The sequence below is a fragment of the Hevea brasiliensis genome, chromosome 17, assembly GCF_030052815.1.
Source record: "Hevea brasiliensis isolate MT/VB/25A 57/8 chromosome 17, ASM3005281v1, whole genome shotgun sequence".
Lineage (NCBI taxonomy): Eukaryota > Viridiplantae > Streptophyta > Magnoliopsida > Malpighiales > Euphorbiaceae > Hevea > Hevea brasiliensis.
Window position 1 is genome coordinate 19,166,426 of NC_079509.1, and position 72,089 is coordinate 19,238,514.

At 36.4% G+C, this 72,089-nt stretch overlaps 1 protein-coding gene, 1 non-coding gene and 1 pseudogene across 11 annotated transcripts; all 3 read right to left on the reverse strand.

Annotated features, from left to right (window-relative positions):
• Window positions 1-21,676: 21,676 nt before the first annotated feature.
• TRNAH-GUG (transfer RNA histidin (anticodon GUG)) lies at window positions 21,677-21,748 on the reverse strand. The gene has a single exon. It is a non-coding gene; the product is annotated as a tRNA-His (tRNA).
• Window positions 21,749-22,348: 600 nt separating this feature from the next.
• On the reverse strand, window positions 22,349-34,253 carry LOC110642972 (pentatricopeptide repeat-containing protein At1g11710, mitochondrial). 10 transcript variants are annotated; one of them, XM_058140115.1, is made up of 10 exons: window positions 33,959-34,253; window positions 33,556-33,792; window positions 30,887-32,957; window positions 29,162-29,409; window positions 28,435-28,558; window positions 27,765-27,936; window positions 25,294-25,378; window positions 25,003-25,102; window positions 23,181-23,805; window positions 22,349-22,866 (listed from the first exon to the last, which is right to left on the reverse strand). In XM_058140115.1, the coding sequence occupies exons 2-3, from the start codon at window positions 33,647-33,649 to the stop codon at window positions 30,970-30,972; spliced, it is 2,082 nt and encodes a 693-aa protein (XP_057996098.1). In that variant the 5' UTR covers window positions 33,650-33,792; window positions 33,959-34,253; the 3' UTR covers window positions 22,349-22,866; window positions 23,181-23,805; window positions 25,003-25,102; window positions 25,294-25,378; window positions 27,765-27,936; window positions 28,435-28,558; window positions 29,162-29,409; window positions 30,887-30,969. The 10 variants fall into 10 exon arrangements, with proteins under 10 accessions (XP_057996098.1, XP_057996097.1, XP_057996096.1 ...); XM_058140114.1 differs by having other exon boundaries at window positions 28,435-28,751; XM_058140113.1 differs by having other exon boundaries at window positions 27,765-28,558.
• Window positions 34,254-35,635: 1,382 nt separating this feature from the next.
• LOC110642963 (equilibrative nucleotide transporter 8-like) lies at window positions 35,636-38,598 on the reverse strand (annotated as a pseudogene).
• Window positions 38,599-72,089: the final 33,491 nt, after the last annotated feature.

Consider the following 72,089-nt stretch of genomic DNA (forward strand, 5'->3'; position numbering starts at 1 on the left):
AATTTTAATCGAAAATTTCGCGTTAGAAGCCTCACCAAAGCTGTAGTCTCAGGCTGCTGTGGGCATAATGAGAATTTAATGAGATGAAATAGATTAAGGATTTCTCTTCTTGGAATTATATGTACATACTGGCTTTTTTCCACCAAAATTTCTGCACTTACTAAAATGATTTTGTATTTGAATTCTGCCGGAGTTTCTTGAAGCTCACCTTTTAAAGATTTATATTGACAAATTGTTGTTGCTTGAGAGAAAAAGTTTCATTGCCTGCATGCTCAAGTGGACTCCAGTTTCTCTCCTAATCTGGAGGAAAAGCAAAGAAACCAAGAAAAAATTGAGTAAATACTGGGTATCATTTGTGATTTTTGTTATGCAGAACAGCCAGAACCAACATCACTAAAAAAATCACAGTTAATATAATGAGTTTTAATTCACTGATCTTGAACCAAAATAAGAAAAAGCATATATTATGACTCAAGAGAGTTCACAATAAATAACTAAAGAGTAAACATTTATTTGCATTTTGGAGAGAGGAAACAAGCCAGGACAATATATAGCTGTTTCTTTTTCTGTAATTTCAGCCTTCTTTGGCTTTTTTGGGAGATTTTAGATTGTCATTTAGCTCTGTTGGACTACTAACCCTACTAATCTATTAATCACTAATGAAAAATAAAAGTAAGTAAATAATAAATAAATGAAAGCCAAGTGAAGACAACACTACAGTACTCCAATAATTTGAAAAAGAAGTTAAGTCATGAGCTAACAACAGATGAAAAATATTTTATCTAAGAGTTATTCACACTGAAAAAAACCTGAACACATTGTGACTATTGCTTGAAAAGAGACTTCAAGAAAAGGGTATTCTTCTTGGGACCACTCCCCAATACTCAAACTGAGATGCATTGTACATTTTTGAACAAAACAGAACTGCAATCATATGTGAACATTGTAATGTAATAAGCCAAGATATAATACCTATCTTTCAACTGGAACCATCACTAGTTCTGCTACAATAGCTCTTCGCAATTTTCTTCAGTTCCCTTACTAATTAACCCTTCATTCTATTCCTTCCATTTACTCATTTGACAAGACCTATGGCTTCATTAGCTTGCTGCCCAAATGGGTTAGGGTGAGGAATAGCAGTCACTGTAATGCTTATCTTTTCCCTCACATTCTTTCCTTCCACTTCAGGTAAAAGAATAAATTGAAGCAAACCCATGAAACTCATCAAGATAAGAAATCCACAAATATTAAGTGGCTGAAAAATCATGCTTTTGCTTTGTTTAATGACTAATTTGTTACTATACTGGTTCATTTTTGGCAGTTGGATCACCATTTTTCAGAGGAGATGAAGATGTGAAGCAAAGGAAAATGGTGTTGGGTTCAAGGCCTCCTCGGTGTATCAATAAATGCTTGAGTTGTAGACCTTGCATGGCAGCTCTAGTTACCTCTCCCCACCACAAAACAGCATCGGCTAAAGGAGATGAGAGTTTTTATCTGCTCTTTTGGAAGTGCAAATGTGGAGATAAGTACTTCCAACCTTGATGTATATATACATATATCATCTTCCTCTATCTCTCACTCACTCTCTCTATGAACTAATTATGGTTTTAATTTTGGATCTTATTTCACTGCCTGTCGTTCACATCACATCTCCATGTTTACGACTATCTTATGAAGAAATTGTAAATTCTTTAAGCAGCAGTGAAATCGAAATCTAGAGCTGTCCTCATATCGCTAAAGTCCTTGTCTAAGTACATCTAAATAGCCATTACTTCAATTTTGCTAACAATAATCTATTTCAACTCCACTTGTGTGTGTGTAGCCTAATTGGGTTCTCCAAACACGATGGAACTCTCACTCTCTTTTGACACCCCTTTCAGGAGACTCAGCCTTCAAATACTAAGAGAACCCAAATATTATCAAGCCAAACTCTTCCGAATTTGCTCGTTGTTATTAGAGAAATTCTAGTAAGTTTCTTTTGCTCTGCTTATCGACATGCTTAAGATCTCGAAGGGAGTGTTCCCTTCAAATGTACTGGGGTCTCAAGATTTCAACAGCAGATGGTTACAACAACATTGCACAATCACTTTTGGACCACCGAATGTCTTTACCATTATTAAAAGGACTCAAATTTAGAGTCACCAGAAGGACTAATTATTAGATACACTAGAAGTATTAAAAAATAATACTTTATTTCACAAAAAAAATAAGTCCTCCTTCCTTATAATAGGGAGAGCAGGTCTCATATGATTGTGAGAAATTGTGCATGTATACTAGATGCACCAAATATTTTCTCCAATAGAACTAGAGAGTGCATGAGAGGCCTACCTTAACCTGACAATTAGATAGAGAGAGGCTAAAACCTTTCAAATATTTTTTATATGCTAGATATGTGTCACACAAATTTAGGAAAAGACATAAATTTTTAATAAAATAATAATAATTTTATCAAGATTTACCTATGTTAGATTCTTAACATTTGCTTTATAACACGTCTCAATCCGTAAAAATTAATGCCACTGCCATGGTTGGTGCAATGACCTAAAGTTGGTTTTAAACTCCTAAATTGGTGCATTTCTTGATCCAATTAACAAGAATACTTGGCTTTTATTAAGTTGATTAATTTGTGCATTCATCGACCGAATCAATTTAATATAAAAAATTTGAGTTATTTTTTTTTTATTTTAAAAAATTTAATTTACTCCATTTATTTTAAAACTTAATAATAATTAATTTAATTAAACAAATCACCATTTAAAATGAGAAAGGACATGTAGAACAGAAGAAATTTCTTGATAGACCAACCAATAGGAAAACAATTTTGAAAGGTTAGAAACTTGAAAGTTGAATTGTTGATAATTGAAATGAAGAAGGCAAAAGCTTCTAGCAATCTAGCTTTGACAAAGATGGATCCATACTTTCTCAGTTTCTCTATCAATCTTTAGATGGGATGAGATGGAAAGCAGAGAAAGAGGAAAAAGCAGAGAGAGGAAAATAAGGCGTGATTTTGAGGAAGATAAAGATGAATAGGAGACTTGTGAATGATATGTGGAAACAACACGTAAATGTTTAGAAGCTTTTAGTAATTGTTTAAAAAAAGACATTTTAGTCAGTCAGGTATTGAAATATTATTCACATCATAATTTTTTTTTTTTTAAATAACAAACGACGTATTAGATTGTGATTCCCATTTTTAAGATAATTAATAAATTCATACAATAAATTATTATTATTATTTTAAAAAAATATTATAAAAATAAAGTATTAATTAATTTATTTAAAAGAAAACAAATTATTATATCTATAATTTATTAATAACATATATAAAGTATAAATAAATTGGTAAATCAGTGAATTGATTAACATATCCTTAATTTTTTATAATATTTATATTAAATTTTAATATCACTTAAATTTTAATGATTTATAAAAGATCATCATTTTATATTCAACAAACCCAAAATACTATCCAATCGTATAACGTCCTGAAAGAGCGGACCGGCTAAGCCTACCCCTAAAGCACTCAAAAAATAACTAAGTGAGGTTTCACGTTCCCATTCTCGTACCATGAACCACTGCATACCGCATTTCAGGTAAGTATGGTTTTAACTTTCTTTGTGCTGGATTGATTTGGTCTATTTTAGTATTGAAGGTATCTAGATTCACTGATGCATGATGTGAGGTGAACTGTGATGTTGGACCGCGGGGTGCAGACTAGGAGGCTGATCCAAAAGGTGCGAGTGTGATGTTAAAGAATACCATTACTGTTTTGTCCTCTGCGCTTATGGGTTTTATTGCATCCATCAAAGGATCTGATGGCTCGACTTCAAGTTGGTCTACATGGAGGCTCTTGGGGCACATCTAGGATGAAAAGATCCTCCGAGTATGGTCAGATGTTATTACCGTGCATGGTTTCTGTTTTGCTTCGATGAGGTTTCTTCAGAGTTTCTCTGAGTATTGAGTTTTGTTTCAAGAGCTGAAAGGTTGGCTTGAAGATAGTGTGGCATTGTGGGTTTCTAGACAATAATGTGCTGGGTCATGGTTAACCAGGTCGAATAACCCAATATTGTGGTGATTTTTTTTTTTTTTTTGGACTTTGACCTTCTTATGAATTTTGGGTAATTGGGTTAGCAGATGTTGAGCTTATTTGTGATTGGCCCAAAGGCCTTGTACTCGGTATTTTAAATCAATGGAATTTGCATCTACATATTCAGATAAAAAAAAATAGCCCTTTAGGGCCTAAACTTGAGCAGTCCAATTTTATTCCTAGCTTGGTTTTGAACAGGCTCATCGTAGGATCTTTACTTATTTATATAATTTTTTTTCTCAAGAAACACTGAAGCAACTTTTCTTACTAAAAACTGATGATTGATTCCCATCAAATCAATATACTTTCCCTATTTTGGCCTTGTTGTCTGTATTGCCATTAAATGAGCAACATTTACCTCAACAAATTCAAAAGCTATCTAGCAATGCAATGCTGCTTCTACTCTTATCCAACAAGGATCCAACTTGCAATCTCTTTAGTGCATGTGAATTCCCCTTATATATTTGTTTCTAATTTAGCTGAGGATAACACAGTTCTGGAACTTCAAGTATTACAAAGTGGTAAAATTTTACTTATTTGGTTGGCATGTATTCTTTATTTTTTGGGAAGTTGAAGGCTTTCACTTCCTTGACTGTAAGAGAAGTAGCCCTAATCCAGTTAATTTATTTTATAGGAAGCCATTTGAACCAAGCAAACCCTAAATACCGGTAACAGGTCTCTGAGGAAAGGAGGATGTGGAGTGCTGGGTTAGCCTCATGCTTTGCAATTTTACAACATTATAGTTTCACACCTTACAAGGAGATCATCATGTATAAATGGCATAACAGATGAAATAGCCACAATAAGTTCCTGTCAATTCCTGTTTGCCCAAGTTATTTCCTTGGAAGGAATATCTATCCTTTTATTCCTTTTCTCACTGATTATCTTCACACCCACAACTAAGCAGGCTGGGTTTCGCACCTTCTGTTGGTTTCTAGATGAAACTTTATAGTTTAGCACAGAAGTTCTCGTAGAACTGAAATGAGAACTTTGTAAGATAGAAGTCACTGGTAATAACATTTGTATGGAAATAATCACATTGAATAATTCTACAAACCAAAGAAAAATGATCATGAACACGAATGCAAATTATATCAGATGCTAGTTCTTCTAATCAATAAATTAACAAACTCCAACTTATACCTATGATTGCAAACAAACAAATCAATACAAAGAGTGTGTTTGGATGGAAAGAGGGAATATTTTATGAAGTAAGATAAAGTAATGGAAGGTAAAGTGTAACACCCCTATGTTTATTAGTTCCATACATTCCACTTTTTCCGGTGACCAGTGTCTGCCCGGATAGTTGGAATGTGTAAAATCATATTTAAGTCACCTAAAAAAGCCATGAATGAAAATTAACAATAATTACATGAAGGTAAAATAGAAATCAAGAAAATAAGGCATAATTGGTTAAATGAGCAGAGGCCACAGCTATGGGTGACCGAACCGGGAAGTGACTATGAGTTCAGTCGCTGCCTTATTTTCGAGTGGGACCTTATGGCACTCCAGGCCTAAGGATTATTGCGAAGCTAAGGGTAATGTGGAAATCATTGAAAAGAATAAAGAACTAGTTCAAATAATTGAATCAGGGTTCAAGAAGCAATTCAGTACTATTACAAAAACGGATTAGACTATTAAGGGGCAAAATGGTCAATTCACCCCTTAAAGGTGACTTTCAACCTAAATGTCCATTAAAATATAGGAAATTAAAATTATGAAAAATATATTAGAAATGAAGAGGTGTGGAGAAAGAAAATTAAAAAAAATAGAGAAATTCAAAAAAAAATTACTTTAATGACATCATCATTATGCAAGCATGATCTAATATAAATTATAAAGTTTAATTATTGAAAATATGGGATAATGGTTACATAAAGGGACCAATTAGAAATTAAAAAGGAAAAGAAAAGAAAAAATATATAAAGTAATTATGATATCATTGATGACACAATAAAGATTTATAATTTAATTTAATTTAACTATTTTGGGATAATTACCAATTAAAAAGAGACAAAAATTAAAAAAAAAAGGGTCTTCTTCTCTACCCATTGTCATCCACTCTCTCTCATCCTTCTCTCATTTCTCTCACACTTCCACCATCAAAGCTCACCTCAAGCTCTTATAAACCCTAATTTTAGCCATAAATTTCCTAACTCCCTTAAGTAAACCTTGCTTTTGGACCTTGGTAAAGTGATTGGCAACAAAAAGAAGAAGAAAGAAAGGAGGTTTGAAAACTTAGAAAATTCACAAATTAAGGTATGTATGAATTAGTTTAACTGCTTGAAAGATTACTTGAAATTTAGTTTAGATACATGGAAATTGTGAAGAAAATGAAGAAAATTTAATGGGAATGAAGGACTAGGGAATTCGGCCAACATGAGGGTATTAGGGCTTAGTGCTTGAAGCTACTTGGAGTGAGCTGCTTGTGTCACGACCCAACTTATGGGCCAGATTGGCACTAGGACGTGGGCCAGCCTAAAGCCCCCGAGGCCCGTAGTAAGCCTAACTATTCCTCAACCCAACGCTAAGGCCCATTTGGGCCTAATTTCAAGAATTCAACCGGACAGAGTCCGGCCATAAAATGGACCATTTAACGGAGAGTTTTTGACTCGCTCGACATGTAAACATAATATATAATAAATCGGGGAGCTCAGCTCACCCTTTTCATAATCAAATTATCATAATTCAAATGGGAGCTTAGCTCCCTCATCCAATCCCATCATGCATGCAAATAATAATTTTACAGGTTTAACATAACTTTTATAATACAGGTCTAAAATAAAATAAGTGCTTTTAACACATGCGGAGTCTAAAATTTAACTCAATTGTACAAAATACATTAAATACTATTAATGGACTTATAAAGAAGAAGAGCATGTTAGCCACAACAAATAATCCTCCTGTAATATGAAAAAATAGATGAACAGGAGTGAGCGTTTGACTCAGAGAGTAAAATATTAATTTTAACCATAATCTCGATAGTTATCTAAAGCTAATGCACTCTATGAAGTGAAATGCAACATCGTCAGAATTTTCATATCATAATAGCAAAAAGGTAATTTGGAGCACTCACACACCCGATAATGTCAAACAATACATATATGGGAGCTGATCCCTTATACAGCCCTCTTAATCCAACCTCTGCCAGCGAAGATCTCAAGCCGAACTTTCGCTTAATAAACCAAATACGGGGTCCCAGTGAATCTCTCAAGCTGTGTCTACCTCGAAGGACCGGGTCCCAGCGAGCATCCCTTAAGCCGTGTCTACCCGTCCTGTCCATATCCAACACCATACCACACGTACGCCAACGCACGCACACTGCTCTAAATTACTACAACCAACACCCATGGCAATTCATTAATTAAGAATGCAATATAAAACTTGCCTAGTGTTTAACTACATGGATATATACATATAAGTGATGCATGGGCATGCTTGATGCTTGAACATATAATAATATCGAAATTACAATTAAAATTAATATTTTACTCACAAACTTGAACTGAGGTCACTACAGCGGCTGGGCGGAGGAGGAAGGCTGTCCTGGCTCATCTGACAATTTCATTGCAATTATTTAATATATTTGACTCAATACAAGTTTAAAAAAGACTAAAGACACCCTAAGTTGTGCTGAAAATTCGGCAGAGTCTCTCTATACCTATGACCTACCCAACCTATAAAATGGTTCAAATAACACTTCTAAACTCAACCCATATCTCATCATCATTATATGGCCCCTCCTGGGCCCTCCAAACCAAGAAATAATCACAATATGAAAAATTACAGTTTAGTCATTATAATTAACCCTTTTGCAAAAACTACCCAAATGAGCTCTAAAAATTCTAAAACTTTGCCCCGCGGTCTTTAGCATTATTACTAAGCTAATGCAAAAGGAATTATAATTTTCTAAGCTATCACGAATATTTTATGGATTTTCAATCCTATTTAAGCTCTAGATAATTAAGAAAAGTAAGGTTCGGGTTTACCTATGCCGATTCCGACCTAGGGAACGCGCTCGAGACATCTGACAATGGTGGGGTAGCCAAAATCTCAACCCAGTTCCAAGACTTTTTCGATAGCCTGTCTATCCGGAACAAAATTTATAGACCCGGCAACTGTTGAATTTCCGCGAATTGAAGATACCTACACGAAGCCCACAACACGGGGGTTAGTATATAATTTTTACGAAATTTTCTAAACTCAGTTAGTACTTGGAAAAACACTACGAAGTTTTATGAGACCCACCGAAAAACGGTATCGAAAAATTTTGAAATTTATATTGCCGCGAAGCTCTCAATGAGTGGAGCGCTCCGGTACTCTCAGTTTTCTCATGGGGTTCACGATTTGAGAGAAATCTAATGGACTAAAATTTTCTGGACAAAAATTGGGCAAACCGCTTGATGGATTTTAGTGTTCTTGGTGTCTATGGAAAGCTCTCGAGGTGTAGATGTGTTTTGGCACAAGACCCAACCCAAACGGTGGCCGGATAGGTCAGATTTTGTCTAGGAAGTCGAAATGACACGCTGTTCGCTGGGTGGTTTTCGCGGGCCTTTTCTGGCGTTTCAGGCAGGGGCCAGCGAGGGGGAGGAGCTGAGATGGTGCGTTTGCAAGGGGAGGAAGGCTGGGTGGCGGCTGGCCAGCGTGGGGAGGAGGGAGGAGAGAGAAAACGAGAGAGAGAGAAAGAGGGACGAGAACGCACAGGGAGAAAGGAAAAAGAAAAAGAAGGCCAGTCCGATTCGACCAGTCCGATCCGGTCCGGTTCGATTAGGCTAGTCCGATTCAAGATACAAAATTTTGAATTTTTACTCTGCCTTGGGACCGGAAATGAGGACAAAAAATTTCGAAAAAATTTTAGAAAACTCAAAAAAAATTTAGAAAACTCAAAAAAATTCGTAGAGTTCAAATATATTTTTAGTTTTGTCACGTGATCTTTAAATTAATTTTTAAAAATCATCAAAGTTTTATATTTTCAGAAAATATAACCCGATTTCTAAAATTCAAAAAATTTCAAATAATTTTCTAAAATTTAAATAAAATAAAATATTAATATTTACCCACAAAATAATAAATTTAAAAATTAGGGGTGTTACATTCTTCCCCCCTTATAGAAAATTCATCCTCAAATTTTTTACACAAGGCAGAATAAAGTACAGAATTATACATTGAATAGATAAGGGTATTTGCTACGCATGTCCCGCTCTGACTCCCAGGTGTACTCTTCCACTGACTGGCTCCTCCACAAAACCTTAACCATAGGGATTTGTTTTGATCTTAGCTGCCTCACTTGGTAGTCCACTATGGCTATAGGTTGCTCCTCAAACGTCAGGTCTTCTTTCAGCTCTACTAGATCTGGCTGTAGCATATGAGAAGGATCAGGTATGTATTTTCTAAGTATGGAGATGTGAAATACAGGATGAACATAAGAAAAATTGGGTGGTAACTCCAATCGGTAGGCAATTGCTCCAACTCTATCAGTGACCTCAACAGGTCCAATATATAGAGGTGCCAACTTGCGCTTCTTTCCAAATCATGACTCCCTTCATCGGAGAAACCTTCAGGAAAACATAATCGCCTACTGTAAACTCTACATCTCTCCGTCTGGGGTCTGCATAACTCTTCTGCCTACTGAAAGCTGTTTTCAATCGTTCCCTGATTAAAGAAACTATCTCTGAAGTGTACTGCACTAGGTCTATATCATGCACCTTTGTTTCTCCCATTCCCATCCAACATAGAGGAGACCTAAACTTTCTGCCATATAGTACCTCATAGTGTGCCATCCTTATGCTAGAATGATAACTATTATTGTAGGAAAACTCTACCAAGGGTAGCTGATCATCCCATTAACCTCCAAAATCCAAAACACACATGCGAAGCATGTTTTCCAGTGTTTGAATTGTCCTTTTGGACTGCCCGTCTATCTGAGGGTGGAAAGCGGTACTAAAGTTCAACTGTGTGCCAAGTGCCTCCTGCAACTTCCTCCAAAATCGAGAAGTGAACTGGGGCCCTCTGTCAGATATTATAGAAGTAGGAACTCCATGCAATCTGACTATTTCTCGAATATAGAGCCAGGCATACTGTGCAATAGAATATGTGGTCTTCACAGGTAAGAAATGAGATGATTTAGTTAGACGGTCTACAATTACCCATATCGAATCATATCCCTGCGTGGTATGAGACAACCCTATCACAAAATCCATAGTAATCATTTCCCACTTCCATTCTGGAATAGAGAGCTCTTACAGCTGCCCTGACGGCCTCTGGTATTCAAACTTCACCTTCGGACAAGTCAAGCACTTGGACACAAAGTCTACTATGTCTCTCTTCATGCCATTCCACCAATAGTTATCTTTCACATCACGGTACATCTTGGTGGAGCCTAGGTGGACATTGTACAGTGTATAGTGTGCCTCTCGCATGATTTCATTTCTGAGATTGTCCACATCGGGCACACATATCCTAGAACCTTACGTAAGGGCACCATCATTGGCAAATCCAAACTCACCACCTTCACCCTGCTATACTCTTTCTATGATCTTCATCAATTGCTGGTCCTTGTGTTGGGAAACTTTGACTCTATCTCACAGGTCTGGTCTTACCAAAAAATGGGCAACAATACCCCCTCATCTGAAAAATCTAAGATCAAACCTTAATCCATCAACTCATGTATTTCCTGAATCAACAGTCTCTTCTCTGCTGATATGTGCTCCAAGCTGCCAGAAGATTTTCTGCTTAAAGCATCTTCTACTACATTGGCCTTCCCAGGGTCATACTAGATGGTACAATCATAGTCCTTCGAAAGCTCCATCTACCTTCTCTGTCTCAAATTTAAATCCCTCTGTTGGAAGATGTATTTCAAACTCTTGTGGTCGATGTATATCTCGCAAACTTCACTATATAGGTAGTGTCTCCAGATCTTTAGTGCAAAGACTACAGCCGCCATTTTCAAATCATGGATGGGGTAGTTCTGCTCATGCCTCTTTAGCTGCCTTGAAGTATAAGCCACTACTTTTCTATTCTGCATCAAAACACACCCTAAGCCAACTCTGGGGGCATCACAGTACACGGTATATCCTTCACCACTCATCGGTAATGTCAACACATGAGTGGTGGTTAGACACTCCTTAAGCTTTTGGAAACTCTCCTCACAATCATCTGTCTAAATGAATGGAACATTCTTCCGAGTTAACTTAGTTAGGGGAGCTGCTATCCCGAAAAAATCCTACACAAAACGCCTATAGTAGCCAGCTAGGCCCAGAAAACTTCGCATCTCAGTGACTGTTGTAAGCCTAAGCCAATCAGTTACAGCCTCAATTATCTTGGGATCCACTTGAATGCCTTCATTAGAAATCACGTGTCCTAAGAATGAGATGCTTTCTAGCCAAAATTCACATTTTGAAAATTTGGCATATAGCTGGTGCTCCCTCAAAGTCTGCAACATCAACCTCAAATGCCACACGTGTTCTTTCTCAGTCCGAGAGTATACCAAAATGTCATCTATGAATACGATGACAAAACGGTCTAGGAATGGCCTGAACACCCCATTTATCAAGTCCATGAAGGCTGCTGGTGCATTAGTGAGTCCAAAAGACATCACCAAGAACTCATAATGACCATATCTTATCCTGAATGCTATTTTGGACACCTTCTCATTCCTGATTCTCAACTGATAGTAGCCTGATCGTAGGTCTATCTTGGAAAAGAATCTAGCCCCTGGAGCTGATCAAATAGATCATCGATCCGAGGAAGTGGATGCTTATTCTTCACAGTCACCTTGTTCAGTTATCTATAATCAATACATAACCTCAAGGACCCATCTTTCTTTCTCACAAATAGAATAGGAGCACCCCAGGGTAAAGTGCTCGAACTTATGAAACCTTTGTCCAAAAGCTCCTGTAGTTGCTCCTTTAGCTCTTTCAATTCTGTTGGTGTCATCCTGTATGGTGGCATTGATATGGAGTTTGTACCCGGTACAACATCAATGCAGAACTCTATTTCCCTTCCTGGTGGCAACTCTGGAAGCTCTTCAGGGAAGACATCCATGAATTCTCTGACAACAGGAACATTTTCCATGTTGACACCTTCTACAGATGTATCTCTCACCAATGCCAAATACCATTGACATCCACGCCTCAACATTTTTCAAGCACTAATTGCTAACACCAAATTATATGGAGCCACACTCCTATCACCATCAAAGCTAAACTCTTCCACACCAGGTATGTGGAAATACACCTTTTTATTCCTGCAGTCTAAAGTGGCATAATGAGTTGCCAACCAATCCATTCCCAAAATTACATCGAAATCCATTACTGGTAGGGGAACCAAGTCTGCTGGGAGGATTGTTCCATCCACTACTACTAGATTACTCATAAAAACCATATCTACATCTATGTTGTCACTAAGCGGGATAGCTATAGACAAAGGGCATTCCAAAGTTGTAGAGTTCCTACCCAATCTCATGGAAAACACTAGGGAGATAAATGAGTGAGTAGCACCCGGATCTATCAAAACACGAGCCTCATAGGAATAGACTAGAAGAATACCTGCCACAACTACATTGAAAGCCTGAGCATCCTGGTGGGTCAAGGTAAAAACCTGAGCTTGACCCCTGTCCTGTATTGCAGAACCCTGATATTGACTTCTACCTCCTGATCTGCCTCCAAATCCACGTACTCCTTGTCCTTGGCCTTGTTGGCCACTGAACTGACTACCTGCCATGCTGAAAGCACCAGGATACAACTGACGAGGAATATTTGTAATAGAACCTTGTGACCCCATCTGTGGCTTGCTGAACACTGGACATTCTCTAGCAAAGTGACCCTGCTGGCCACACCGGAAGCATACTCCTGAACCCATCATACAAGGTCCTGAATGTCCTCTTCCATACTGTGTCTAATGTGCAAAGGAGGATCCTAAACCAGACCCAAAACTACTATAACCCGAACTGTGACCACTGCTAGATCCATATCCTGGTCTGAATCCTCAAGATTTGTGTTTAAAACCACCCTTCTTGTTGCTTCTACCTCTTCCTCTGTAGTGACCTTGGCTGTCACTATCCGTGGTACCCGTGTAGGGAACACCTGAAGAACCTTCTGCTCTATTCTTCTTTGCTCTGCCACTGTCATCTCCTGTATAGCTAATCTCAATTTGTCGAGCTCGATCAACTACCATATCAAAAGACTAATCGAACATCATGGCCAGCTTTGCATACCTCCTGTCCAGCCCCTTTAGGAACCTTTTTACCTTCATACTTTCTATAGCCACTACTGTAATGGCATACCTGATCAATTCCAGAAATTTTATAGCATATTCATCTATAGATTTGCATTCTACCTTAAGGCCTTAAAGGCCCACTGTTTTTGATCTCTGAAACTTTCTAGCACAAACCTGTTGATAAACAGTTCCACAAACTGGGTCTAAGATAATCTCTCAATACGAGGTAGTACGTAGTCTGTCATCCACTGTCTTGGCACTGGCCCCAATACATACTGCACACACTCTATAAGCCTTCTATCAGTCAACTGCAACTTCGTCCCTGCCTGTCTGTAGGAATCCAAAAATCGATAAGCATCATCTGACACATCATAAGTACCAGGCACCAACTTCTTGAAATTAATTATTTGTTTGTAAGGTTCCCCTCTTGGTGCGGTGGACTGCTGCTGTTGGGGAGGGTGGACTATATACTGTGCCATCATATTGATGGTTCTCTGTAATCCAGCTAAGGTAGCTATCATTGGGTCCATGGGACCCTGAGCCATAAAAGACTGATCCTGAACTGGTGGCAGCTGCTCTTCTACTTAAGCAGCTCTAGGCCTCCTACCTTGCCTCCTCGGGGCAGGGTCTCATCCTGTGCCAACACCTCGTCAAGCACATTTGGTTCTGGTACAGTGGCAGCTCTTCTGCTTCTACGCATTTTCCTGAAATTCAGCAGCATTAGCCCACAAAATTTCAAAACAGCATATTACACAGCTCTATAGACTCATATTTACACACAATTATATAAAGCAGAAAATTTAAGCAAAGATGACAATGCAAGATGAATGTGGACCCTATTCTCCGCATGTGACTCCTATTAGACTCTTCTCAACACTTTAGACAATTTTTCCCTATGAATCCGGAGCCTAAGCTCTGATACCATAATTGTCACGACCCAACCTATGAGCCGGATCGGCACTAGGACCTGGGCCAGCCTAAAGCCCCCGAGGCCCATAGTAAGCCTAACTATTCCTCAACCCAACTCTAAGGCCCATTTGGGCCTAATTTTAAGAATTCAATCGGACAGATTCCGGCCATAAAATGGACTATTTAACGGGGAGTTTTTGACTCGCCCGACCTGTAAACACAATATATAATAAATCGAGGAGCTTAGCTCACCCTCCTCATAATCAAATTATCATAATTTAAATGGGAGCTCAACTCCCTCATCCAATCCCATCATGCAAGCAAATAATAATTTTACAGGTCTAACATAACTTTTATAATACAGGCCCAAAATAAAATAAGTGCTTCTAACACATGTGGAGTCTAAAATTTAACTCAATTGTACAAAATACATTAAATACTATTAATGGACCTGCGAAGAAGAGGAGCAAGTTATTCACAATAAATAATTCTCCTGTAGCCTGAAAAAATAGATGAACAGGAGTGAGCGTTCGACTCAGAGAATAAAATATCAATTTTAGCCATAATATCTATAGCTATCTAAAGCTAATGCACCTTATGAAGTGAAATGCAACATCGTCATAATTTTCATATCATAACAGCAAAAAGGTAATTTGGAGCACTCACACACCCGATAATGTCAAATAATACATATATGGGAGCTAATCCCCTATACAGCCCTCTTAATCCAACCTCTATCGGCAAAGATCTCAAGTTGGACTTTCGCTTAATAAACCAAATATGGGGTCCTAACGAATCTCTCAAGTCGTGTCTACCCCGAAGGATCGGGTCCCAGCGAGCATCCCTCAAGCCGTGTCTACTCATCCTGTCCATATCCAACACCATACCACATGCACGCCAACGCACGCACACTGTTCCAAATTACCACAACCAACACCCATGGCAATTCATCAATTAAGAATGCAATATAAAAAATGCCTAGTGTTTAACTACATGGATATATACATATAAGTGATGCATGGGCATGCTTGAACGTACAATAATATCGAAATTACAATTAAAATTAATATTTTACTCACAAACTTGAACCGAGGTCACTGCGGCGGCTGGGCGGAGAAGGAAGGTTGTCCCGGTTCACCTGACAATTTCATTACAATTATTTAATATATTTGACTCAATACAAGTTTAGAAAAGACCAAAAACACCCTAAGTTGTGCTGAAAATCTAGCAGAGTCTTCCCTATACCTATGACCTACTCAACCTGCAAAATAATTCAAATAACACTTCTAAACTCAACCCATATCTCATCATCATTATATTGCCTCTCCTGGGGCCTCGAAACCAAGCAATAATCACAATATGAAAAATTACAATTTAATCCTTATAATTAATTCTTTTGCACAAACTATCCAAATGAGCTCCAAAAATTCTAAAACTTTGCCCCGCGGTCCTTAGCATTATTACTAAGCTAATGCAAAAGGAATTATAATTTTCTAAGCTACTACGAATATTTTATAGATTTTCAATGCCATTCAAGCACTAGATAATTAAGAAAAGTAAGGTTCGGGTTTATCTATGCCTATTCTTACCTCGGGAACGCGCTCGGGACATTTGACAATGGTGGGGTAGCCAAAATCTTAACCCAGTTCTAAGACTTTTTCGGTAGCCTGTCTGTCCGGCTCGAAATTTACAGACCCACAAATAGTTGAATTTCCGCAAATTGAAGGTACCTACACGAAGCCCATAATACGGGGGTTAGTATATAATTTTTACAGAATTTTCTAAACTTATTTAGTGCTCGAAAAAATACTATAAAATTTCATAGGACCCACCAAAAAATAGTGTCGAAAAATTTTGAAATTTATATTATCGCGAAGCTCTCGACGAGTGGAGCGCTCCAGTACTCTCGGTTTTCTCGTGGGGTTCACGGTTTGCGAGAAATTTAGCCCAAAAATCGAAAATGGGCTAAAACTTCTCAGATAAAAATTGGGTAAACCGCTCAATGGATTTTGGTATTCTTGGTGTCTATGGAAAGCTCTCGAGGTGTAGATGTGTTTTGGCACAAGACCCGGCCCAAACGGTGGCCGGATCGGCCACATTTTGGCCGGGAAGCCGAAACGGTGCTCTGCGCGCTGGGTGGTTTTCGCGCGCCTTTTCTGGCATTTCAGGCGGCGGCCGGCGATGGGGAAGAGCTGACGTGGTGTGCCGGCGAGGGGAGGACGGCTGGGTGGCGGCTGGCCGGCGTGGGGAGGAGGGAGGAGAGAGAAAACGGGAGAGAGAGAAAAAAGGACGAGAACGTGTGGGGAGAAAGGAAAAAGAAGAAGAAGGCAGGTCCAATCCGGTCCGGTTCGAATCTATCAGTCCGATTTAAGATACAAAATTTTGAATTTTTACTCTGCCTTGGGACCGAAAACGAGGCCCAAAAATTTCGAAAAAATTCGAGAAAACTTAGAAAAATTCGTAGAGTCCAAATGTATTTTTAATTTTACCACATGGTCTTTAAATTAATTTTTAAAAATCATCAAAATTTTATATTTTCAAAAAATCGAACTCGATTTCTAAAATTCAGAAAATTTCAGATAATTTCTTAAAATTTAAATAAAATAAAATATTAATATTTATCCACAAAATAATAAATTTAAAAATTAGGGGTGTTACAGCTTGGAGCTGATATTAGAGTTTATTTTGGACTTATTCCAGGTATATCAGTTACAACCCTTTGTAAATTTTCTTTTGATGTAAATTAAATTGTATGTATCCATATGTGAACGTTGAGCACTTGTATAAAAGATATACTATCATTTTGGTTAATGTAAATTTTTATAATATAAACTTATTTATTTTTTTATAAATGCAGTAGTTAAACTTCTTTGAGAATTCTATAAATTGCGGTTTTGCTTGAAATTGTGTTGAATTGAGAATGGGTGGTGACGAGTATAAATGGAGTTGTGGGAATTATAAATATTGGGAGTGTTTTTAATAGGTTTTGAAGAACTGTTTTCTCCATTTTTAGCCGGCATTCTGCCGAAATTTTTGTAAAATTTTCGGAAATCCTAATTTAATCAAAAATATAATTTATGACCTAAACTTCAATTAATGGTTTGAATAATTATTCAATATTACCCACCATTTTAAAAATGAATGAAAATAATTTTAAAATCCCTTGTAGTATATTTAATGGGTTATCGGTAGGCAAAGTTTGGTAATTCATTAGATATATTACGGGATCATGTTATGCCTTACGGAAGGGTAAGGTGTGACATAAAGTAACAAAACTATCACGACCCGATCCTACGGGCCAAACCGGCACTAGAACCTGGGCCGGCATAAAACCCTCGAGAGCCGTAGTACACCTTACTGTTCTCAAAACTGAGGCCCAACATGTAAATAAAATAAAAATAAAATATTTCATTTTAATTCAGGTCAACCCAACCCGATAATTATTAGCTATTAAAGCGAGGAGAGCCCAGCTCAATCCTATTACCACCATTTACAAATTATTTATATATCACAAAAAATTTCATTCAGTAAAAATCAATAACTCAATTTAACATTGTTTCTAACAAGATCCATAATACTGCTAACACATGCAGAGTTATAGATTACAAATTTAGAAAATAATATTACAAATAAATAACTGTTAATAAACCTGCTAGGAAAAGAGCAAGTTACTTTAAAAAAGAACTTCTCCTGTCCTAGAAAAATATAATAAATAGGAGTGAGCATTTGACTCATAGAGTAAGATATTGATTTTACTTATAATTTCTATAACTATCTATGTCTAGTGCATCCTAAGAGTGAAATGCATCATCTTCACATATTTCAAACAAAGCAAGTCATAATCACATCAAAGACAATCTAGAGCACTCACACCCCCGTGTGTCACATCCATACTTACACATATATATATGGGAGCTGATCCCCTATACAACTCTCTTAATTCTAACCTCTGCCAGTGAGATCAACTCAAAACTGAACTTTCTCTTAATATCCAAATACAGGGGCCAGCGAGATTAACTCAAAGTCGTGTCTACCTCGACTTATTCATAACAAGGATTGGGTTCCAGCGAGTCTAGCTCCAGCCGCATCTATCCATCCTACATGTATCCATATACACACCACATACACGCCCACTCACACACACAACTCAAAATAGCCATAAGACAATAATCACAGTAATATCATCAAGAACAAATGTAATATAAAGCGTGCTTAATAGTTACTACATACAAATATGTATAAGTAATACATGAACATACTTTGAATATAATAATATTGAAATTATAAATAAAATCAATATCTACTCACAAATTGACCAGAAACTACTGCGGTGGTTGAGGGGAGAAGGATGAATGACTCTGATCATCTAGATAATTATGTTATAAATTTATTAGTGCTAACCCAAATCAAGAATTATAAAAAAATAAGGACACCCTAATTTATGCTGAAAATTTGACAAAATTTTTCCTGTACCTAGAACCTACCCAACCTATAAAATAATTTAAATAACACTTCTAAACTCAACTCATATCTCATCAACATCATATGGCCCCTTCTGAGCCCTCCAAACCAGACAATAATCATAACATCAGACAATTTAATTATAAGATTAAAAACTAATATTTTTCAAAAACTATCTAAACTAACTTTAAAAATTATATAAACTTGCATTGCTGTCCTTAACAATATTATAAGGCTATTGCAAAAAGAATTATAATTTTCTAATCACCCACGAATATTTTATGAGTTTTTATTCTAAACCGGTATTAGGCGAAAATGAGCAACTTGGAGTTCAGGTTTACCTATACCGAATCTGACACTTGGAATGTATCCAAAACATTTGAAATGCTAGGATTAACTATAATATGAACCATGTTCCGAGACGAGTCGTTAGGCAGTCGAATCTGGCTGAAAATGCGATCCAAGCGCCGATGAGCTATCCATGAATTCGATTGCACCTAAATTAAGTCCAAAATTTATTAATAATTATTATAAAATTATTTTTAATTTTTGGGAGTGAAAAAAGTTCGAAAATCTCACAAAGCGATCTGGATCGTCTGATGATCGCCTTTTTCAAACGGTGTTCGATTGGAGCGAGGCCAGTTCTATCTCGAAGATTTCATTACCCTTAGTCCATCGGTGGTCTCGGATTTCCGATCCAATGGTCGGATCGCCGAAAAAATAGCCAGAAAGTGGTGAAACCCATTTGATTTTTCCCCAAATTTCCCTCGCCGGATTTTCTCTCTCCGGCCACTATCGGAGGCGAGGCTGGTCGAAAATGCAAGCTAGCTGTGTGAGGAAGCCATAGCCACCCATGGCCGGTAGTATGGTCACCGAAAATGGCTGCCAAAGTGAGCACGCCACGTGGCCCCCCCTCTCTCTCTCTCTCTCTCTCTCTCTCTCTCTCTCGCCACCGTTCTTTGCTGGCGATTGCAGAGGTCATTTGCAGTGGGGAGGCTCACCAAGACCTCGCAATCGATACTAGCCGACCGGACAGAGACATGATGAGAGGGAGAAAGTGAGGGAGAGGGTAGAGTTGGGGAGAGAGAGACCGGGGGGGTGGTTTCTGGGGTTTTTTTTTTATATTATATAATAATATAAACTTAAAATATCTAACCTATTTTTTTAACATCAAAATAAAATAATAGAAAATTAACTCAAATAACTAATAATAAAATACAATTAAAATTTTCATTTAATATGTTTAATTTAATGAAATAATTTAACTAAATTTAATTTAATATAATAATAAATAAAGCATTTAAATTTAATCTTGATAATAATAATAATAATAATAATAATAATAATAATAATAATAATAATAATAATCAAGTTAGTAACAATTTAATCAAACCCAAAAGATCAAGATTAAAAATAATGAAAAAATATGCTTTGATAATTGATTTATCGTAAATTTATAAAATCAACTATTTCAATTAAAAATTCAACTATTAAATAATTTATTAAATATATTTAAAAGTAATATTAAAACATATAAATGGAAGTTTTACAATGATAATAATAAAAATAATTATAAATAAGGTAGATAATATTAAAAATGATATTAAAATATTATATATAAAAATATAAAATTTATATTTTAAAATAAGTATTATTACAAAAACCTTCCCAATATACTAATTTGATGGGTTGAAAAAGTGAGGGTTTTATAAGTTTTGAAATATCTGAAAACTTTATTTTTTTTTAATTTTCCTTCTAAATAAGTATGGTATTTTAAAAATTCATCTCTTACCTTTAAAAACTTCATCCCAAATAAACTGTAACAATGAAGTGAGGCAAAGAATGTTGTCTACAGTACCAATAAGGTAGCACATATTTTGAAAAAGTGTGTTTAAATAAAGAGATGAAATATTTTATAAGGTAAAATAAAGTATCGAAAAGTAAGGTGTCAAAACCTTTTCAATTTATCAATTTGATGAATTGAAAAAGTAAAAATTTTAGAAATTTTAAATCCTCATAAAACTTTACCTCTTTTAAAAACTCTTCCTCCTAAACTCTTCCTCTCTTATCTTCAAAAACTTCCTTCAAAAGAAGTTATAACGGTGAAGGGCGACAAAGAATGTTGTCTGCAGTACGAATAAGGTAGCACAGATTTTGAGGGCATTAAATAGACAATGAGCAAAATAATGTGCAAGGCAACGGATAAATATATTCACTTATTAACACAATTTATCTATAAATATATTTCAATAATTTTAATAAATATAAAAATATTTTGAAAACGTTAACAAAAGCCATATTTAATTTTAATATATTTAAATAAATAAATAATTTATTGTTAATTTATATGAGTTTTGTTATTTATTTTACATAGAGAATATCATTTAAAAGAGATTTTGATATTAAAGTTTGGCGTTTGGAAAATCTATATTCTTTTTGGTGTTTGGTTGAAATAAAGAAAATTTTATATTTTTGTAATAAATTAAAATTGTTTAATAATATTTTATTTATTTTATAGATTTTATAAAATTATTTTATTTATTAACAATATAAATTAACACAATTTATTTATAAACTTAATTATTAAAGTTTATAATTTTTCAAGGGCATAAATAACCATCTTTATTTAATTCAAAAACAAGGACTTAATGTTGTTAATTTTTGAACTTTATTATGCTATTTTAAAAATTTAAGGATTTAATTGGGTCAATTTGATTTAATTAAAGCTTAAATAAATTTTAACCTACTTCTCACGCCTAAAATATTAATAATTAATTAAAGAGTTTATTTTTTTAATTAAATAAATTATTAACCTTTTAGTTTCTACAGAACTTATTTCTTACACCTTTTAATGCCAAGATCACAAGCTTTGCAAGTAAAATCATATGCTTCTCTTCTTCTAAAAAAATATTATCATATGTTTTTCGAGAGGCGATTAATGAATTTTGATTGGTTCTTATTAATTAAATTTCAACCAAATTAGCTTCAAAAAGTTAAACAAAATGTGGCTGCTGGGATTCGAGCCCAGGTCTTTACGGCCACAACGTGAAATTCTAACCACTAAACTACAGCCACTGCTTATTTAAGGTAATCAATGCTCTAATTTATAGAACAAAACAAATCACTCTAATAGCCGCAGCAGCCACCAGCTTCTAAATTTTGTTAAGATAAGCACGCCTTAACGACTCCTTTTCATTTCCTGTTTTTTATTTGGATGATTAGTGGGGTCTTAAAAGTCAATCACCACCAATTTTGCATCTCAAAATCTTGTCCCCAGTCAAATCACCACGCCAGCGTTAGTGCCAAAAACTCTCTTTTGGACACAAAGTTTTGGCCGCCTCAATTGCCAGCCAGCAGGAGATGAAGCAAGCAACTTTGGTAGCTAGTAAGGCAAGATGTGGTTGCCAACTAGGGGCTTTTTGCAGTAGGAAGTCTAGCCCTGGAATGAAGCTGGTTCAGGCTTTGAATCAGATTGCGCTCGAATCAAATCTAGAATCGACCTTAGTCAACAGCTCATCGCCCAACTAAGTCTTGAACCTTATATAGGAGGATCAATTTCGATCCCCCTCATAATCTTGAATTAGAATCAGCGGTTCAGTCTAGAAGTTCAATCCGGTTTGAGTCGTATTTTTTTTCTTTTTTAAAAAAGGTAATATGGCAAATGCAACGAAACCATTTAAATCGAAATTAAAATCGGCATTGAAGCCACAAATTATAAGATTGCTAAATTCCTCCAACATTTACTACCAGTCCCTCATTTCGGCGTTGATAATGATTAAGGTGATACTTAATTACAACTGGACTGGTATGAAAATCGAATCAGCCTCGTACTGTAATGAATTTAAAATTTTCTGTAAATTACATTTTCTGCGCTAACACACAAAAATGGATTGAGCCATTTCAAGCTCTAAAACTTACATCATCTTGCATTATTTTGAGTGGGCAATTTACGTGCAAGTAATTAGCTATTGAACAAGAAAAGTTGAATTAGGTGCTAATCCTGTACAGATTATGGTGTGGAATTGAGCTTCATATCACTCTCTCTGGAACTTAATAAAATCTTGTCACTTGCTTGCAGCATGGTAAAGCTCCATGTAATCAAGAGCAGGCCTGTTCCAAGACCAGTCTTGCTCCATCACAGTTTTACATAACAAATTAATCCATTCCCGACCTCAAACCAGGCAGAAATTACGCTGAAAATTTCATTAGAGAATAGATATTACCCTATAAAATCCAATAAAACCATAAATATGCATGTTTTCTCCCTTGTGGGTGCATCAGAGAGAATAGTACGGACGGTGGAGGTGGTTCCAAGAATTGAACTTGTCAAAAAGAATAATAAATTGTTTTACCGGGTTGATTGTAAAGGCACTCTCTCAATATCTCATATTCAAACTCTAATTTAAGGGGAGCAGGGAACTAATATGAGGGGGAAATTGGAAACTGCCAATTGAGAAAGAAGAAAAACATTTATCCACAACAATAATTAAAGCCAGCCTCTGCTCACCTATTTAGAGCATAATCAATGCCAGCAGCATTGGCTCCATCAAATTTAAGTCAATTTGGTTCAAGACCTTGTGGTTGTCATCTCTCTTTATCATGGTCAACATCAAACACTGTATAATAAAGTCCTACAGAAGAAAACATCAAAATGAACAGTTAAAAACATTGTAACTGCTAGGCATTTACTACAGAAGGGCAAAGCAAAACACAATAAATTTTATTATCAAGCAAGTAGCAACTACAGAATTAATGTGATTGCATAAATGAGCACAGGGGAAAGCAGCACTATTTAAAAAAATAAAAGCATCTGATTTGGAATGAAGAAAAATTTATGGGATCTCACAAATATCTCAATTGATACAGGTAATATAGGGATATTATGCAAGTAAATGAATAACACATAATAAGATCTAGGAATGTGGGTTGGCTGAGTGAATGATATGATAATAGTTAGGACTACAGAAATGTAATGATCAATTCAATTGTCAAAATGCCTAAGCAGCTACGGATGAACACACATCCAGCCCTTCGAACAACAGTTATCGAACACTATCTCATAGCTGTAAGTTGGGTCACCCGCCAGGCTCAAAAATTGATGGGACAAGAATGAAATCAGCACCTGCATATGTCTAAACAAAGACAAACATGAGAGGGAGAGAAGAAAACAGTCAGGGAAAAATTGTAGATGTGAGATTGAGACATAAATGTCCTTCCACGCAAAGGTTGAATATTTAAATCTCAAAGAGAATATAAAAAGTGTGATGGTAGCTCATCATAAGTCAAACAAAGGGGAGCATAATCATTATGTGAAGAATGCAACCGGTTGGCCAAATTCACAAAATCATTTTGGATGTGAGCAGCCGGAGCTGAACCAAGCAATACAAATTGCCAACACAAATTCAATCAGGCACAAGAATACAAGAATGCTAACACGTTATTTGTTTCATTGTATGGATCCAATAAGGTCATGCAAATGATGGACTTTGTTGTTCTTACATGCACATTCAAATCATAGCCATCACAATATTATCTCTAATACATGTGCAGAAACAGTGACAAAAAAAAATTGCATAAGCTCGAGATCAAGGTACCACGCTGTTAGAAAGCAGAAATAGTGATTACTCAAGCAATGATAATGGCTAATAACCATTTAGGACCATGAACGAGTCCGCCTTTCCAAATAGGACATTGGCCTAATTCTAATATTCTGGGAAATTTGAATGGCTTTCCTTCATAACTTCTAGAGTGAAATATAATTTTAATTTAATGGTTTTCCCCTATATTTCATTTTGACTCTAAACCAACATTTTGGGAATATGTTATTTTCTTGATGCACTTTAATCCCTGAATGGAACAGCAATATCTGCTGCTAGCTTTTCATTCACATGATCTGTATGACACCCCTTACCCGTCTACAGTGTAACCGAGCAAGATATGTCACCCAGTGTGCCGGAGCACCAAATCATATTTTCATTACAATTTACCCTTTTTAATTAATCCGAATTTTTCACAAATTTTATAAAAAATCCAACAAAATATCAATTGTAAATTAGCAAAACAGTTCTTCTGAATCTGTTAAAAACACTTCCAATATAATCATAATATCAATCACAGTCAACCACCAACATCTTTTCAACAATTTCTCAATTAACTTCAATATCTCAAAATTCAATTCATTTCATTTCATAATCAATAAGAAATACTCAAATTTATTTTACTGAACATGTTTTATAAATAATTACATCAAAAACATAATTACATGAATTTAAAATATACATAACAAAAGTTTACAAATACAAAAGACCAAAAATAGTCTAATGTCCTACCAATGCACTGCAAATATGAAGTGACTTTAGACTCCGTGTGCAGATCTGAAAGCTCACCCAGTATGAGGTCTGCTGGACTCCCCAGCTATGTCTCCAGTACCTGCGTATGGCAAAAGCGATGCGCTAAGCAATTCTGCTTAGTGGTGACAATATAAAATAAAATAACTACAATAACATAAATATGCAGAATGTATGTTTACATTTTAGGTAGACTTAATTTCTGACATTTATTGCAGTATTATTCAATTAAAATTTTGTAAGATTCATTATCATTGCCCGAATAACCCTTACTAGTCGACTGGACTGGATAAACGGGTAAACTGGCACTGGATACTAAGTTCCTCGGACCATCACACCATCGGTCACATTGTGTCTCCTGGTGTGCAACAGAACAGTTAATAAGCTGTAATAATTATCAAGGATAAAACCCAAGTATAACATCTCAATCAACATAGTCAAAGGCTATTATGTCACAGAATGGCACGTGAGGCCATAAAACACAGAATGGCACGTGAGGCCATAAAACACAGAATGGCATGAATCCATATGCAGTACTGCTAACAGAACCCTATTGGCATGCCAACCTATCCAAACCAATCTTGCTAGGTGTACTAGGGCATGTTACACTCTTAAATTATACAATTCTTGAAATTCAAGTTTAGGTGTTACTATTCATTTCATTAGTCAACAAAAATGTTGACTTTTGCATGGATGATAGGTACATTGGTTATAATATTTCCAACATACCACATTTTGCTTTCTAAAATTGTTGATATTGGTTGCCAATATAATTTCCAAGTTTAATGTTAATTGTTCAAAATTTTCTGATTTCAAGCTTTGTGTTTACTATTCTATTAGTCATTTTTGCAGTGGGAATTTGGCAAAGTTGTCAACATGAAAGTTGTTACTTATTGTGTCTAGTTACATTTCTTTTTTTGAATCACTCCATTTGGAGTTTTGTAGCTCAAGTTATGGCCTAAATACCATGACTGGCCGGATTGCCAACTTCCCAGATTTTCTGGACTGACCAAATCTACAGTGTTTTGTGCAGTGACTGCAGGTCACCTTTTGAACATGTTAATGTCAAAATTTGGGTTAGGTTTTTTCATGAAAGTTGTAGATATATGTCTCAGCTATTTGCTGGTAAAATTTCAGATCAATTGGACCTTTCTACACTGAGTTATGACTAAATGAATAAACACTGTTCATTTGGTCATTTTGCCCAAGCAGAATGCAGGTCACTCGGATTAGGGCAATCTTTAGGTCAACTTGGTTTGGTTTTATGGGCATGATTTCTTCACCAAAGTTGTGCCATTATGTGTTTAGTTTCATGTCCAATTGGCCTTGCACTAATTGAACCTCTACAACTCCAGTTATTGCTGCCCAAACCTGCTGGACTCATACCAGTGCTGCAGGTCACCGAGGGCAGCTATACTAACTTCAATTCCCACTACACAAACCACTTCATTTCTGATTCAAACACAGCCAAATGGTCAATAATTGACCATTAGAACTCTCTTTCACCAAATACATGAACAAAGTCTCAATTTGGGTCCAAACCCTAGCTCCACCATTCTATATTGTTGCATTCACTTACACTTCTCCTTCCTAATCAACATATTAGTGTTAAGAGCAGCCACAATATCATTTTAACTCTAAGAAATCTTCAAATCCCTACCAAGTTCAAGGCTGCCGGAATTTTAAGCAAGACATACACATGATGTTTACTCAATTTTCTTGTAAATTTACATCAAATACCACTCCTTCAACATGAATTGAAAGATAAGAATCAAGTTTAGTCACTAACCTTTAATGGAGCTAATCTCCAACTTGTAAGAACTCTTCTTTAACACTTCATTTTGCTCCCAAAAGCTTCACTATGAGGAAAGAACAAGATTTGTGTTGACAACTTGGGGTTTAGTAGGTGAAAAATCAAGAAAATCAAGCTTTGTAAAGCTTGGCTATGGAGGAACAATGGGGGCGGCTTGCATGGGAGGAAGAAGGTTTATGATTATTCCAGATTTTTTACTTCTTTATCTGCCCCTTTTTTTGTATTATAATTGTATTTCTTTAATTTGATTGGACATAGATTTTAATGACCTCATGCTTACTTAAGAATTAGGTAATAAATCCAATTTATTTTTATTTTCTTTTCTTTCCTTACCTATTCATTTTTAAATAATTTTTCATCAATATTTATTCATATTTTATGTCATATAATTCACTTGCATAAATGGACAAGTTGGTCAAAAATCATCTCTAAAGACGAAATGACTAAAATACTGATGATTTAGTTTAACGAGTCAAAATTGTGTGTACCTATTGATTAAATTTTCCTAGTGTTTTCTTAGCATTCTATTATCATGGGAACCCCAATAATACTTTCCTGAGGTTCCAAAAATTATTTCATGAAGTTTTCCCCGGATATGGGGTTGCTAACGGCCTTCACCGTCAATTCCCTTTCGGGTTACTCATCCCTAGAGTTTTGGCTCGTTTAATCTTAGTGTATTTCATTCTTATAAATTTTCCTTGATTTTTATGAGCATTATTTAATTTCTTTATAACTCTCCACTTTAGTCTAATTATAATTTTAAACATTCTAACTGCCCGGACCGACATTGGTCACCGGAACAGTAGACTGTACGGATTAGCTAAAGTGAGGATATTACAATCCGAAGACATGGAAATTCAATCGATACTGTTCTACATGTTGACAAACCGCACACAACCAATAGAACCTGAAAGTAGAAGACAATGCTAACCTGTCGATTGAAATCTAAGGTTCGCCAAATTGCATGCATGATGAGATGGATTCCTTTCTAATGTGTTAGGCGAGTGATGATCCCTTCTAAGGGGATATAAGCTTTCTTTAAACCAAGCCTCTGCTGCAAAGCCTCCTTGGCTGCTCTCAACATTCTCAGATGTGTAGAGAACCTTTAATAATACATGTATTAGCACAATTGCATTGGCAATAATCAGAATCATAAAAGAAATATTCACTATAGCTAAATAAATAGTGAAAAAAAACTCGGTAAAAATTACATTTGGTTCCAATATGACATGTTCAAACTTGAAAAACAAAACTGAGCTAGGTGTAGAAATTTCACCCTAAATAGGGCAAAACTCTCACATATTTCATATGTGTTAAGCAACATCAAAAAGTCAGAACCAAAGACTCAGTCCCACTACTCAAATCCTCAACATAACAACGATTTTAAGCTCCCATTGCAATATTAATGAAGAAATCTACAACATGCATGATCGTACAGTTGACACCATTCTTCCATTTAGCTTTTTACTCACAATTTAAGCATTGCAAAAATTACAAATGCTAGTTCATGGAAACAGAACATGGAAGAGCTATAACTAAAGGCCTTTAGATTCAAGAACCACTTGTCAAAGAAATTCAAAAAAACATTGTCGTCCGCTAACAAGAATGAACTTATCGTTATAAGGATCCCATATATCTGGGAGAATTCCATTCAATATTCCATGGAACTTGTGGAGGAGCAACAGCTGGATTGCCAGTTACCTCCTTTGAATATGTGGGGGATATCTGCAGATACAACGACAAATAACTCAGATACTACAGCAGTATATGAATAAAACTGTCAAAATATCCTATAAATTGTGTGCCAGATTCCCTTTTGTTGCGACAGATGTCTAATCCTTTCTTTGAAGACATTAATACACCAGAAGATGGAAGTCTAATATGATTACAAATTTGGAGAGAAAAATGCTCCAATCCACTGAAACAAATGAGAAATGAATAAAAATAACCTTAGTCACTATTCTCATTCACTTGATAGCAAATTTAATGCTATTCTTAATAGCAGTTAATTTCATCCTCTCAAGATAATTGCTAGTGAAATGAGTAATGCAATTGAGGTATCTCAATAAAATGATTAAAAATATTATTTTGTTTCAATAGACATTGCAAACCAGAAAAAGAAAAGGGGAAAAAAAAGAATAATGAGTTCATACTTAAATCTAAACAAAAAAAATAATGGTAGATAGGATCAAGAGCAATTTGGTTACAGAGGAAAGCAAGTTGGAACTTGTTTGACTGATGATATCCCAGAAAAGTAAACTGTAAGAGAATGAATGAAGGCAATAGTCAAATTATGTAAACAAAACAATGAAAATTATAAGCACTCACAGTTGTAGACTTGTCAGCATATGCCATAGCTTTCCCAATGTTTCCTGCCCCCAAATTCAAGCTTGTGAAATGAAACGTGAAGTCAGAATATGCCATAGCCTTCCTAATGTTTCCTGCCCCAAATTCAAGCTTGTGAAACGTGAAGTCATGAAGACAACCTGAACTTTGCTAAGACCATAGTGCATATAATGGTCCTTGAACAACCATGCAACTTCAACTCTAGACCAATCACAACAATGGATAACAACCTGCCAAGTATAAAACACTTATTATCATAGACGTTTTAGAAAGGAATAACTGGACTAGAACTTTTTCTCATTGACAGAAATATAGAAACTTGTGGCTAAGGACGAGAGAGAGAGACAGAGAAGAGGCGGGACCGGGGGGGGTGTGGGGGGGGGGGTTGTGTGTGGGTGTGGGGTGTGGGGGGTGGGGAAGTGTAGTAGATTTAATACCAACAAAGCCAAACAGCAAGTTAGTTTTGACATTTGCACACAAAATAACTTTCTAACAGCAACATTTACATGTAATTGATCTTCTTGGACCCATCACCCTGGTTATATACATCAATATGAATCTAGTCATCTACCATATATTGGCATATGCATGCAGACAGTAATTTGTATACTGTGTCAACAAGCATGGGTAGACATAGCGTCCTTAATGCAACAACTATTTTAAAATAAACCCAGTCTCGAGATTGAGAAACTGAAGCAATAAAGTGTGAGCACCTTTCAGTTTGCACCAAAATTGCTAACTGACTGAATTCAGAAATTCAGTTCGGTTTAGTTGGTAATTTGATTCGGTTTTTGTGATTTTCAGTCTATTTGACATTTCGATCCAGTTCTGTTTTTAAATTAAAAAAGAGAAAACCTGAACTGAATTCATTAAACACTTTATTTTAAATTTTAGCTTTAGAGTTAAATAAGTTTTGTCAGACTGGTTACACCTCCCCTCACCCCCTTGTAGTTTGCCTCTGTCTGCTCTCCCTCTGGCATTCTTCTCTTTGCTTCTTCTTCTCTCTCTACGACTCTCTCCACTCTCCCTCACTTGTGACTTGCCCACCACCAAGGCCTCTCTCTCTCTCTCTCTCTCTCTCTCTCTCTCTCTTTCCCCAAGATGGTCAAACCCACCACCACAGCCACTTCCTCTCTCTTCCAAACCGTTAAATGCTACATGGTGTGCAACAGAGAGCTAAAACTTAAAAAGGGGGAAAAGGGAAGGGAACCTGTGTCAACAGGAAGAAGCAACTTGCAAATGCCTGAAACTGAAAACAGTAGATACAAATGCCATGACTCAAACATGTAGAGCCCATATGCATCAACAATTACGAGGAAATCAGATAATAACGGCTTAGGAATTTCATAACCCATAATTGAAATAAAAAACAGAGAGCTACTTACATTATCACACAACATGTTTTTGGTCAAATACAGGTTCCCACCTCATTCAACCTATTTTTTATGAAGTGAAGAATAATAACTAGAAAACCTGAAACCTAGTATGTCAACACCAGGGGGGAAAAAGGAGCTTATACGTTCTATGGAAAGGGCAAAAATAAAGGTACAATTGATTATTTCTTTGTAAGATTCAGCACAATCTGTTTTGATAATACTAGAATGTGCAACCGTGCAACCCAAGCTTCATCTGGAAACTAAGAATGCTAAGATCTAAATATTTAATCTAAGACTGCATGAACAGATCTTCCATTAGAAAACTTACAACAACTGATCATATAGACTTCACACTTCACAAGAGTCTCGTTTACACACCATCCACCTTTGAGGCACATTCTAAAAATGCTAAACTCAGGTCTCCACACCATCTTCTTGAAGAAGTGGACTCACTATGGCCTTGTACGTCTGTTTATCAGGCACTACTCCCTTGAGCACCATGTAATCATGCAATTCAATCACTTCTTCAGGGCTGCACTTCTTGCTGAAACTGCTAATAAGAGTTGTGTATGTTATGGAATCAGGAATCAAACCCCAAAGGACCATCATCTTCATTAGTTCCTGTGCTTGTTGAACACAACTAAGCTTGCACAAAAAGTTTATTAATGTGTTATAGGTGGCATGGCTTGCTGAAATTCCTGCATTTCTCATTTCTGAAGACAAAGCAAATGCCTCATCAATCTTCCCACTTTTGCAGTATCCATTAATCAAGGTATTATAAGTTATGACATCAAATAAATCCATCCTCTGCAATGTATCCTTCAGAAGTCCTGCAAGATCCAGTGATTCCTCCTTGCATAAACCATTTATAACAGAATTGTAGACTAACAAATTAGGTTTTTCCCCTGCCTTCATCATTTTCTCATAGACCTGGACTGCAGTTTCAATGCTGCCCTCCTTGCAATGCCAATCTATCAAAGTAGCATATGTAACAACATCAGGAACCAGGCCACGAACATACATACTGGCAAGAAGTTGTTTAGCTCCTGCTAAATTATTGCTTCTACACAAGTAATTAATAAGAATATTGTATGAAAATGAATCTCCAATGAGGTTCTTTTCAAGAAGCTTATCATGGAATTTAAATGCTTCGTTGACATAACCATTTCTGCAAAGACCCATTGTGAGAATAGAATATGTGAATTGATCAGGGCATATCCACTTATTAATCATGTCAGATAATAGCAAAGAGGATTCTTCTACATCTCCTTCCATGCAAAGCCACTGGATGAGTGAATTGTATATGATAGAGTTGGGTACCAATCCCTTTTTCACCATTTCATCACATAACCTAAATGCCTCCTCCAAAGTCCCCACTCGGGAATATCCATCTATTAAAGTTGCGTAGGTCCTCACATTAGACTCAGTATCATTCTCCATCATTTCATTTTTAACTTTTTCCGCCGTAGATGCTTTCCCAATTTTGCAAAATCCATTGATGAGACAATTATAAGTTACACAATCAGGCTTAACAGTTCCACCTGACATGACTTCCATCTTGCTAATGAGCTTCATGGCAAGATCCATGGCACCCATCTGGCAAGCACCATCTATGATCATGTTAAAAGTAACAACATTAGGCCAAATACCACGCTTCAAGCTTCGATAGAACATTGACATTGCTTCTAGTAGTTTAGATTCCTTACAAAGAGCATAAATGACCAAATTGAAAGTATATACATTTTCAACATATCCACAAGAAACCATTTCCTTGTACTCCTTCCAAAACCTACTAATCTCATTCAACTTCAAGAGATGACTCAAAAAGTTATTCCAAGCATGAATTGTCACCCAATAACCCTCCAATTGCAACTTCTTGATCACTTCATAAGCACTCTCAGTAGCCCCAATTTGAGTACATGCCCGAACCAAACAATCAAAAACAGCTGGACTTGAATCACACTTTCGATAAGTATTAACCAACGCATCTAAGACCTCCAAATGGGATCTCCCATTTACACTCATTAAGTTCCCCATAAGAGACAAGGCATCATCAAATCTCTTCAAGTTGACTAGCACATGAATAACAGTGCAACAAGACTCCACTGATTGCAAAATACTCTTTTTCTCTAGAACCCAATTATAAAATTCTAAAGCTAATAGTGGTGAGTTTTGAAACTGGCAAACTACACGACTCACCATCGAGGAAGTGAGACTGGGTGACATTAGCTCCAAGATATTCCATCTCTTGTGTTTGAGATTAACACAAATTGCTTTAAAAACAATATCCTCAGTATTACGGTGTGTGAAATGCAGACCAGCGTGAAAACCACGGTTTAAGACAGAAATTCTTTTGCATAACCAGAAGCTTATAAACATAGAACAGAATAAAGACCCAGTTCCTGTAAGTACAAAGAGTAAAAGAAAAAAAGGAGAATCCAAGTCAACATAGCATAAGAGGCACCAAAGGCAAAGCTATACATAAAAGATATTGAAACACATAGGCTCAAAAGCATAGAATTTTAAATTCATATAATGATATAGCAACAGTATTTGACAAGAGAAAATCCAAATATCATGGCCAAGGGACTTTTATTTAACTATTTATCTGTTTCCCTGCATGCTTATTAAAAGATGACCCTAGATAAACTGAAGCTTAACAAATAAACTGGGATTTTTACAAGAACACAAAAACTATAGTTGGTGTCAAGCAAAAACCCTGAAATATCGAACTTGAAGCAAAAAAGATGACTGAAATCTTAACTTTTTTTTCAAGCGAGGGACGCTACTGTGCTGCAGAGAAAACAAGTTCTCTGCTTTTCTTGAGAAGGCTAAATGATACCATATCAATAAAGGTTGCTTTTATAAAAAAAAAAAAAAATGGAATATGAATATAAGGCGTGTTAGCGCTTTAGTTTTCAATAAGGACATTTAGGCTTTTACTAAAGGGCTTTTTTTGCAGGTTTGGAACCCTATACAAAACGTTTAGGTGAGCCACACCTCCAGCATTTGCAGAGTTCTCTGCATGCATTTGTGGATTCGCTTCCGCCAACAAAAAGAATTGGAATAATTTCATATAGACGAACAGTCTCATTATACGACACCTTTTTCTCCGTTGACTCCGAGTGGCCCGAGAACAGGCTTTGAGAGGTAAAAGCTGTTAGCTGCTTATCCGTTGTTATCGGGCTTAACCCTGTTGATTAAGCGCTCTTGGAGGAAGGAACGGAACCATCTTGGCTATATCATTTCCCGCCCGAACCACCCATATGAGTGAACAGATAAAGAGAGTGAGTTGGCGTACCAAAAATGGAATGTAATTACTTTAAAAACCCTAAAAAATAGGAAAAGAAAAAGGAGAAAGGAAAGGAAAAAAATCAAACATTAACTTATCAACTTGACTTACTTCTTGCAATCTTCTCTCCTTTAGCGATCCATTACCTTCGGCAAAGGCATTATAGCGCTCAGGTCGCCTGGCCGTATAAGTGTAGCCCGAGAGGGCGGCTAGCACCTCAGAAGCCCTTTGTTACAAAATACTCTAGCTCCGCCCGGGCCAACCAGTAGTATCGGGTGGTGTAGTCGCCAATCTAGGGTTATGTTTGGTTGGAAAGGTTTAAAAACCTTTTCTTTGAGGTTTTTAAAATTCTCTACTTTCCAACCCTCCGCCCCATTGATGGATTAAAGGGAACCTGAAAAAAAAAAAATATATCTCCTTTTTCCCAAATAATAAAAACTTATGAGGATTTACTGCAAATTAAAAAAAAAAAAATCTTACTTTGCTTTGTGGTAAATCTTAATAATTTAAAAAATTAAATTTAAATTATTTTTTTTAAATTAAACAAAAAACTTCACTTTATAAAAGAGATATCAGATCATTAATATAGTAGCATGAAAAAGATATTTACTTTACAAGAGCATACAATTAACAGAATTAATCATTGCAATTTAAATTGTTTAACTGAATTTTGTTTGTTAATTAAAGCTTCTTCCTTTTATTTTTGGCATTGTCTCCCTTTATGGCTCACCGGACTACTGTTTATCAACAGAGATTACTTTTTAAGACTTGAGGGATATTTTCTAGCTGTTAACTGTTTTTTTTTTGAAGTTGTCCATAGCTTTATGTTAGAAGAGAATGAATCTGATTCATTCTTGCAGGCTGGGTGTTTTTTACTAGTAAATTGTTACTGTATTTTGAAACAGGTTCGTGCAGATTTTGTAAAGACTGACTGAAGATTACTGTGGGAGAGCAATCTTAATATCTTAGCAAACCCTAGTATTTGATATGGCAGATGAAAATAGTTTATCTATGTACGCTGATTTGATATGGCAAAGCCATAAGGATGCTTCACTTGCTGAGACCTATTTTGATGAAGCTGTTAAAACAGCCCCTGATGATCGGTGAGAACCGTTCTTGTTTGTGATGGTTTAGAAAAATTGCAGCCTAGCCTTCTATACAGATATTAATGCTAACATAATTTTAGTTTTTAACTATTGATGTCTAAACATGTGCACACAACTTGTAATTCCCTCAACGAACTTTCTTGAATTCCTGTCGTTATTGTTGTAGCTAATAGATATGTGGAATCCATAGATTAGTGTGATTCTTGTTTGGAAAAATGAATCCTGGTTCCTACTAATGATGAAACACTTTGTTTATGCGTCAGATTCAGTTAAACTTTCTAAAATGAGAAGAGGGTAAATATGCAGGATACCATGGATTTCTGCAAGAAAGGGAATTTGGTGCATAATTGTAGATTTTCCTGTAAATGATTTTAGAATTTCCATGCAGCCTAACAAGTCCCACTCACGGAGATAATTATATCCCTCTCTGGGATTATCATAATCTAATTCACAGGACCGTCACAAATTTGCAGGATGCAATTTGACAATGAGATGTTTGGTCTGCATGGATGTAACAATGTGAGACAGTTACTTGTTATCATGTAATTGTCAGGGGTTTTGAAGCATCATAGTTACTTCAACTTGAGGCTAAGCCTGTTAGATTTTTTTTTCGGTTGCTAATCCCTTATACTTCAGCTAGGAGTAGGCTTTAGCTAACACTGTTTTTAAGGATTTCCAGCTGTTTCAGATCAACAAGCCGTGTGACCCGAGAATTCAAAATGGCTCTTACAATCCAACACCAGCCAATGACTCAACCACCAATCAATCCAAGTCCTAGGAACACAACTAGCACAATTACAGATGACTCAGATTCTAAAACTGGAACGGAATTTGGAGCAAGGATCATGATGAGACAATTACTTGTAATCATGTAATTGTCAGGGGTTTTGAAACATCACAGTTGGTTCAACTCGAGGCTAAGCCTGTTAGATTTTTTTATCGGTTGTTAATCCCTTATACTTCAGCTAGGAGTAGGCTTTAGCTAACACTGTTTTTAAGGATTTCCAGCTGTTTCAGATCAACAGGCCGTGTGACCCGAGAATTCAAAGTGGCTCATACAATCCAACACCAGCCAATGACTCAACCACCAACCAATTCAAGTCCTAGGAACACAATTAGCACAATTGCAGATGACTCAGATTCTAAAACTGGAACGGACTTTGGAGCAAGGATCATGATGAAGCTTGTCAGATAGCCATTACTTGCTCCAAGCATAAAGGTCAGTACCACCACTAGGACTTCAGTTCTCAGCCATTTGGGTCCATTCATTCATGCTGCAAAGAGTAGATAAAACAAAGCCAAAGAATGCAAGCCCGTGTTGCCTTCTTGATGCTCTTCGCAATATATATTGCAGTTAAAGATTTACCCATGAAATCTGAAACATTGTACACTGTTATCAGCAGAACTGGATACCTATCCTGTAGCAACTTGGATGCAAGACTTTCAGCTAAGAATCCAGGGAAAATTAGAAGAGTCACAACATAAATTATGAGAATCCTAAAAACTGGCCACTGGATTTTTCTTGCAACAGCTCAAAATGTTGGCCTTGAAGTCACTGAATTATCATTTGACAGAAGCTTGAAATACTGTTCCATAACTGGTAAATTGTACAAGAAGTTGCAACAGAGAGTGCAGCACATCAGAGTAATTACGGTAACTATAAAATAGAAGTGGGCACTTGTTCGGAGACCTTGGGGGTTTGTGGGAGTGGTGCCTTTGTGGTTATCCTCAAGATGGAGACAAGAACACCTGTGGAAAGACAACAGATTTAGCCAGGGGAACCAAGGATGAGAATTTGCATAATCAGAACTTAAACCCGTGTGACAAAAACTGCTTATAATGGCTTCAGTTCCAAAACTATTTCTTCCAAGAATCCCTTATAATGGCTGTTAGTTTCAGTTCTAATGGATTCATTAACAACTAGTCTTTCCTTGGAAAAGGGGGAAACATGTGGTGGGAACATATCTTGTGAAAATATGCAACTGCAGGAAATGAATGCCATATTCTGATCCATATGGAAAAACAGTGAAGGTTAGCAACTATAACTTATAGTAGTACATCTATAAACTCTGGCTCTAAAAGGCAAAAACAGTCCCTTCAAGATGCATTCTTCCTAAAATTCTTTCTAACAGTAGAAAATTTTTACAAAAACCAAAACTAAATCAATGGTACCTTCATTTGCATCTTCACTAAGATAAAAATAAAATAAAATAAAATAAATGTTCTATTTCTCTGTTAAGATATTCTTATGCTTCCTCATTTATCATTGGACATGAAAAGAAAAGTTGGAATTAAAGTATAGTGTTATATAGTACCTGAAGAGGCAGTTCCAGCGAACGCTACACAACTTGCATGTACTTTATGGGAAGCTTTCCTGCTGATCCTATCAGACTTCGTCCCGTCAAACCATCAGCTAGACCACAAACCACCACCGATGCAACTGTCAGACCGTAGGCTCCCTTTGGTCTTCCGACCCAATCTGAGGAGAGAACAAACATGGAAAATTTCATTCTCAACCTGCAGCAAGTGAGCTTGTTGCCCCAACCATCTAGACTAATGACGAAAATTAACAACAATTGAAGAACTCATGTAAGCTACGGAAAATACCTTCTCAACGTGCTTGGTTGGGTAGAGATTTCCTAAGTAATCAACGGCTGTGATAAAAGAATTCCAGGCAAGCAAAAATGGATTACATAAGCAATCTTGTAGGAGTCTCTTGGCTTAGGTTGATCTCCAAGTCCTTTCTCACCTTCCATTTTTTCCATTGTTGCAGGTGCAGGCGTCTAATTTTTCCAACAGTCAGGTTTGGAGTTTAAGCTCATTATAAGCTGCAATCAAACTTTATATATGATATGTTCTGTTGCTTAGAAAAGGCATAATAAAGAAGCTAAAGTGATAGAGCAAGCTCCTACTAGCAGATAAGTCGAATAATTTGAAATATATGCTAGTTACCAGCAAACTGGCTAATTAAATTGGGCTAGTAGGTCAGTTGACAGCACTACTTGGTGTTCTTGGATTTGATTGATGGGTTGGTTATGGAATCAATGGAGCTAATGCATGTAGAAACTTTGTTCAGTGTGGGGACAACAATAGATGGGCTGTGTTAGAAGTACCTATTAGTATGCTCGAATGCAGCTTGCCTGGCACTGTCAAGTTTTAGCCCAGAATCTTATTTAGAACTATTACTAGCCAATAGCAAATTATAAGCGTGAGTATTAACAATAAGTCAGGTAACAGTTATTTTCCTGAGCTTCAAGATCCATTTCACAAGTTGCAAAAAATATGCATATCTGTAAGTCATGGAAGGAGGGAAAGAATCCAATAAGAAACTCAGCAATATTACTGACCACGACTTCAGTATTAAGACACGCAACCTGATGCCTCTTAATGTGAAAGTTAAAAAAGGAGAAGTAGAAAGAAAGAAAAAGATCCAAACACTCACAGCTGAGTCTTGATAATGCAAGATTTGATAGTTCTCAGAGAAGTATCTCTTAAGGGCCCCGGGCTTCACTGGAGCCAAACTGGTCCTGGGAATGGTGCTGCAGCCAAACTGATAGAAGTGAAGTCCTTTCAGTGCGACTAGAAAGTTCTTCTCTCTGTAGATTAGCATGTGGAATATGATTCCATTTTCTCTACTAACACCAAGTAATTAAACACTATAGAGAGGAGAGAGCATAATATCAAATATTAATCCACCCCTTTGAGACACGTGTCCTTTCTGCTGCTATTTGTCAGTTGCCATTATTATTCCTTTGCTTATCTTTTACATTCTTTCATTTTCCAACTTTTGCTGCTTTATATCAAGTTTACAGTTGAAGTATCATATCCACCCCTCAACGTGCCCAGCGGTAAAATAAAAAAAATTGCAAAAGGCTTTTTCTTTTTACAGAAGAAAACAAAAAAGAAGCTGGAGGACACAAAATTTGAAGTTACAGTGGCATTGGCGAACACAACTGAAGAGGATGAAATATGATAATATGTAGGAAAAAGCTCGAGGATAAAGTAAATTCTTATTTAACGTGGATAGAGTAATATTATTTATTAAAATTTTATACTTTTACACTAATTCATTTATAGAGATTTTTCTAAAATAATATGTAAAATTTAAATTCAAATTCTAAATTTTCTCTCATCCATTAAGCATTATAAGTTTTGAGTTCAAGTTCTTTTATTTTTCTCTATTTTTTATTTAAGAATATATTCATCTTCATTTCTTCTATATACGGCTCCTTGTGTAAGACGTCTCTATCTCTAATAAAAAAATCTTCATCTTCTTCTTGCCTAACATTTACATTATATACGTCTCCTTTATCTTCGTCTTCATTTTTTCTTTCACTTTTTCCATTTTTCATTAGAGTTATCTTTGTAGTTGGTTTCTTCTTCAAACCAGATAATATCATTTCTTTAAATCCACTTTTTTTCTATTATTATTCATTGTTCAACTTATCATGGGTAAAAGAAGGAGAATATAAAATATTATATTATTTTTGAAGGAGTTAATCTTAGAATATTGTCACGAACCAACCTATGGGCCGGACCGGCACTAGGACCTGGGCCAGTCTAAAGCCCCCGAGGCCCGTAGTAAGTCTAACTATTCATTTATTTAACTCTAAGGCCCATTTGGGCCCAATTTCAAGAAATTAACCGGACAGAGTCCGGCCATAAAGTGGACCTTTCAACGGGGAGTTTTTGACTCACCCGACCTGTAAACAAAATATATCATCAATTGGGGAGCTCAGCTCACCCTCCACATACTCAAATTAACATAAAGATAAATGGGAGCTCAGCTCTTTCATCCAGTCCATCAAACATGCATATAATAATTTTACAGGTCCACATAACAATTTATATTACAGACCCGAATCATTTAAATATTTCTAACACATGCAGAAATTCTAGGAGTAAATAAAATTACACAAATATTGATAAACAACCTATGAAGGAGAAAAGCAGGTTAACTACAATAAATTCTCCTGTAGCCTGAAAAAATATTGAACAGGAGTGAGCGTTCGACTCAGAGAATAAAATATCAATTTTAACCATAATCTCTATAACTATCTAAAACTAATGCTCCCTGTAGAGTGAAATGCAACACCAGCAATAATTTCACATCATAACATCAAAAGGTAATTTGGAGCACTCACACATCCAATAATATCAATCATAATATATGGGAGCTGATCCCCTATACAGCTCTCTTAATTCCAACTGTGCCAGCGAAGAACTCAGCTCGGACTTCCACTTAATAACCAAATCGGGGTCCCAGCGAAGAACTCAAGCCGTGTCTACCACGAAGGACCGGGTCCCAGTGAAGATCTCAAGCCGTGTCTACCCGTCCTATCCATAGTCTACACCACATCACATGCACGCCAACGCACGCACACTGCTCCAAATTACCACAACAACATACATGGCACTTTCACAATTATGAATGCAACATAAATCGTGCCTAAAGTTTAGCTACATAGATATATGCATATAAGTGATGCATGGGCATGCTTGAACATATAATAATAGTGAAAATTACAATTAAAATTAATATTTTACTCACAGACTTGATAACGGTCACTGTGGCAGCTGGGCGGAGGAAGAAGGCTGTCCCGGCTCACCTGACAATTATATTACAATTATTTAATACAAATGACTCAATACAAATCAAGAAAAGACCAAATACGTCATAAGTCGTGCCGAAAATCCGGCAAAGTCTCCCCTATACCTAGGACCTACCCAACCTGCAAAAGGGCTCAAAACACACTTCTATATTCGCAACTCATATAGCCACAATTCAATCACATCACACAGCCCCTCCTAGGCCCATCAAATCAGTCATCCATCATAATATGTAAAATTTCAATTTAGTCCTTATAATTGATCATTTTTGCAAAAACTACCCAAACAAGCTCTAAAAATTCTAAAACTTTGCCTCGCAGTCCTTAGCAATATTACTAGGCTATTGCAAAAAGAATCATAATTTTCTGAGCTACCACGAATATTTTATGAATTTTTAATCCTATTTAAGCACTAGAAAATTACGAAAAAGCAAGGTTCGGGTTTACCTTTGCCGATTCCGACTTCCGGAACGCGCTCGGGATGTCTGACAATGGTGGGGTGGCCAAAACCTCGATCCAATTCGGAGACTTTTCCTAGTGGCGGTGCACCGCCGGAAATTCACGGACCAACAATCATCGAATTTCAATAATTGAGGATACCTACACGAAGCCCACAACACGGGGGTTAGTACATAAATTTTACAAAATTTTCTAAGCTCATTTAATGCTCGGAAAACAAGGCGAAATTCCGTGGGACCCACCGAAAAACGATGTCGGAAAAATTTAAAATTTATGTCTCCGCGAAGCTCTCGACGAGTGGAGCGCTCTGGTACTCTCGATTTTCTCATGGGGTTCACGGTTTGTGAGAAATCTAGCCCAAAAGTCAAAATGGGCTAAAACTTCCAGGGCAAAAATTGGACAAACCGCTCAATGGATTTCGGTGTTCTTGGTGTCTATGGAAAGCTCTCGACGAGTAGATGAGTTTAGATACAAGACCCGGTCCGATTGGTGGCCGGATCTACCCGATTTTGGCCGGGAAGACGAACAGTCGCCCAGCGCGTCGAAGTCGCCGAGAGCCGTTTTCGGCGTTCAGTGTGGCCGGCCGTGGGGAGGAGGTGAGACGGCCACGGCCTAGCTGGGTGGCGGGGAGGTGGCGGCGCGGCATGGGGAGGAGGGAGGAGAGAGAAAAAGAGAGAGAAAGGGAGAGGGGTCGGGACGCGCGGGGAGGAAGAAGGAAGAAAAAGAAAAGGCCGGTCCGATTCGATCGATCTGATCCGGTCTGGTTCGATTCGGCCGGTTCGATTCAGGATACAAAATTTTAAATTTTTACTCTGCCTTGGGATCGAAAACGAGGTCCAAAAATTTCGAAAAAATTTCAGAAAACTCAGAAAAATTCGTAGACTCCAAATATATTTTTAGTTTTGCCACGTGGTCTTTAAATAAATTTTTAAAAATCATCAAAGTTTATATTTTCGGAAAATTGAACCCAATTTTTAAAATCCGAAAAATCTCAAATAATTTCTTAAAATTTAAATAAAATTAAAATATCAATAATACTCATAAAATTATAAAATTTAAAATTTTGGGGTGTTACATTCTTCCCCCCTTACAGAAAATTCGTCCTCGAATTTTATACAAGCAGAATAAAGTACAAGATTACACATTGAACAGATAAGGGTACTTGCTACGTATGTCCCGTTCTGACTCCCAGGTACACTCTTCCACCGACTGGCTCCTCCACAAAACCTTAACCATAGGGATCTGTTTTGATCTTAGCTGTCTCACTTGGTAGTCCACTATGGCTACAGGTTGCTCCTCAAATGTCAAATTTTCTTTTAGCTCTATCACATCCGGCCGTAGTACATGGGAAGGATCTGGAATGTATTTCCTGAGCATGGAGATGTGAAACACAGGATGAACATGAGATAGGTTGGGCGGTAGCTCCAACCGGTAGGCAACTGCTCCAACTCTATCAGTAACCTCAAAAGGTCCGATATACCGAGGTGCCAACTTGCCCTTCTTTCTAAATCTCATGACTCCCTTCATTGGAGAAACCTTCAGGAATACATAGTCGCCTACTGCAAATTCCACATCCCTCCGTCTGGGGTCTGCATAACTCTTCTGCCTACTAAAAGCTGTTTTCAATCGTTCCTTGATTAAAGTAACTATCTCTGAAGTGTATTGCACTAGGTCTACATCATGTACCTTAGCTTCTCCCATTTCCGTCCAACACAAAGGAGACCTACACTTTCTTTCATATAGTGCCTCATAGGGTGCTACTCCTATGCTGGAATGGTAACTGTTGTTGTAGGCAAACTCTACCAAAGCTAGCTGATCATCCCATTGACCTCCAAAATCCAAAACACTCATGCGAAGCATGTCTTCCAGTGTTTGGATTGTCCTTTCAGACTGTCCGTCTGTCTGAGGGTGGAAAGCAGTACTAAAGTTCAACTGTGTGCCAAGTGCCTCCTGCAGCTTTCTCCAAAACCGAGAAGTGAACTAGGGCCCTCTGTCAAATATTATGGAAGCCGAAACTCCATGCAATCTGACTATTTCTCGAATGTAGAGTCGGGCGTACTGTGCCACAGAATATGCAGTCTTCACAGGCAAGAAGTGAGCTGATTTGGTTAGACGATCTACAATTACCCATATCGAATCATATCCTCGCGTGGTACGAGGCAACCCAGTCACAAAATCCATAGTGATCATTTCCCACTTCCATTATGGGATAGGGAGCTCTTGCAGCTTCCCTGACGGTCTCTGGTGTTCAAACTTCACCTTCTGACAAGTCAAGCACTTGGACACGAAGTCTGCTATTTCTCTCTTCATGCTATTCCACCAATAGCTATCCTTCACATCATGGTACATCTTGGTGGAGCCTGGGTGGACATTGTACAGTGTATAGTGTGCCTCTTGCACGATTTCATTTCTAAGATTATCCACATCGGGCACACATATCCTAGAACCTTGCACAAGGGCGCCATCATTGGCAAACCCGAACTCACCACCTTCACCTTGCTATACTCTTTCTATGATCTTCATCAATTGTTGGTCTCTGTGCTAGAAAATTCTAACTCTATCTCGCAAGTCTGGCCTCACTGAAAAATGAGCCAACAATACCCCCTCATCTGAAAGATCTAGGATTAAACCTTGATCCATTAACTCATGTACTTCCCGAATCAACGGTCTTTTCTCTGCTGAAATGTGCGCCAAACTGCCAGAAGATTTTCTGCTCAAAGCATCTGCTACTACATTGGCCTTCCCAGGGTGGTACTGGATAGTGCAATCATAATCTTTCAGAAGCTCCATCCATCTCCTCTGTCTCAAGTTTAAATCCCTCTGTTGGAAGATGTACTTCAAACTCTTGTGGTCGGTGTATATCTCGCACATTTCACCATACAGGTAGTGTCTCCAGATTTTTAGTGCAAAGACTACAGCCACCATTTCTAAATCATGGGTGGGGTAGTTCTGCTCATGCCTCTTCAGCTGTCTTGAAGCATAAGCCACTACTTTTCCATTCTGCATCAAAACACACCCTAGGCCAACTCTGGAGGCGTCACAGTACACGGTGTATCCTTCACCACTCATAGGTAGTGACAACACAGGGGCGTGGTTAGACACTCCTTAAGCTTCTGGAAGCTCTTCTCACAGTCATCTGTCCAAATGAATAGAACATTCTTCCGAGTTAACTTAGTTAGGGGAGCCGCTATCCTGGAAAAATCTTGGACAAAACGCCTATAATAGCCAGCTAGACCCAGAAAACTTCGCACCTCAGTGACTGTTGTAGGCTTAAGCCAATCAGTTACTGCTTCAATTTTCTTGGGATCCACTTGAATACCTTCACTAGAAACCACATGTCCCAAGAATGAGATGCTTTCTAGCCAAAATTCACATTTTGAAAATTTGGCATACAGCTGGTGCTCCCTCAAAGTCTGCAACACTATCCTCAAGTGCCACACGTGTTCCTCCTCGGTCCGAGAGTATACCAAAATGTCATCTATGAATACGATGACAAAACGGTCAAAAAACGGCTTGAACACCCTATTCATCAAGTCCATGAAGGCTGCTGGTGCATTAGTGAGTCCAAAAGACATCACCAAGAACTCATAATGACCATATCTTGTCCTGAATGCCGTTTTGGACACGTCCTCATTCCTGATTCTCAACTGATGGTAGCCTGATCACAGGTATATCTTGGAAAAGAATCTTGCCCCTTGGAGCTGATCAAACAGATCGTCGATCCGAGGACGTGGATACTTGTTCTTCACAGTCACCTTGTTCAGCTGTCTATAGTCAATACACAATCTCAATGACCCATCCTTCTTTCTTACAAATAGAACAGGAGCACCCCAGGGTGAAGTGCTCGGACGTATGAAACCTTTGTTCAACAGCTCCTGTAGTTGCTCCTTTAACTCTTTCAATTCTGCTGGGGCCATCCTGTAAGGTGGCATTGATATGGGGTTTGTACCCAGAATAACATCAATGCAGAACTCTATTCCCCTTTCTGGTGGCAACCCTGGAAGCTCTTCAGGGAAGACATCCATGAATTCTTTGGCAACAGGAACATTTTCCATGTTGACACCTTCTACAAATGTATCTCTCACCAATGCCAAATACCCTTGGCATCCACGCCTCAACATTTTTCTAGCACTAATTGCTGACACCAAGTTATATGGAGCCACGCTCCTGTCACCATCAAAGCTAAACTCTTCCACACCAGGTATGTGGAAATACACCTTTTTGTTCCTGCAGTCTAAAGTGGCATAATGAGTTACCAACCAATCCATCCCCAAGATTACATCGAAATCCATTACTGGTAGAGGAACTAAGTCTGCTGGGAGAATCTTTCCACCCATTACTACTGGGCTACCCGAAAAAACCATATCTACATCTATGTTGTCACTAAGTGGGGTAGCTACCGACAAAGGGCATTCTAAAGTTGTAGGGTTTCTACCCAATCTCATGGCAAACACAGGGGAGACAAATGAGTGCGTAGCACCCGGATCTATTAAAACACGAGCCTCATAGGAACAGACCAGAAGAATACCTGCCACAACTGCATTTGAAGCTTGAGCATCCTGATGGGTCAGGGTGAAAACCCGAGCTTGACCCCTACCCTGAGTGGCAAAACCCTGATACTGACTTCTACCTCCTGATCTGCCTCTAAATCCACGTCCTCCTTGTCCTCGACCACATCGAATCGATCACTGCCATGCTTTGGAAGCACCGGATCTGGTGATGAGGAACATTTGCAACAGAACCCTATGACCCCATTTGTGACTCACTGAACACGGGGCATTCCCTAGCAAATTGACCTGGTTGGCCACACCTGAAGCATACTCCTGAACCCATCATACAAGGTCCTGAATGTCCTCTTTCACACTATGCACAAGGTGCCAAGGAGGATCCTGAACCAGACCTAGAACTGTTGTACCCCGAACTGTGACCACTGCTAGATCCGTACCCTGGTTTGAACCCTCGGGATTTGTGTCTAAAACCACTCCTCTTGTTTCTGCTTCTTCCTCTGTAATTAGTTTGGCCACCACTATCTGTAGTAGCCATGTGGGGAACACCTGAAGAACCCTCTGCTCTATTTTTCTTTGCCCTTTCGCTGTCATCCACAGCATAGCTAATTTCAATCTGTCTGGCTCGGTCAACCACCACATCAAAAGACTGATCCGACATCATGGCCAGGTTTGCATACCTCCTGTCAAACCCCTTTAGGAATCTCTTCACCTTCATAGTTTCTGTAGCTACTGCTGTGGGGGCATACCTGCTCAGTTCCAGAAATTCTATAGCATATTCATCTACAGACCTGCCATTCTGTCTTAAGGCCTCAAAGGCCTACTGCTTTTGATCTCTGAAGCTTTCTGGTACAAACCGGTTGATGAACAATTCCACAAACTGAGTCCACGACAAACCCTCCATCTGAGGTAATATGTAGTCATTCATCCATTGTCTAGGCATAGGCCCCATGACATGCTGCATACACTCTATTAGTCTTCTATCAGTCAACTGCAATTCTATTCCTGCCTGTCTGTAGGAATCCAAAAACCGATATGCATCATCTGACACATCATAAGTACCAGGCACCAACTTTTTGAAATTTATGATCTGTTTGTAAGGTTCTCCTCTTGGTGCGGTGGACTGAAGCTGCTGTGGAGGGTGGACCATATATTGTGCCATCATATCGATGGTTCTCTGCAACCCAGCTAGAGTAGCTGCCATGGGGTCCATGGGACCCTGTGCCATAAAAGATTGATCCTGAACTGTTGGCAGTTGCTCTTCTACTTTAGAAGCTCTAAGCCTCCTACCCCGCCTCCTCGGGGCAGGCGCCTCATCCTGTGCTGACACCTCGTCAGGCACATCTGGTTTTGGTGCAGTGGCAGCTCTCCTGCTTCTACGCATTTTTCCTGAAATTCAGCAGCATTAGCCCACAAAATTCAAAACAACATATTACACAGCTCTATAGACTCATATTTATACATAGTTATGTAAAGCAGAAACTAGAAGCAAAGATGACAATGCAAGACGAATATGGACCCTATTTTCCGCATGTGACTCCTAGTAGACTCTTCCCAACACTTTAGACAAACAATCCCTAAGAATTTGGAGCCTAAGCTCTGATACCACATTTGTTACGACCCAACCTATGGGCCGGACCGGCACTAGGACCTAGGCCAGCCTAAAGCCCCCGAGGCCCGTAGTAAGCCTAACTATTCATTTATTTAACTCTAAGGCCCATTTGGGCCCAATTTCAAAAAATCAACCGGACAGAGTCCGGCCATAAAATGGACCTTTCAACGGGGAGTTTTTGACTCACTCGACCTGTAAACAAAATATATCATCAATTGGGGAGCTCAGCTCACCCTCCATGTACTCAAATCAACATAAAGATAAATGGGAGCTCAGCTCCCTCATCCAGTTCTTCAAACATGCATATAATAATTTTACAGGTCCACATAACAATTTATATTATAGACTCGAAATTCTAGGAGTAAATAAAATTACACAAATATTGATAAACAACCTGCGAAGGAGAAAAGCAGGTTAACCACAATAAAATCCTCCTATAGCCTGAAAAAATATTGAACAGGAGTGAGCGTTTGACTCAGAGAGTAAAATATCAATTTTAACCATAATCTCTATAACTATCTAAAATTAATGCACCCTGTAGAGTGAAATGCAACACCAGTAATAATTTCACATCATAACATCAAAAAGGTAATTTGGAGCACTCACACACCCAATAATATCAATTATAATATATGGGAGCTGATCCCCTATACAGCTCTCTTAATTCCAACTGTGCCAGCGAAGAACTCAGCTCGGACTTCCACTTAATAACCAAATCGGGGTCCCAGCGAAGAACTCAAGCCGTGTCTACCCCGAAGGACCGGGTCCCAGTGAAGATCTCAAGCCGTGTCTACCCGTCCTATCCATAGTCTACACCACATCACACGCACGCCAACGCACGCACACTGCTCTAAATTACCATAATAACATACATGGCACTTTCACAGTTATGAATGCAACATAAATCGTGCCTAAATTTTATCTACATAGATATATGCATATAAGTGATGCATGGGCATGTATGAACATATAATAATAGTGAAATTACAATTAAAATTAATATTTTACTCACAGACTTGATAACGGTCACTGTGGCGGTTGGGCGGAGGAAGAAGGCTGTCCCGGCTCACTTGACAATTACATTACAATTATTTAATACAAATGACTCAATACAAATCAAGAAAAGACCAAATACGTCATAAGTCGTGCCGAAAATCCGGCAGAGTCTCCCCTATACCTAGGACCTACCCAACCTGCAAAAGGGCTCAAAACACACTTCTATATTTGCAACTCATATAGCCACAATTCAATCACATCACGCAGTCCCTCCTGGGCCCATCAAATCAGTCATCCATCACAATATGTAAAATTTCAATTTAGTCCTTATAATTGATCATTTTTGCAAAAACTACCCAAACAAGCTCTAAAAATTCTAAAACTTTGCCCCGCGGTCCTTAGCAATATTATTAGGCTATTGCAAAAAGAATCATAATTTTTTGAGCTACCACGAATATTTTATGAATTTTTAATCCTATTTAAGTACTAGAAAATTATGAAAAAGCAAGGTCCGGGTTTACCTTTGCCGATTCCGACTTCTGGAACGCGCTCGGGATGTCTGACAATGGTGGGGTGGCCCAAACCTTGATCCAATTCGGAGACTTTTCCGGTAGCGGGTCTGTCTGGCCGGAAATTCATAGACCTGGACAACTGTCGAATTTCCGCGAATTGAGGATACCTACACGAAGCCCACAACATGGGGGTTAGTACATAAATTTTACAAAATTTTCTAAGCTCATTTAATGCTCGGAAAAACACTGCGAAGTTCCGTGGGACCCACCGAAAAACGGTGTCAAAAAAATTTGAAATTTATGTCGCCGCGAAGCTCTCGACGAGTGGAGCACTTTGGTACTCTCGGTTTTTTCGTGGGGTTCACGGTTTATGAGAAATCTAGCCCAAAAATCAAAATGGGCTAAAACTTCCTGGGCAAAAATTGGACAAACCGCTTGATGGATTTTGGTGTTCTTGGTGTCTATGGAAAGCTCTCAATGAGTAGATGAGTTTAGACACAAGACCCGGTCCGATTGGTGGCCGGATCGGCCGAATTTTTGCTGGGAAGACGAACGGTCGCGCACGCGTGCGCGTCTCTTCAGGAGCCGTTTTTCGGCGTTCCAGGTGGCGGCCGACCGTGGGAGAGGGGTGAGGTGGCGCGCCGGCGAGCCGGCGAGCTGGGGTGGCAGGGGAGGTGGCGGCGCCGCAAGGGGAGGAGGGAGGAGAGAGAAAAAGAGAGAGAAAGGGAGAGGGGTCGGGACGCCCGGGGAGGAAGAAGGAAGAAAAAGAAAAGGCAGATCCGATTCGATCAGTCCGATCCGGTCCGGTTCGATTCGGTCGGTTCGATTCAGGATACAAAATTTTGAATTTTTACTCTGCCTCGGGACCGAAAACGAGGTCCAAAAATTTCGAAAAAATTTCAGAAAACTCAGAAAAATTCGTAGACTCCAAATATATTTTTAGTTTTACCACGTGGTCTTTAAATAAATTTTTAAAAATCATCAAAGCTTATATTTTCAGAAAATCGAATCCGATTTTTAAAATCCGAAAAATCTCAAATAATTTCTTAAAATTTAAATAAAATTAAAATATCAATAATACTCATAAAATAATAAAATTTAAAATTTTGGGGTGTTACAAATATACACTTCATGGCATATATATATATGAGTCTAACACGTGTCATTTTTTTTATAGTATTATAATGTTGCATTTTCTATTATACTGCCACCTGACTTTTGCTATTAAATTTTCTCTATTTTTATTAATTAAATTATAATTAAGTTATTAATTCTCCAATTATGCATAGCAAGTTAAAAATTATTTAATAATTACTCTCTTAATACTATAATAAGTAATTATTATTAAAATATATTAATTAGATGTATTTATTGTAACATCCCTATATTCGGTAATGCGCTCTACTATTCCGGTGGCCAGTGTCTGTTCGGACAGCTAGAGTGCCTAGAACTATACTTAAATGTTAGTGAGAGAAATGAAATAATGAAATACAATAGAGGAAAATACAAGAAAAATAAAGCAAAAATAAGAGCAATGAAATGTGATTAAGTTAAACAAGCCAAAAACCGTAGCGATGGGTGGCCACACCGGGAAGTTGCAGCGAGGACCGTTGACTAATCCTGGACCGCAGGGAACCCTGGGAAATATTTTTGAGACTTAAACAAACATCTATTGTGGTATAATTGAATTAGAAAATGTCAAAGAAAATTTAATTAATTAGTATAAAGAAAAATGAAAAATTGAGAAACCCATAAAAATCGGTGTTACCGAAAAACTAGAAGTACAACCTGAGGAGGGGCATTTTGGTCAATTGACACTTAGAGTTGACTTTTGACCTAAATGTCCATGAAAAATTAGTAGTGTTAAATTTTGAAAATGCCAAAAAAAAAAATTGAAATTTATGTATAAAATGTCATTAGGAGAAATCAAGGGGGGTAAAATTTGGATAATTGAAAGTTTAATTATATTAACATATATTATAAGTTAGTGGAGCACTATGAGATTATATAAATAACCAAATGGACATGTGTATTCCCATTATCTCTTCTTCTTCCTCTTTCTTCACTTTGGCCGAATCCAATTGTTCCCAATAACCTCCATTTTCGTCCCAAGCAAAAGCTTCCATTCACCTATGATCAAGCCATGGAATCATCAAGTCTTCTTCATTAAAGTTGGAGTACACATATTGGGCAGCATTTTGGGAGCAAAAAGGAAGAGATTTGAAGAAGTTTGACAAGTTCAATTTGAGGTACATGTCCTATTTTCTTCCTTTCTTTGTTAAAGTTTGTGTTAGTGTTGAGAGAAGTTGATTTATGGAAGAAATTGGAAGAATTGATGAGTTAGGGAGGTGTTCCATTTTCGGCAACCATGGAAGTTCAAATGTTTAGCTTGCTTTTACGTGTAATTGATGGGAAATCATATTGATTAAGGTCATAAGATGTTTTAGCCAATGTATTTTATGTTTATGTGTGAATTGAGCAATTGAAATTAAGGGTTTGAAAGGGAAATTCAATACCTTAGTAGACTACCATTTTTGGGTAGCCTTTAAACTCATGAATTTATGTATGATATCATGAAACTTATTGATGAATTCTGGTAGTGATGATTTAGGGGCAGTATGTATAATTGATGATGGAAGTTATAGGTAATAATTGGGAGTGTTATGTGTATACATTGTTATAATTGAATGAGCAGAAGCATGAAAAATACAAGTTTAGATCATTGAATTCAAAAATTTTTCATCTAAGGTCACATGCATTATGCAAAATTCATTTTTATCTATTTGATTTTAATGATAAACAGCATATTAAAACTCTTTTAATATATTTTTGGATTTACATTTGCCATTTAAGATTTTAGAATTAACAGATTAATTTATTAGAACCCTAGATTAGATCAAGAACAAGTGCACTAACCTTTTGATATACTGTAGTATGTTTGGCACCTTTGGGATGCGCCTTGGGACATCAGGTGTTGTCCCTCTAGCTTGTCCACACCAAGATTACCAATGGCAGCCCTTTGAACAGCTTCTAAAGCTTTTTCAATCAATTAGAAAATCAAGTTTTTCCTTTTGAGAGATTACAGATGTAAATAGGACACTAGAAACGATTTCTAGTATTTTTAATTCAAGAGATTGTTTGCTAATCTCTTTGAATTGATGAGAGATGAAGAAGAAGAGAAGGGAGAGGCAGCCAAGTGTGGCGGCACCAAAGAGAATGAGCAGCTTGTTATTTTTTCTTTTCATAACAACACATTATATAGCTAGGTCACCACTTAAAACCCTTGCCACATGTCACGTTTTGATTAGCTCTAAGTTTAATTGACCCAATCACATTGTGCCAAGTGTCAAACCTATATTTAATCTTGACTTTGATCATCTTACATGATTAAAAGACATATGACAAGCTTATGTGTAGTGCCATGTGTCACCATCTCATGGTGTCATATGTCACCCTGTGAAATGACCAAAATACCCCTGTGTCTTAATTTTGAGTTCTTAATCCAAAATAATTATTTATCTTCTTCTAATCAATTTATATCAAATGTAAATTAATTAATTAATCTTTATTAATTAATTTCTCATTAATTAAATTCATATTTAAATACTTTAAATATAAATTTAACTTATACTATACATCTAATAATCTATATTTGGTTTCAAGCCATGCTAGAGACTTTGCAATCTAATTACAAACCAAACCTATTTAATTAATCAATTAAACTCTTTAATTAATTAATTAAATCATATTTAATTTGGTGATTACTTGTGTATGTATGTAACTTACTAGGCTCATCACTAATTGGCAATGAGACATGATATCAACTCTTAATATCATCAGAACTCTTTCTTACCATAAATGATTTCTCTAAATCATTTTATGCACCTCATAGACCATGGTTAACACCTAGCATAACATGCCATGGCCACCCAATTAGTAATAAGGTTTACCTTAAATGAACCTATAATCATTTGTTACCATGCACTAGAATCTCTCTGTTACAAAATCCCAATTCGAGCTGGAGTCATGGTTTATGTTAAACCCCATTTGCTATGAATATTATGTTCTCTTTTAATTCCAGTTCTTGATTAAAAAGATTTTTCTTATTAGAAACTCTTTTCTGATTAAATCTATCTGTCCTGGCCAGGAACTTGAAACATCAAGAACAATTAAATGAACATAGGATTTTATCCCTATTTACTTAGAGGAGCAGATTCCATCTTGATCAACACATACCTCCATATATAACTAGTAGGAGCCAACACATGCCCATATACCCATACACAGTACAAGTATGAAAGCAGTATCAAACTCAAACCACTTATATACAAAATAACTGTCCTATCTCAGGTCTAAAGATTATATGCACTAATATGATTTATAACAATACATTAACAAGAGTAAACTCTATATGCTTGTCATAAATGTCACTAGTTCGGCCTACTTATCATGTATAAGTGTCTATCATGTTTGTTATATGGAATGAGACTCGCCATTCCATCTTATTTACATCTCATATAAATAACTTGGGAACAAACATGATTACAATCTTTCTAGATAAGTCATGTCCTTATTGTGAAGTATCCTCGATTATGAACCAATTTATGAGACTTTGTACTAGAAATATTATCACTCATATTCTTAACAACTTAAGAATAGAATTTCTAATAAAATATCAATGGACCTTTTCTATTACACATAAATATATTATGTAAATGGAAAAGTGAAAATATCTTTTATTAATAAAATATGTACAAGATACATACTAAATGATATGCTCTAGGGCATACTACTAACAATCTCCCACTAGCACTAGAGCCATTCATTACAATATCTTAGACCTATCTTCTCAAGATGTCGGTCTAGCTGAGTTTGTGACATAGGCTTAGTGAATGGATCAGCTGGATTTTCAGCTGATGCTATTTTTTGCATGGCTACATCGCCTCACCCAACTATTTCTCTGATAATGTGGTAGCGCCTTTCTATGAGTTTGAATTTCTGGTGAGACCAGGGTTCCTTAGTCTGTATGACTGCTCCATTGTTGTCACAGTGAAGTGGAACTGCTGACTCAATGGAAGGAATTACTGTAAGTTCTGTCACAAACTTCTTTATCCAAACAGTTTCCTTTGCAGCATCTGATACAGCAATATACTCAGCCTCAGTAGTGGAATCTGCAGTTGTACTCTGTTTGGAACTTTTCTAACTGACTGCATCTCCATTACAAATGAACACATATCCAGAGGTAGACTTTCTATCATTGATATCTGATTGAAAATCAGAATCAGTATAACCATCCAATTGCAAGTCTCCATCTCCATATATCAAGAATAAATCCTTAGTTCTTCTCAAGTACTTAAGGATATTCTTGACAGCTATCCAGTGTTCCAAACCTGGATTGGATTGATACCTGCTAGTCAAACTAACAGTATATGAGATATCCGGCCTAGTACACAACATTGCATACATCAAACTTTCAATAGCCGAAGCATATGGAATCCTAGCCATTTTATCTCTTTCTTCAGGTGTCTTTGGAGACATCTCTTTAGAAAGGTGGATATCATGTCTCACTAGTAACAATCTTCTCTTGGAATCAAGCATGTTAAACCTCTTTAACACCTTTTCCAAGCATAGACTTTGGGATAAACCAATTATTCTTTTCGCTCTATCTCTATAGATGTGAATCCCAAGAATATATGTTGCCTCTCCTAAGTTTTTCATGGAGAATGTATTTGACAACCATACCTTTACAGTTGTTAACATACCTGTGTCATTACCCATCAACAGAATGTCATCCACATATAAGACAAGGAAAGTGATAGCAATGTCAATAACCTTCTTATATACACATGGCTCATCCTCATTTTTTATAAAGCCAAATGACTTAATGGCTTCATCAAAATGGATGTTCCAACTCCTCGAAGCTTATTTCAACCCATAAATGGATCGCTTTAGCTTGCATACTTTGGAACTATCTTGGGATTCAAAACTCCTAGGTTGTTCCATGAAAATGTTTTCTTCAATGTATCCATTGAGAAAAGCTATTTTGACATCCATCTGCTAAATCTCATAATCATAGTATGCAGCTACTGCTAATAGAATCCTAATTGAATTAAGCATGGCAACAGGCGAGAAAGTCTCCTCATAGTTGATTCCTTGCCTTTGGCAAAACCTTTTCGCTACTAGCCTTGCCTTATAGGTCTCTACCTTTCCATCAGAACCAATTTCCTTCTTGAAAACTCATTTATTCCCTATAGGTACAATACCTACGGGTCGGTCAACAAGATCCCAAACTTGATTCTTATACATGAAATCAATCTCGGATTTCATAGCATCAATCCATTTTGAAGAATCTATATCTGATATAGCTTCTTCATAGGTAAGTGGATCATCTCCATGATCAACTTCTTCATGAGTAGACAACTCTTATTCTTCTTCATGAAGGAAACCATATCTCATTGGTGGGTGAGATACCCTGGTTGTTCTATGAGGAACAGCTGTAGATGTATCATCAATAGGTGTAGGTTGACTAGATAGATCTATATCCATATGAACTATTGGTTGGTCAGAATTCTCCAATTCCAACTCTATTTGCCTTCCTTTGCCTCCTTCTTGAACAAACTGTTATTCAAGAAATGTGGCATCTCTACTTATCACAACCTTTTGTGATGTAGGCAAATAAAAATAATATCCAAAACTATCTTTTGGATATCCAAAAAATCGACCATTTTCTGATCTGGTTTCTAATTTATCAGTGTTCAGCTTTCTGATATAAGCTGGACAACCTCAAATCTTAACATAAATCTTAACATGCTTAAGATTTGATTTTCTTCCATCCCATATCTCATAAGGTGTGAAAGATACTGATTTTGATGGAATCCTATTCAGAATATACAAAGCTGATTCTAATGCAAATCCCCAAAAGGAGATTAGCATATCAGTATAGCTCATTATACTACGTACCATATCCAATAGGGTATGATTTCTCCTTCCAGATACACCATTCAGCTGTGGTGTTCCTGGATGAGTCAGCTGGGAAACAATGCCATGCTCTCTCAAGTATTCATCAAATTCAGTACTCAAGTATTCACCTCCACAATCTAATCGAAGGGCTTTAATACTTTTTCCTATTTGATTTTCTACTTCAAATTTAAATTCTTTAAACTTTTCAAAGGATTCATGTTTGTATTTCATCAAATACAAATATCCAAACCTTGATTTATCATCAGTAAAGGTAATAAAATAATGAAAACCGCCTATAGCCATTTCTTCAAATGGACCACATACATCACTATGTATTAGCTCTAAAATATTTTCAGCTCTTAGCCTTTGTCCCACAAAGGGTATCTAGTCATTTTTCCATGAAGGCAAGATTCACAAGTTGGAGTAGGCTTAGAGCCCAATGAAGAAAAAATTCCCATTTTCTCCAGTTTTGTAATCCTATCTTCTGCAACATGACATAACCTTAAGTGCCAAATATATTTTGAACTTGAGTTGATTTTCACCATGGCATTGCATTCATTGTAACACCTCTAAGTTTGGTAGTGCGTTCTACTGTTCCAGTGACCAGTGTTATCCAGACAGCTAGGATGCCTAGAACTACACTTCGATATGAGTGAGGAGACATAAAATAATGAAATACAAAAAAAGAAAATACAAGAAAAACAAAGAAAAATAATAGCAAAGAAATGTAACCAAGTTAAGTGAGCCGAGAACCCTAGCGATGGGTGACCGCACCGGGAAGTCACAGCGTGGACCGTTAACTAGCCCTAGACCACAGGGAACCCTGAAAAATATTTTTTCTAGGACTTAAATAGATACCTATTGAAGTATAAATTCCATTAGAAATATCAAAGAAAAATTAATTAATTAGTACAAAGAAAAGTGAGAAATAGAAAAACAGACAAAATCCGGTGTTACCGAAAAATCAGGAATGCAATTCGAACAGGGGCATTGTGGTCATTTGCACCCTGAGTTGTCTTTTGACCTAAATGTCCATTAAAAAATACATAATATTACACTTGGAAAATATAATGAAAAATTAAATTAGTGGTACATAATGTAAATAGCAAAAATGGGGAGTTAATTGTGGGAATAAGGAAAGTTAAGGTTAAACTAATATTAAATTAAGCTTAGTGCTCCACTCACCCATCAAAGTGGACCACTATCTCCTCATTTGGGCAGATTGCATCTTCTTCTTCACCTTGCTAAAGAACCAGCCGTAAGCCTCCATTGAAGAAACTCCATGGCCAAAGCTTAACCAAGCCATGCAATCATGATTTAGCAATATTTTTCACCAGCTTCCTTCATAAAAATTATTCTACACCACTTGGGTAGTAGGTAGGCAGCAAGAAGATCAAGTTTTGGAGAGATTTTGAAGAGTTTCCAAAGTGGTAAGTTTGTTTTTTTGGGTTGTTGCTTCATTAAAGTTAGTAGGAATGTTATGGGTACTTGAATTATGGAGAGATTTTTGAGGTTTGATGTTTAAAGGCAGAGGTGTATTTTTGGCAGCCATGGAAACTCCTTGAGGGCAGTTTATTCTTGCTTGTAAATGGTAGATTAAAGGGTTGATTAAGTGTTTATGTGTGTAGGAATTTATTTGGATGATGTATATTAAGTATATGTAAATGTGTACTTGAATTTGGAAGCTTGGAAATTAATTGAGTGTGATATATGAATCGGCAGCTTGATTTAGTGAACCATAAAAATGTTATTTTATGTTTTGTTTATGGAATATTAATGTTGAATTGTGGTACTTGTTATGACAGCTGGTGTATAGGTATGATGGTGTAAGGTTGGACATGTAAATGAGCTAGGTTAGGTGATTGAATTGTTGTAATTTGAGCTTGAAAAATTCTGTACATTATGGTACATATTGAGTGTGATTATAAGCTGCCAAAATGACTAACAATATGTTGTGAATTGTGTTTAGGTTATGGCACAAACCAGAATTGGCATGAATGTTTAGTTTGGTAAATGTTAAAAGTGTCCTTTGATGAGTAATGAATAAAATGCAATAGGGCAGTTTATGTTATGGGCCTAGAACCTTAAGTGTGTGGCTCCAATTGGTATGAGACCAATTGGAGGTGAAACTAGGCACAAAATGTGCCAACTTCATGAAGGAAGCTTACCAAAATTCTGCTTGTAAGGTAACTTGAAAAGTGACCAAATCCGGATTAGTGCATTTAAGGCTTGAAAATTGACCATTTGGGCAATAGTTAGTATTTTGGCCATAACTCACTCAAAACAGGTTCAATTGACCTGAAATTTTGACCACGAATAGTTAAGACCTATATCTACAAGTCTTATGAAAACACCAAAGCCCAGAAATGACCATAAGCAAGTCAAATAGCTTGCACAAGTTCGGGTCCAAAAACTGGCCGAACCTAAAATGACCTAAACTGATTAATTTTGATGCATTTTGACCAGCAATAGTAAAATGACCATAACTTGGTCTACATAACTCATAATGACCTGAAATTTTGCCTCGCGTGCAATAAGACATAGATCTACAAGTTTGTAGTTTTAACTGAAACTCAAAAACCGAGGGAACTAGGTCGTCTGGCTAGGTCAAACTAGTATCCCGGAATCCAGCAAATTGCAAGAAAATGCAATATACATGGAAATGAATTTGGTAACATGTACGAACCCTAAAAGACTATTGAATGTGACATATTAGTAACATTAAAACCTAAATTACCTAGAATGCATCGAGGGTCGACATATTAGGTTGACTAAGCAAATAATAGAATTCAGTGAATTACTTATCAAGCATTATCGTTAGAAACAGTTTAAATAAGTACTGAAACACTTTAAATTGTGTTTCTCAGTTAGCAAAGACTCAGGGAAGGGGAAGGAAACACTGAGTCAGAGCCAAGAGACAGTTTTCAAAGGTTTGTGCACAACTAGTTTTTAACTGATTTTGTTTTGAATATTTCATATGATTAAATGATATATTTTTCTTATGTATTATGTTTAACAAGCATTGGATTTAATTCAATGATTATTGAAATTGTTATAGTATGTATGACTTTATCTTTGTGAAATGCTATTTCCACAAGTATTAAGCATTGTTATGGATTGAATAAATTATGTTTTGGAAAATTGTGATAGAACATATTTTGAATTGTGATGGTAATTTTCATGGAAAAATGCAAATTTATGATTTGAATTGTGATGAACATAAAAATTATTGGATATTGGAATTGAATTTGAATCAAATTATATTATAATTTATGCTCACTAAAAGGATTGTGACATTGTTTTATATCTCACTATAGATGCTTGACTAGGTTATTACCCGTCTCTCTCATTTGTTGAGAAGACAATGGAGTTAGTTGTGTTTTGATTACCATGGTACGTGCACAGGCTTAGATTTTCCTCTGATTTGAGGTTAGATCTAAGTTTTTTATCGTTATGGCCCTTGCAGAAGATTCATTATTATGGTGTGTACTGTGCACGATGATTCGACCTCCCTGACCATAGGGAGTTAGAATCTGATTCGACCTCCCCGACCATAGGGAGTTAGAATCACTTTGAATATGGCCCTTTCGGATTAGTCTTGCATAGTTAGTGAGATAAAGAATGATTTTTGAGATAAAGAATGATTTTTGAGATACAGCATGGTTTTTGAGATACAACATAGTTTTTGAGATACAACATGGTTTTTGAGACATAGAATATTTTTGAATAGTAAGAATTGTGATTTCAGTTATGATTTATGTATAATTGATTTTGTTGGAACTACCTTAAATGGTTAGTCATGATTTGACAAATTGAATTTCGTGATCAAAGTCATTTCATACAAATGATTTACATTATTGGCAATGAATATTTTGGATTTTGGAATTTGATGAGTATTCAGATTTCCAAATTATTTGCTGTAAATTTTATCGATGTATATTGTACAATGTTTTAAATTATAGTTGTGCACCACTGAGTTCACCACTCAGCGATAGCTTTGTATGCTATCGCAGGTAAAAAGAGCATAGAGCAGTGAGTAATTTTCTTTGAAGACACATTCAGATCAGCTCCAGGTATATCATAAGTATACCCATGTACATAGGTTTTGATGTATGCATGTAATAATATGTATGTAAATTATTTGAGCAGTTGTATAAAAACTCTTGTAAAATATTTTGGTATGTAATTAAATGTAAATTTGGGATTTCATTTATCTGAATAGTTTTGTAATATTAATTTTGAGTCTTGTAATCAATGAAATGTTTCTTTTATGAGGAGATTGATTTGATTATTGAGATTTGAATTATGGGTTCAAATGAAGTTATTGAAGTTGTATTTGAGAAAACATATTGGGAGTGTGTTCTTTACAGGTTTTGAAGAACTGTTTTCTCAAAATACAACCGACACTTTGCCGAAATTTTGAAAAAAATTTTATAACACCAGATTTTAATCGATGATTTAAATTTCATGAAAATTGTTTGAAAATCCCTTGTAGTATATTTAATGGATTATCGGTAGGCGAAGTACGATAATTCATTAGGTGTACTACGGGATCATGTTACATCTTACAGGGGAGTAGGGTGTGACATGTTTTGTGGTATCAGAGCAATGGTTTTAAAGTAAATTTCGAACTGTGAATTTGAAATCTTTTTGTCGGTAACTACAACTGCTCAAATGTTTGATACATATAGTACATTTACATCATAAATATGAACTAATGGAGAGGAATCTCCTTATGTTGGTTGTACAGGAATAGAAAATCTTGTGAAAAGATATCAAAGAGAAGAATAGGACAATAGAACAGTCCGTGATGGCAGAAGTACAAGTTGAGGCCCCCACTCCACAAAGTGTCGAAGGCCCGACTGTACCAGTTTTACTAGTACAAATTACTGCACAAATGACCCAGCAAATGACCACTTTCTTTCAACAAATGGCTGATAATCACAGCCAAGCCCAATCTGAGACCCAACCCCCACAAGGGCAGTGTGAAATAGAGAAGAGGGAGAAATCTACAGGTCAAAACTCGAGCAGTAATTTGGGGAAGAGAAAAGAATTTGAGGAACCCCGAGCTCAGAGATATGACAGAGGCGGATCATTAGGGCAGAGAACACCAAGATCTAGTCGTCGAACAACCATAAGTTCCTATTCTGCCCGTTTCTGCCATGTTTGTGGTAAGCTACATGGAGGTATTTGTTGTAAGGCCTCTGGAGCCGGCTAAAATTGTGGAAAGTTTGGACACTTTGTTAGAGATTGTACTAGACCACCTCGATCTGCTCTCCGGAGTTCACAGACCGTCAGTCAGAGTCGAGATAGAAATAGAGTTGGTACTTCACACCACTATAACCCAGTGAATCAACCCGAATATAGTAGCGCACCAGTCAGAGTGTCCACTATGCGCCAAGGAGAAAGAGCAGAAACTTCGGATGTAGTTGCTGGTAAGTTTTTAATTTTTGAAGGAAACAATGAGTTGTTATTTGATCCCAGCACTACTTATTTATATGTTAGTGTTAGAATTCTATGTTTTGTTGCTATTCCTTTACAGGGGAATAAATTTTGATGCGTTAGTGACTAGTCTTTTAGGATCAAAACTACAATAATAAGTATGATTGACATTAATTTTGGAAGAATTGTTAGCTAAAAGTATTTTCTAACATACCATAAATTATAAAGCTAATTGGTGAGCCTACTTAATGTAAGGCAAGAGGACCTAAAAGTAAGTTACAGTAATAGAATTGCTCTAGATAAGGGCAAAGATGTTACTGTTAGTAATTATTAATGGATATTGTAATCAGAATCGGTTTAGGATATTAGTGGATTCGAGAAAGATAAGATGTTAGAAAACCTAGTCCATGAGATTATAACGTAGTGACTATATAATGTTCTCGATGTTTGTATTGTGTCATTCAGATTACTGATCTGATACAGGATTATTATGTAGAGCTACGTGCTTCCTCGCAGTACAATAAATTAAGAATATTTGTAAGTAATCTATAAATTGATACAGTTGCGCCCGAATAGAGTACTATTATGGGAAATAAATGTGAAAATTCTAGTAAGAAATTTAAAACTTTAGAACTAGCCTATCAAACGACTACATTTGTGAGGTAGCTAGAGTCAGTGACTCGGTTACATTAATGTGAATTACCTGTACCACAGTAATTGCTATAAGCTTAGAGATATCAATACGACTTGTCATCCTCAGATGGATGGACAGTCGAAACAAGTGATTCAGGTAAATTTTAAAACTCATTGAGTTTCTATAAATAATGAAATGAAATGATAATAATAACTTGTAATATGTGATAAGCCCTCAAGAATATACTGAGAACTTGTGTCATTGAATCCGAGGGGAGATGGGACAGATACATCCCACTAACAGAATTTGTATACATTAATAAGTGTCAAGCTAGCATACAAGTGGCACCCTATGAAACATTGTAAGGGAACGGATAACTATGGATTTTGTGATGAGACTTCCGAGGACACAGAATAGTTATGATGCAGTACGGGTTATAGTTGATAGACTAACCAAGTCTGCTCACTTTTTGCCAGTCCGGATGGACTATAGCCTGGGAAGATTGGCCAGATTGTACATAAATGAGATTATAAAACTGCATGGAGTGCCAGTATTGATTGTATCAGGCAGAGATCCTATGTTCACTTCTAGATTCTGGGGTAGTCTTCAGAGAGCCCTAGGAACTAGATTGAACTACAACATAGCATTCCACCCATAGACAAATGGCCAGTCTGAAAGAATAATTCAAATATTGGAGGATATGCTACGGGCTTGTGTGATTGAGTTTGAAGGTAGTTGGGATACACACTTGCCTTTGATTGAGTTTGCTTATAATAACAGCTATCAATCAAGCATTGGGATGCCTCCATATGAAGCTTTGTATGGCAGAAAGTGCAGAACTCCCTTATGTTGGGATGAAGTAGGTGAAAGGAAGATGATTGGGCCAGAAATTGTTCAGCAGACAGAGGAAAAGATCAGATTGATCAGAGATAGACTCAAGGCTGCATCAGACCATCAGAAGTCCTATGTTGATCTGAAGAGAAGAGATATTGAATATGCAGTGGGTGATAAGGTATTCTTCAAAGTTTCTCCTTGGAAGAGGATTATGAGATTTAGCAGAAAGGGGAAACTGAGTCCTCGTTACATCGGACCATATGAGCTTCTGGAAAGAGTGGGTCCTTTGGCATATCAGTTGGCATTACCTCCGGAGTTAGCAAGGATACACAGTGTCTTCCATGTATCCATGTTAAGGAGGTACAGATCAGACCATCTCATGTACTATCAGTTGAAGAGATTGAGGTGAATCCAGACCTCTCCTATGAGGAAGAACCCATAGAAATTCTAGCATATGAAGTGAAGCAGCTGAGGAACAAACAGATACACCTGGTTAAAGTGCTGTGGAACCATCATTTAGGCGAGGAAGCTACTTGGAAACGTGAAGAGGATATGAGGAGACAGCACCCACAGCTGTTCAGAGACTAATGCCAGGTAAAATTTCAAGACGAAATTTATTTTAAGGGGGGAGAATTGTAACACCCCTAAGTTTGGTAGTGCATTCTACTGTTCCAGTGACCAGTGTTGTCCGGAAAGCTAGGATGCCTAGAACTATACTTCAATATGAGTGAGGAGACATAAAATAATGAAATACAAGAAAATAAAATACAAGAAAAACAAAGGAAAATAATAGCAAAGAAATGTAACCAAGTTAAGTGAGCCGAGAACCCTAGCGATGGGTGACTGCACCGGGAAGTCGCGGTGTGGACCGTTGACTAGCCCTGGACCGCAGGGAACCCTGAAAAATATTTTTTTTAGGACTTAAATAGACACTTATTGAAGTATAAATGCCATTAGAAATATCAAAGAAAAATTAATTAATTAGTACAAAGAAAAGTGAGAAATCGAAAAACGGACAAAATCCGGTGTTACCGAAAAATCGGGAATGCAACCCGAACAGGGGCATTGTGGTCATTTGCACCCTGAGTTGTCTTTTGACCTAAATGTCCATTAAAAAATACATAATATTACACTTGGAAAATATAATGAAAAATTAAATTAGTGGTACATAATGTAAATAGCAAAAATGGGGAGTTAATTGTGGGAATAAGGAAAGTTAAGGTTAAACTAATATTAAATTAAGCTTAGTGCTCCACTCACCCATCAAAGTGGACCACTATCTCCTCATTTGGGCAGATTGCATCTTCTTCTTCACCTTGCTAAAGAACCAGCCGTGAGCCTCCATTGAAGAAACTCCATGGCCAAAGCTTAACCAAGCCATGCAACCATGATTTAGCAATATTTTTCACCAGCTTCCTTCACAAAAATTGTTCTACACCACTTGGGCAGTAGGTAGGCAGCAAGAAGATCAAGTTTTGGAGAGATTTTGAAGAGTTTCCAAAGTGGTAAGTTTGTGTTTTTGGGTTGTTGCTTCATTAAAGTTAGTAGGAATGTTATGGGTACTTGAATTATGGAGAGATTTTTGAGGTTTGATGTTTAAAGGGAGAGGTGTATTTTTGGCAGCCATGGAAACTCCTTGAGGGCAGTTTATTCTTGCTTGTAAATGGTAGATTAAAGGGTTGATTAAGTGTTTATGTGTGTAGGAATTTATTTGGGTGATGTATATTAAGTATATGTAAATGTGTACTTGAATTTGGAAGCTTGGAAATTAATGGAGTGTGATATATGAATCGGCAGCTTGATTTAGTGAACCATAAAAATGTTATTTCATATTTGGTTTATGGAATATTAATGTTGAATTGTGGTACTTGTTATGGCAGCTGGTGTATATGTATGATGGTGTGAGGTTGGACATGTAAATGAGCTAGGTTAGGTGATTGAATTATTGTAATTTGAGCTTGAAAAATTCTGTACATTACGGTACATATTGAGTGTGATTATAAGCTGCCAAAATGACCAACAATATGTTGTGAATTGTGTTTAGGTTATGGTACAAACCAGAATTGGCATGAATGTTTAGTTTGGTAAATGTTAAAAGTGTCCTTTGATGAGTAATGAATAAAATGCAATAGGGCAGTTTATGTTATGGGCCTAGAACCTTAAGTGTGTGGCTCCAATTGGTATGAGACCAATTGGAGGTGAAACTAGGCACAAAATGTGCCAACTTTCATGAAGGAAGCTTACCAAAATTCTGCTTGTAAGGTAACTTGAAAAGTGACCAAATCCGGATTAGTGCATTTAAGGCCTGAAAATTGACCATTTGGGCAGCAGTTAGTATTTTGGCCATAACTCACTCAAAACAGGTCCAATTGACCTAAAATTTTGACCAAGAATAGTTAAGACCTATATCTACAAGTCTTATGAAGACACCAAAGCCTAGAAATGACCATAAGTAAGTCAAATAGCTTGCACAACTTCGGGTCCAAAAACTGGCTGAACCTAAAATGACCTAAAGTGACTAATTTTGATGCATTTTGACCAGTAATAGTAAAATGACCATAACTTGGTCTACATAACTCATAATGACCTGAAATTTTGCCCCGAGTGCAATAAGACATAGATCTACAAGTTTGTAGTTTTGACCAAAACTCGAAAATCGAGGAAACTAGGTCGTCTGGCTAGGTCAAACTAGTATCCCGGAATCCAGCAAATTGCAAGAAAATGCAATATACATGGAAATGAATTTGGTAACATGTACGAACCCTAAAAGACTATTGAATGTGACATATTAGTAGCATTAAAACCTAAATTACCTAGAATGCATCGAGGGTCGACATATTAGGTTGACTAAGCAAATAATAGAATTCAGTGAATTACTTATCAAGCATTATCGTTAGAGACAGTTTAAATAAGTACTGAAACACTTCAAATTGTGTTTCTCAGTTAGCAAAGACTCAGGGAAGGGGAAGGAAACACTGAGTCAGAGCCAAGAGACAGTTATCAGAGGTTTGTGCACAACTAGTTTTTAACTGATTTTGTTTTGAATATTTCATATGATTAAATGACATATTTTTCTTATGTATTATGTTTAACAATCATTGGATTTAATTCAATGATTATTGAAATTGTTATAGTATGTATAACTTTATCTTTGTGAAATGGTATTTCCACAAGTATTAAGCATTGTTATGGATTGAATAAATTATATTTTGGTAAATTGTGATAGAACATATTTTGAATTGTGATGGTAATTTTCATGGAAAAATGCAAATTTATGATTTGAATTGTGATGAGCATAAAAATTATTGGATATTAGAATTGAATTTGAATCGAATTATATTGTGATTTATGCTCACTAAAAGGATTGTGATATTGTTTTATATCTCACTATAGATGCTTGACTAGGTTATTACCCGTCTTTCTTATTTGTTGAGAAGGCAATGGAGTTAGTTGTGTTTTGATTACCATGGTACGTGCACAGGCTTAGATTTTCCTCTGATTTGAGGTTATATCTAAGTTTTTTATCGTTATGGCCCTTGCGGAAGATTCATTATTGTGGTGTGTACTGTGCACGATGATTCGATATCCCCGACCATAGGAAGTTAGAATCTGATTCGACCTCCCCGACCATAGGGAGTTAGAATCACTTTGAATATGGCCCTTTCGGATTGGTCTTGCATAGTTAGTGAGATAAAGAATGATTTTTGAGATACAGCATGGTTTTTGAGATACAACATGGTTTTTGAGATACAACATGGTTTTTGAGACATAGAATGTTTTTGAATAGTAAAGAATTGTGATTTCAGTTATGATTTATGTATAATTGATTTTGTTGGAACTACCTTAAATGGTTAGTCATGATTTGACAAATTGAATTTCGTGATCAAAGTCATTTCATACAAATGATTTACATTATTGGCAATGAATATTTTGGGCTTTGGAATTTGATGAGTATTCAGATTTTCAAATTATTTGCTGTAAATTTATCGATGTATATTGTACAATGTTTTAAATTATAGTTGTGCACCACTGAGTTCACCACTCAGCGATAGCTTTGTATCTTTGTCAGCAGTAAAAGAGCATAGAGCAGTGAGTAATTTTCTTTGAAGACACATTCAGATCAGCTCTAGGTATATCATAGGTATACCCATGTACATAGGTTTTGATGTATGCATATAATAATATGTATGTAAATTATTTAAGCAGTTGTATAAAAACTCTTGTAAAATATTTTGGTATGTAATTAAATATAAATTATTGTAAATGTAAATTTGGGATTTCATTTATCTGAATAGTTTTGTAATATTAATTTTGAGTCTTGTAATCAATGAAATGTTTCTTTTATGAGGAGATTAATTTGATTATTGAGATTTGAATTATGGGTTCAAATGAAGTTATTGAAGTTGTATTTGAGAAAATATATTGGGAGTGTGTTCTTTGCAGGTTTTGAAGAATTGTTTTCTCAAAATACAACCGGCACTTTGCCGAAATTTTGAAAAAAATTTTATAACACCAGATTTTAATCGATGATTTAAATTTCATAAAAATGGTTTGAAAATCCCTTGTAGTATATTTAATGGATTATCGGTAGGCGAAGTACGATAATTCATTAGGTGTACTACGAGATCATGTTACATCTTACAGGGGAGTAGGGTATGACATTCATCTAGATTACTTGCATTCATTTTGTGTTTATCATTATTATCTAAATAATAAAGACCATCATTCATATAACCCGAACCAACATATTTATTTCCAAAATAAATATTGCAAACATCATCTGTGAACTGAAATTCATAGCCATTTTTAGTCAAACTAGATATAGAAATGATGTTCTTAAAAGCATCAGGTACATATAAAATATTATTCAAACACAAAACATGTCCAGACATATAAAAAGATTTAGATCCTATGGCTAAAGCTTCAACAGTTGAGCCATCGCCAATCCGGAGTCTAACATCTCGAGAACGCAAGCTGCTACTATTTGCTAGTTCCTGCATATCACAAGAAATGTGAGAACTGGCATTAGTATCTAAAACCCAAGCTGTATATGAACTATGAGTATCATCAGAATTTAAATAACAAGATATGGACATATCTTTCGAAGGTGTATCCTTCTTGTCCTTCAGAGAAGCAAGATATTTTGGGCAGTTCCTTTTCCAGTGCCCATCCTTCTGACAGAGGAAACACTTTACTTTGCCTCCATCAGCTTTAGTCTTCCCTTTCTGTTTAGCTATTTTCTTGGAAAAACTAGGAATTTGAGGTTTCTTTTTTTTATTGCCTTTCTTCTTGTCGGACTTTCTAGCAGAAGAAGATACAATTAAAGCTACCTCTTGTCCTTTATTGCCTGGCATATTCTTTTGGGCAATAACCAGCATGTTGAGTAAACCAGCCAAGGTGCATTCCTGTTTAGTCATATGGAAATTTGTTACAAAAGTCCCAAAAGACTCAGGAAGGGACTGAAGGATCAAATCCGTCTGCAATTGAAAATCCATGTTAAAGTCAAGATGTTCCAGTTGCTCAATCAGCCGAATCATCTTGTGGACATGATTCCCAACATTCTGTCCCTCAGACATCCTCATGCAGAATAGCTGCCTAGATATCTCATACCTAGCATTCTTGCTGTGCTCACCATACAACTCTTGTACGTGAAGGAGGATCTCACTCACACTCTGCATGCTCTCATGCTGCTTCTGTAACTCATTACTCATAGAAGCAAGCATGTAACACTTGGCTCTCATATCATGCTCCTTCCACTTGTCCAAAGTTTCATGTTCCTCTTGTGTGGCCTCTGGAGGTAAGGGACCAGGAACCTATGAGTCTAGAACATATCCAATATGTTCAAGGTTTAGGACAAGTTTCAAATTTCTTAGCCAATCAGATAAATTAGGTCCTGTCAACCTATTGCGATCAAATATGCTTGCAAGGATATTGGATGGTGGTGGTTGTTCTGTGCTCATTATTATTAGAAAATTAATTGTAGAAAATAACCAGATTAATTAGTTAATATATCATGTAATTAACTAAAATGATTATGATCTTTTAATCAAATTGGTCCTCCCACTAACTTATCGAATTCTACACTTCCACAATAGAAAACGAAAATCCTAGTTGGATGGATTTCTAGTGGGTGATTGAATTCTTATAATTCTATTGATCATCCTCAGGTACATACATTATTGGAATTACAATAAACTATAAGTGAACAATTCCTTGCCCATCACATCTCATGTGAGGTTCAATCCTTTACCTAGCCCTTAATGTTCAAAATCTCAGGTACATCTATTATTGACTTATCTTGCATTAGTTAAGTTGATCCCATTGAGCTAGTAATTATGCAAATAATTTTAATGTCCTCAGGTACCTCCAATATTGGCCACCAAACTATTTACATATTTACAACATCTCATGCTTAACAATTATTCTTAAGAAAATCTCTTAATTTAATTGCATCTTATGCAAGTATTTAAAATTTCTTAAAATAATTGCCTCAATAGAGGGCCCATGTTATAATTACTTTAATTATAATATTTCCAACTTAATCATTTGTTTGGAAGATTTTGTGGTCATCCTAATTACTATTAAGGTCTCACTTTGCACATTATCCAATTAGCATGCATATATCATTTACTTGCATACATTCCCATACATCTCATGCATTCATGGATAATAAATAAATATGGTATGAGCATGGACTTTTCTAAGGGATTCAATTCTGAGCCACTAAGAATTGAATCAAGGCATTCCTAGGTGCATTTCATTCATTCATTTTACAAGAGTTGCTGAAGGAGTACATAATCAACACTTGATTTTGAATTCCTCTCACTGGTCTCACCAATGCTCTTGACCTCTTTGATCTTCTTGCAATCCAATTACATAGTAATCCTTGGCATACCAAGGCGAATTTACAAGAACTAAATAAATGAAATTACAATCCAAAATTATTACAACCTTAATAATACATACCCAAAAATAAATTAAAATAAATTAATTAATTTATAACCCAAATAAACATAAAAGAAATAAATCCAATCACATTGGTCTTTTATAGTCCATGATCATCCATCATGCATATCACTATTTAACAATTAAATAAAACATACATACTAAAATTAAATTGAATATCTCATATTCAACTTAAAATTCTAGATTTGAATATGATTCAAACAAATTTAAAAATTCAGATTTGAATATGATTCAAACAAATTTAAAAATTCAGATTTGAATCACATTCAAACAAATTTAAAAAATTTAGATTTGAATCAAAATTTAATTGTGCGATTAAAACTTTAATTAAACAATTTAATTAGACATAAAGTGGGCAGATCATACAATACTTGCACACACAATACCCATCACTTACCATGCGCACCATGGTGGTGCACAAACCATGCGCACCATGGTGCATCCAAGCATGCCGCCGCCTTATTCATTGCAATCAGCAATGATCTAATCATCTCATGATCAAATCACACAATTAAATCATATAATCAACAATCAAAATGGCAAATATAGTGGCTCTGATACCCATTGAAGGAGCGAAAGCATGAAAAACACAAGTTTAAATCATTAAATTCAAAAATTTTTCATCTATGGTCACATGCATCATGCAAGATTCATTTTTATCTATTTGATTTCAACGATAAATAGCATATTAAAACTCTTTTAATATATTTTTGAATCTACATTTACCATTTAAGATTTTAGAATTAACAGATTAATTCATTAGAATCCTAGATTAGATCAAGAACAAGTGCACTAACCTTTTGATGTATTGTAGTGTGTTTGGCACCTTTGGGATGCGCCTTAGGAAATCAGGTGTTGTCTCTCTAGCTTGTCCACACCAAGATCACTAATGGTAGCCCCTTGAACAGCTTCTAAAGCTTTTCCAATCAATTAGAAAATCAAGTTTTTCCTTTTGAGAGATTACAGATGTAAACAGGACACTAGAAACGATTTCTAGTATTTTTAATTCAAGAGATTATTTGCTAATCTCTTTGAATTGATGAGAGATGAAGAAGAAGAGAAGGGAGAGGCAGCCAAGGGTGGCGGCACCAAAGAGAATGAGCAGCTTGTTATTTTTTCTTTTCATAATAACACATTATATAGCTAGGTCACCACTTAAAATCTTTGTCACATGTCACATTTTGATTAGCTCTAGGTTTAATTGACCCAATCACATTGTGCCAAGTGTCAAACCTATAGTTAATCTTGACTTTGATCATCTTACATGATTAAAAGACATATGACAAGCTTATGTGTAGTGCCATGTGTCACCATCTCATGGTGCCACATGTCACCCTATGAAATGACCAAAATATCCTTGTATCTTAATTTTGAGTTTTCAATCCAAAATAATTATTTCTCTTCTTCTAATCAATTTATATTAAATATAAATTAATTAATTAATCTTTATTAATTAATTTCTCATTAATTAAATTCATATTTAAACACTTTAAATATAAATTTAACTTATACTATACATCCAATAACCTAGATTTGGTTTCAAGCCATGCTAGGGACTTTGCAATCTAATTGCAAACCAAACCTATTTAATTAATCAATTAAACTCTTTAATTAATTAATTAATTAATTAAATCATATTTAATTTGGTGATTACTTGTGTATGTGTGTGACTTACTAGGCTCATCACTAATTGGCAATGAGACATGATATCAACTCTTAATATCATCAGAACTCTTTCTTACCATAAATGATTTCTCTAAATCATTTTATGCACCTCATAGACCATGGTTAATACCAAGCATAGCATACCATGGCCACCCAATTAGTAATAAGGTTACCTTAAATGAACCTATAATCATATGTTACCATACACTAGAATCTCTCTGTTACAAAATCTCAATTCGAGCTGGAGTCATGGTTTATGTCAAACCCCATTTGCTATGAATATTATTGTTTCTTTTAATTCCAGTTATTGATTAAAAAGATTTTTCTCATTAGAAACTCTTTTCTGATTAAATCTATCTCTTCTGGCCAGGAACTTGAAACATGAAGAACAATTAAATGAATATAGAATTTTATCCCTATTTACTAAGAGGAACAGATTCCATCTTAATCAACACCTACCTCCATATATAACTAGTAGGAGCCAACATATACCCATATACCCATACACAGTACAAGTATGAAAGTAGTATTAAACTCAAACCACCTATATACAAGATAACTGTGTTATCTCAAGTCTAAAGATTATATGCACTAATATGATTTATGACAATACATTGATAAGAGTAAACTCTATGTGTTTGTCATAAATATCACTGGTTCGGCCTACTTATCATGATAAGTGCCTATCATGTTTGTTTTATGGTATGAGACTCACCATTCCATCTTATTTACATCTCATATAAATAACTTGAGAACAAACATGATTACAATCTTTTTGGATAAGTCATGTCCTTATTGTGAAGTATCCTCGATTGTGAACCAATTTATGATACTTTGTGCTAGAAATACTGTCACTCATATTCTTAACAACTTAAGAATAAAATTTCTAACAGAATATCAATGGACCTTTTCTATTACACATAAATATATTATGTAAACGAA

Coding starts and splice junctions, on each gene's coding strand:
- LOC110642972 (XM_058140115.1), bottom strand. CDS start 33,649: ATGAGACTGTTCGTCTATATGAAATTATTCCAATTCTTTTTGTTGGCG. Junction 32,958..33,555: donor GAACTCTGCAAATGCTGGAG/GTGTGGCTCACC, acceptor TTGTACTTACAG/GAACTGGGTCTTTATTCTGT.